The sequence below is a fragment of the Colossoma macropomum genome, unplaced genomic scaffold, assembly GCF_904425465.1.
Source record: "Colossoma macropomum unplaced genomic scaffold, Colossoma_macropomum, whole genome shotgun sequence".
Taxonomy (NCBI): domain Eukaryota; kingdom Metazoa; phylum Chordata; class Actinopteri; order Characiformes; family Serrasalmidae; genus Colossoma; species Colossoma macropomum.
In genome coordinates, this window is record NW_023494810.1 from 33,379,403 (window position 1) to 33,448,660 (window position 69,258).

At 38.4% G+C, this 69,258-nt stretch overlaps 3 protein-coding genes and 1 pseudogene across 5 annotated transcripts in view; all 4 read right to left on the minus strand.

Annotated features, from left to right (window-relative positions):
* Positions 1-6,072: 6,072 nt before the first annotated feature.
* Positions 6,073-20,530, minus strand: LOC118799788 (myosin heavy chain, fast skeletal muscle-like). Of its 2 annotated transcripts, XM_036559830.1 has the most exons (40): positions 20,482-20,530; positions 19,457-19,669; positions 18,758-18,901; positions 18,476-18,632; positions 18,303-18,330; positions 17,817-17,928; positions 17,646-17,738; positions 17,488-17,551; positions 16,963-17,061; positions 16,770-16,873; positions 16,541-16,679; positions 16,310-16,428; positions 16,069-16,218; positions 15,811-15,981; positions 15,401-15,707; positions 15,133-15,203; positions 14,934-15,021; positions 14,719-14,836; positions 14,499-14,622; positions 13,725-13,861; positions 13,348-13,603; positions 13,023-13,265; positions 12,696-12,872; positions 12,461-12,606; positions 12,280-12,370; positions 11,786-12,175; positions 11,404-11,530; positions 11,213-11,331; positions 10,898-11,094; positions 10,608-10,791; positions 10,358-10,523; positions 10,124-10,248; positions 9,733-10,041; positions 9,447-9,650; positions 9,233-9,358; positions 8,982-9,152; positions 8,772-8,876; positions 8,590-8,685; positions 8,331-8,462; positions 6,081-6,200 (listed from the first exon to the last, which is right to left on the minus strand). In XM_036559830.1, exons 2-40 carry the CDS (start codon positions 19,655-19,657, stop codon positions 6,180-6,182), a joined length of 5,811 nt encoding a protein of 1,936 aa, XP_036415723.1. In that variant the 5' UTR covers positions 19,658-19,669; positions 20,482-20,530; the 3' UTR covers positions 6,081-6,179. The 2 variants fall into 2 exon arrangements, with proteins under 2 accessions (XP_036415722.1, XP_036415723.1); XM_036559829.1 differs by having other exon boundaries at positions 6,073-6,200; positions 16,541-16,873.
* Positions 20,531-24,931: 4,401 nt separating this feature from the next.
* On the minus strand, positions 24,932-36,286 carry LOC118799794 (annotated as a pseudogene).
* A 6,008-nt stretch (positions 36,287-42,294) lies between these two features.
* Positions 42,295-53,842, minus strand: LOC118799793 (myosin heavy chain, fast skeletal muscle-like). 2 transcript variants are annotated; one of them, XM_036559836.1, is made up of 39 exons: positions 53,642-53,842; positions 52,893-53,036; positions 52,636-52,792; positions 52,463-52,490; positions 51,985-52,096; positions 51,814-51,906; positions 51,657-51,720; positions 51,147-51,245; positions 50,955-51,058; positions 50,724-50,862; positions 50,516-50,634; positions 50,274-50,423; positions 50,016-50,186; positions 49,606-49,912; positions 49,324-49,394; positions 49,125-49,212; positions 48,909-49,026; positions 48,691-48,814; positions 47,959-48,095; positions 47,583-47,838; positions 47,258-47,500; positions 46,931-47,107; positions 46,696-46,841; positions 46,515-46,605; positions 46,019-46,408; positions 45,635-45,761; positions 45,436-45,554; positions 45,119-45,315; positions 44,829-45,012; positions 44,579-44,744; positions 44,345-44,469; positions 43,954-44,262; positions 43,668-43,871; positions 43,454-43,579; positions 43,203-43,373; positions 42,995-43,099; positions 42,816-42,911; positions 42,555-42,686; positions 42,295-42,415 (listed from the first exon to the last, which is right to left on the minus strand). In XM_036559836.1, exons 1-39 carry the CDS (start codon positions 53,840-53,842, stop codon positions 42,395-42,397), a joined length of 5,811 nt encoding a protein of 1,936 aa, XP_036415729.1. In that variant the 3' UTR covers positions 42,295-42,394. The 2 variants fall into 2 exon arrangements, with proteins under 2 accessions (XP_036415729.1, XP_036415730.1); XM_036559837.1 differs by lacking the exons at positions 52,893-53,036; positions 53,642-53,842 and having other exon boundaries at positions 42,354-42,417; positions 42,556-42,686; positions 51,815-51,906; positions 52,636-52,769.
* Positions 53,843-59,316: 5,474 nt separating this feature from the next.
* LOC118799798 (myosin heavy chain, fast skeletal muscle-like) overlaps positions 59,317-69,258 on the minus strand; it is an 11,421-nt gene continuing 1,479 nt past the window's right edge. Inside the window, exons 5-41 of the mRNA XM_036559845.1 lie at positions 69,147-69,258; positions 68,983-69,010; positions 68,548-68,659; positions 68,382-68,474; positions 68,227-68,290; positions 67,814-67,912; positions 67,617-67,720; positions 67,389-67,527; positions 67,182-67,300; positions 66,952-67,101; positions 66,675-66,845; positions 66,280-66,586; positions 66,028-66,098; positions 65,831-65,918; positions 65,615-65,732; positions 65,391-65,514; positions 64,819-64,955; positions 64,437-64,692; positions 64,112-64,354; positions 63,786-63,962; positions 63,552-63,697; positions 63,359-63,449; positions 62,888-63,277; positions 62,665-62,791; positions 62,462-62,580; positions 62,145-62,341; positions 61,855-62,038; positions 61,596-61,761; positions 61,362-61,486; positions 60,971-61,279; positions 60,685-60,888; positions 60,471-60,596; positions 60,220-60,390; positions 60,011-60,115; positions 59,829-59,924; positions 59,577-59,708; positions 59,317-59,437 (exon numbers count right to left, since the gene is read on the minus strand). The exon at positions 69,147-69,258 is cut by the window's right edge and continues 45 nt beyond it. Of these exons, the coding sequence (XP_036415738.1) occupies positions 59,417-59,437; positions 59,577-59,708; positions 59,829-59,924; positions 60,011-60,115; positions 60,220-60,390; positions 60,471-60,596; positions 60,685-60,888; positions 60,971-61,279; positions 61,362-61,486; positions 61,596-61,761; positions 61,855-62,038; positions 62,145-62,341; positions 62,462-62,580; positions 62,665-62,791; positions 62,888-63,277; positions 63,359-63,449; positions 63,552-63,697; positions 63,786-63,962; positions 64,112-64,354; positions 64,437-64,692; positions 64,819-64,955; positions 65,391-65,514; positions 65,615-65,732; positions 65,831-65,918; positions 66,028-66,098; positions 66,280-66,586; positions 66,675-66,845; positions 66,952-67,101; positions 67,182-67,300; positions 67,389-67,527; positions 67,617-67,720; positions 67,814-67,912; positions 68,227-68,290; positions 68,382-68,474; positions 68,548-68,659; positions 68,983-69,010; positions 69,147-69,258 (5,421 nt within the window). The 3' untranslated portion in view covers positions 59,317-59,416. The remainder of the gene's footprint in view (positions 59,438-59,576; positions 59,709-59,828; positions 59,925-60,010; positions 60,116-60,219; positions 60,391-60,470; positions 60,597-60,684; positions 60,889-60,970; positions 61,280-61,361; positions 61,487-61,595; positions 61,762-61,854; positions 62,039-62,144; positions 62,342-62,461; positions 62,581-62,664; positions 62,792-62,887; positions 63,278-63,358; positions 63,450-63,551; positions 63,698-63,785; positions 63,963-64,111; positions 64,355-64,436; positions 64,693-64,818; positions 64,956-65,390; positions 65,515-65,614; positions 65,733-65,830; positions 65,919-66,027; positions 66,099-66,279; positions 66,587-66,674; positions 66,846-66,951; positions 67,102-67,181; positions 67,301-67,388; positions 67,528-67,616; positions 67,721-67,813; positions 67,913-68,226; positions 68,291-68,381; positions 68,475-68,547; positions 68,660-68,982; positions 69,011-69,146) is intronic.

Below are 69,258 nucleotides of genomic sequence, written 5' to 3' on the forward strand. Positions count from 1 at the left end.
CTTAATTTTACTAATTAGAAGGGTTGTCTGAATACTTTTGCACATTTTGAATGTATTGGACTAAACTGTAGCATTAGAGATGTTTCACCATTAAAAATCTGATTTAGCTCTGGCTTAGGCTTAATCTGGGTCTGGGAAACCAATTCCTAGTGTTGTTGGATGCACAGTTGAGACATCTTTAGAATGAAGAAATAATTGAACAAAATTAGCATATTGTTCACTGGCCGCTTGCCATGACTCATCCATTATGCACATTTTGATGGGTACATACAGACCCTCATAACTGTACTCTACTCTAACTACTCTAGAAGTGATTTTACATGAATTAATTTAGATATTCCAAAACATAAAGTTGGAAATACCCAGTATAGGCATTTTCTTCCATATTAGGCCATGTATTTTCACATTAGTTTTGTGAAGACACTGGGGTATAAAGTAAAAAATCTATGCAAGCCTAGTAACTGTTCTTTTCAGTTATTAGTCTTTTCAAGATTTTATCCTTGTTTGTAAATCTTGAATAAGAATAGACTGTTGACGAAGTGTTAAGATTGTGTTTAAGTGTTCATAATGGTTATGATGACTAGTGTCTAGTTGACTGAAAATCAAGCCTTGTGTTCACAGTTTGTAGTAAAAGATAATGCAAGGATAAAGCCAGGATAAGAATTCTCAATCTTTAATCTCTGTAAAATGCAGACCTGTATTTAATACAGCAAACAACATAATTACAGTATTACGTACTGCCATACTTCAATATTACAAGCAGTTATATAATAATAACCACTTAAATCTACCATGTATTTGTTTAACATGTTCTGTTTTACTCAGCTTAGCATTTGCCGCTGTGCTGATTTGGCTCTGTTTTATATTTTCCTAAATAGGGCTTTTAGCAATGGAATGTGATGTCTCACTTAAATGCCTACATATTAACACTAACATGTGTGAAAATTATGTTTTGATAACTTTTTTTGTCACTTGTGGTATTTCATTTAATTTATTACATTTTCTGTCTTGATGGATACTGATTCATTGGAAGAAGGCATTGTTTTGTGGATATGAATTAGATGTGCAGTTCATCAGATGTTTTTATAACATGATTATTTGTTGTTGTGTTATCATTTGTATATTTTACCATTAGAAGATGGAATAAAGACATTTAGAATGCCTAAACAAATGTTTAACCAATTGGCTTGTTGGCTATCCATGTCAGAAAGGTTACTGAATTGCCATGATATATAAATGTTCACAGCTGTTGCCTGTCTGCTTGTTTGCTTAGGGCCTCTGAGTGTCTTCCAGTTTGTGCCAGTCCTGAAAGGTGAGTGTTGTTCTGCTTCTCTGGTAATAGATATTGTAGGATGAGTATGCTTGTTTGAATAATGAGATGTTTTTGTCTAATCTTTGTATGATCGTTTAAACTAATATGTCTTCTGATAGGAAAACTAAAATTTGGATAAGTGATCTCTCCTTTCTAATGATCTACTGTGTTAGTTACTGAGTTAGTTTAGTTCAAAGTAAAGGGTTCACCTTAAGGGTGAAAATTTTGTTTTGATAACTTTTTTTTTACTTTTTTAATATGAGCTAAGAGTGAAAGAATATAACCTGTTTATTGCACTTATTTTTGGAATTATGGTGTGTTTGTGTCCAAACCACCATAATAGGTGAGCTTCAGTACTGTGGCAAAATAAAAGGCCTGGCCCCAGCATTTTACAGCCTTTTTTTACCCCTTTGCAATACCGTACCAACTTTAAAACCCCTTTACAACAATACCACCTTTGAAAACAATACTATTTACATTTCATAATTAAGCATAATTTCAACTGTGTTCATTTTACATAGTTTGTTTTTTAATCAAAATATTCCAGTTTTCAATTTGTAACAAGTAGTCTTGCATATTTATACATCCCATTTTACAATGGATGCCCCAAAGTGGCCAAAAGACTGTTCTCGCATGCAGTAACGTTAAGTCAGATAAGGAGACAGATGAGTCTAACTGGATTTTTCTTTAAGTAGATAGCAGCAATGATACAGAAGTAGGTTTGTGGATCTTTAAAAAAAAATGTTTGTTTAAAAAGGTAACAAGTGACAGAAGCAGCTTCTTCACCTGTCATTCAGCAGTCAAAACTATAGCCGAGCAAATGAATGTGTATTTGGCTGTTACTCTTTGTTTAAACATGGTTTGCACTTTATCTATATTTCACTCATCTTGCTCTCAGTTTTTCAAAGAAAAGGAGTAATATCTCCATTGTGATGCCCATTGCTATGTAATAATCTTGAACATCTTTTTTTCAGTCAGTTTATTCCACATGCTTATTCATTATTTCCATGAATTGTTATTTTTATGTGTTTTCAACATTACAGTTGCATTACCCTAGTGGTTTGAGACATTTTTAACCCTCAGTCATGGGTTGTTTTGATTTCTGTCGTCTGGTTTTGTGGTTTTATATTAACTCTTGTGTGTAGTTGATGTGCTCTGGTGGACCCACCACATTATTGTTTTTTTAGATCAATACAGCCATAACTATTTATGTAAAAATACCAGATGTTTAAAATATCACAAGTGTCCAGCGTAGGGTTCTCCTTTAGCAGCTGTAGCCAGTCAGCAGCCTGTCCATTTTGTCCACCCTCACACACACACACACACACACATACACACACACAGACACACACACACTAACAGCAGGCCATATAGGAGGAGAACAGAGTGAAGGACACAGCACCTCCACACTTTTATTCCCCGTGGGTTCAACCCAACGCCACATGTGTAATATAAATGTGTGGGGGGTGAACAGTGTGAAGGCACTGGGTTATTTTATATGTTCTTCACAGAAAATGGAATCTGAGGTTGAAATAATAATAAATCACATTATTTTGTTCTTCTGGTATACATTGAAAATGGGTCCCACAGACCCCAACACCACACAAGGGTTAAAGAGATCACATTTTTCAAATGAAATCAACTTTCCATTTTCCCTGATTTTGTGATAAAATGTTTTGTTTAAAACAGTAATAAATAAACATCTAACTAAGTTGCCCGGAATCCACAAAAGCAGAGGTTCCCAATCCCATTCCTGGCAACCCCATGCTCTGCTCATTTCATGTTTTTCCTACTCTACACACCTGACCTAACCAATAAGGAGCTTGTTAATTCGTTAATGAGTTGAATCAGGTGCTAGATGAGACAAAGCTCAACAATGTGTGTAGTGTGGGATCACCAGAACTGGGATTGGGAACCCCTGCACAAGAGTATTCTAGAATTCTGTTGGGGTCTAAAATGTTAACCAAAGACAAAGCTGAATACTAAGCAAAGAAATGAATACCAACATTACAAACAAATACTGTAGTATTTTAATTATTTGGGCCAGCCCTAAAAATCGATAAAAGTAAATTAAAATGAAATAAAATGTATGCACAAAATGACTCTGTGGAGCAATGTCATCACCCCTTTAGCTTCCTTAGAGATCCATACCTACAGTAATTTGCAGTTGTTTGTTTCTGTTGCGAGGTTTCTGACTTCACTCTCCTGTGAAAGTGAAATCCATGGTTGATTAGATATGAATTAGGAAGATGATTCAACCAGTACCAAATTTTCCATTTTTTTTTTGCTATAAAGCCATTTTATTCAGTACTTTATATGCTTGCATCAATTCCTTGCTGATATTTGTACAATTATAGGCAGATTAGATACCTGTGTGTTGTTTTGAAATATGTTTGGTGCTGCCATCTTTATTTGCATCATTAAGTAGTAATCAGAGGCTTCATGGTTTTTCACCACATTTCACCGTTTAGGTGATATGCTTTCAATTATAAGCAGTTTTCATTTTCCTGCTTTTTATCCCTCCATGAGTTTGGTACAGGTTTATGATGGTTTCACAAAACACTCTACTGTGTGTCCTACTTATTAAAGGAATGGTTCAGTGGTAAAAATATAATTTTCCACTTATCCTGAACATTGCCCATCAGCCATGACAAGTTTGGTGTACAAAGTTTACGTGAAAGCATGATTGAAGCTACAACCCCATTTCCAAAAAAGTTGGGACGCTGTGCAGAATGTAAATAAAAATAGAATGCAATGATATGCAAATCAAGTAAACCATATTTTTAAAGGAAAATAGTACAAAGACAACATATCAAATGTTGAAATTGAGAAATTTTATTGTTTTTTTGAAAAATATATGCCCATTTTGAATTTGATGCCAAAAACACGTTCCAAAGAAGTTGGGACGGGGGCATGCTTACCACTGTGTTTCATCACCTCTTCTTTTAACAACACTCTGTAAGTGTTTGGAAACTGAGGAGGATCAATTGCTGTGGTTTTGAAAGTGAAATATTTTCCTGTTCTTGTTTGATATAGGATTTCAGCTGCTCAACAGTTCAGGATCTCCTTTGCCATATTTTTCATTTCACAATGCGCCAAATGTTCTCAGTGGGTGACAGATCTGGACTACAGGCAGGTTAGTTTAGCACCCAGACTCTTTTAATACGGAGCCATGCTGTTGTAATACATGCAGAATGTGGTTTGACATTGTCTTGCTGAAATAATCAAGGCCTTCCCTGAAAGAGACGTCATCTGGATGGCAGCATATGTTGCCAAAATATGTATATACTGTTCAGCATTAATGGTGCCTTCACAGATGTGCATGTCACCCATGCCGTAAGCACTAATGCACCCCTATACCATCATGAATACTGGCTTTTGAACTGTGCACTGACAACAAGCTGAGTGGTCTTTAGCCCGGAGGACACAGTGTCCATGATTTCCAAAAACAACTTCAGATTTTGATTTGTCAGACCACAGGACACTTTTCCCCTTCCCCTCAGTCCATTTTAAATGGGCTCGGGCCCAGAGAAGGCGGTTTCTGGATCCTGTTTATATATGGTTTCTGCTTTGCTTTTTAGAGTTTTAACTTGGATTTGTGGATGCAGCGATGAACTGTTTTCACAGACAGTGGTTTTCAGAAGTGTTCCTGAGCCCATGTAGTGATTTCCACTAGAGAATCGTGTCTGTTTTTAAGGCAGTGCAGCCTGAGGCCCAAAGATCATGGCCAGCAAATACTGGTTTTTGGCCTTGTCCCTTACATACAGAGATTTCTCCAGATTCTCTGAATCTTGTAATGATATTATGTACTGTAGATGATGAAAAGCAAAAGTTCTTTGCTATTTTACATTAAGAAATGTTATTCTTGAATTGTTGCACTATTTGCCTGTATAGTCTTTCACGGAGTGGTGAACCCTTCCTCATCTTTACTTCTGAAAGACTCCGCCTCTCTGAGATGCTCTTTTTATACTCAGTCACGTTACTGACCTGTTGCCAATTAACCACCAGGTGTTTTTCTTTAGCATTACACAACTTTACCAGCCTTTTGTTGCCCCCGTCTGAACTTTTTTGGAATGTGTTGTTGGCATCAAATTCAAAATGGGCATATATTTTTCAAAAAAACAATAACATTTCTTGTTTCAACATTTTGATTTGTTGTCTTTCAACTGTTTTCAATGAAATATATAGGATTTAAATGATTTGCATATCATTGCATTTTGTTTTTATTTACATTTTGCACAGTGTCCCAACTTTTTTGGAAATGGGGTTTTATTTTGAAGCAGATGAACACTTTTCTTTATTTATTTCGGTCTGTATCTGAATTAGTCTGCTATATGTTTATTCTAGATCTGTCAAGTTAACGTGTGGAACCATTGACCGTTTTTTATGATAAATGATATATGATAAATATATACACTCATTAGAACATGCATTGCTTTCACTGGACGCTGGTCATGGAGATTGCGTTCAATTTGCAGAAACTGACTTTCATGTAGGTTCAGGTATGAACATAGTGTTACTGAATTGAAGTAAAAAAATCCGTTCTGATTTAGATTATTTTGTCCGCTCAATTAGCTATACCTACATGCACTGCTTTTAAATGGAAAATTAAACTTTCTTTAGGTCCAGTTTGAGCAAATAAGACAAATGCAATTAATCAAGATTAGTACTTCACAAAACTAATGGTATTAATGGTATTAATGGTTTTACTCACTTGACAGCCCTAGTTTATTCTGATTAGGTAAATAAATTGCGAGGGGTTGAGTGTCTTTGCTGCAGTTTTATTTAATTCAGTTTCTGCATGGACATTTAACAAGAAATGTATATTATATCATTGCTTGTTGGTGTCCCTTGTGGTCTTCGTCCTTTATTCAGCGATCTCCTTGCCCTAAAATACATATACACATTATTAGTAAAGCTCTATCTTACTCATCTCTCATCTGTTCTATATACTTTTCAAAGGTCTCTTGATTTAACAGTATGTGTCCACTGCACCAGGTGCAAATATCTCACTCTGATTCCTTGGCCAGTGCCTTGCTGCTGGAGGGGTTTGTCTGTCTACCATGCAGGACATGAGCTTGGTTCTAAAATCAGACTATTAAAAATTGTTTGTGAAGTAAGCTCACCAGACAAAAAAAATTAGTCACCTGTGACTGAAACATATCTAATAGCATGTAATACCTCCACAAGCACAAATAACTGCTGTGATTCGATTTGGCATGGACTGGACAAGTTTCTGGATGTAGGCGACATCATTGTTCAGCCACTCTTGCATGAATGGATTGCGCAGTTTGGGCAGATTTCGTGAATGCCTTCCCTGGCGTCTTACTCGTTCCAGATAGTCCCACAGATTTTGAAAGGGATTCAAATTTGGGGATTTTGCGGGCCAGTCTAGATGTGTGAACGCTCCTGAATGTTCATCATGCCAGTCAGTCACATTTGCAGCCCTGTGAATGTGAGAGTTGTCATCTCGGAATGCAGGGATTGGAATGTTATGTTCCTCAGTAAGATGATGAGCAAAAGGCAAAACCTGGTCGTTCAGCAGCTCAGTGTCGGCACTGTGGTTCACATTTACTGTCACCTAAACCAAAGGACCCATTTCCGCATATTTAAAACACCCCTAGAACATCACAGAGCCTCCAGCTTGAACAATACCTTGCATGCAGTCCTCATTGAAGGCTTCCTGTGGTCTACGATGAACACGACGCCGAGCATCATTCACATACAGGCAGAAACGAGATTCATCTGACCAGATAACATGTTTCCATGAACAATCCAATTTTTGTGTCTCTTTGCCCACTGTAACCAGGCAACTCTGTGAGCGAAGGGAGCAAAGGCCTCTTGCGTGCCACTCTGCTCCATATGTTCATGGTATGCAGTTCCTTGCAGAAAGTTCTTTCAGAAATTGGTTGTGAAGGACTGCATTGACTTGTAGAAGCAATTTTCGCCACTACTGGTCGACCCTTATGACCGTAAGCTTCAATACACCTGCAAATTCAGCTACTTCCTTCACACTGTGGCCTTTGGCAGGCCCAAATGCAGTCACTTTTTCCCCCCAATTCCTATACATCTGCTTTGCGACCCATTTTCCACACATTGAACGAGACATTCACTGCACTGTACTACCTCTTCCCAATCTATGAATCCCATCGCACACCCGCAAGTATTTATAGCCCGATCATCCTCTTGCAACGCAATCTGCAGGAGCCTGAAGTAACTACCACCTTAAACACGCAAGGTGACTAATTTTTTGTCTGGTGAGCTTATAATGAACTTGATAAGATATTTCTCATTTATTTTTGTGTAGTTTCGGCAGCACCTGATTATACATGAATAGGCTTTTTTTAAATTGTTTTGTAAATGCTGTAAATGAGCTGTACCATGCATCCGAGAAAAAATTGTTCTGGCAGCTGCCAGGAGCATGGGGAGTTCAAGAGCTTTTGACCAGATGGAACTATGTAGACATGTCCTCATTGCGTACAGACAAGAACAAGTTGCTTGGTCTGTTTTGGTCTGTTCAGCTTTTCTTGTTACGCCCCAAGTTTTGGCACTCAAGTTTTTGGATATCAAATTTGCGTGCACTGAACATGTACCATAAGAGTATGAAAACTCAAATTATATAATATTTATCATTTTATTATTATTTGAAAAAAATGTATCTTTTAAAAGAAAAGTCTAGGCTAGTAGAAGTTGGTGGGGTATACTGTCTGAAGAAATCCAATATGTAAACATATATTGTCATTTTTGCACAAAAACCTTGTATCTCCATTGTTGTCTTTTTGACTTTTTGAGATAGTTTGAAAATTCTGGCCGCCCTTTGCATTGTGTTAAATTTTCATGATAAATAAAAGTTACTTGGCAGGAAATCTTGTTACATTAACTTCCTTACAAGTTATGAATGTCTTTTTCTTCTCCTGTAACATTACCATTTTGGAGATAAAAGGTTTTGTTCTGACATTGACAATATATTAGTACAATATTCATTCAAATTTGTTTTTCTTTATTACATAGAATTCACCTTTCCAGCATCTCGGCTCCTGGCTCTCAGCTTATTGACCTGGGACTCAGCAATGTCAGCACGTTCCTGAGCTTCCTCCAGCTCATGCTGGACCTTCCTGAACCTGGACAGGTGAGTGTTTGCCTGCTCTTCCTGTAAGAGTGAAAACATCACATGGTTTAGTGTTGTTTTTATGAGTAAAACATGTTCATCTGCATGGTCTTGTCATTCATTGTATTCCCCTGCATGTACAATGCAAGACACATAATGGCACACTTACAACTTCCTCAGCCTGTCTCTTGTAGGCCTTCACTTTGAGCTGCAGCTTGTCCACCAGATCCTGCAGTCTGTTGACATTCTTCTTGTCTTCCTCGGTCTGCAAAGGTTCTCCTTGTTTTAGGGTTTGCTTGGTCTAGTAGATATTCTTATTATAGTCTATATGATACTCAGTTAATGCTTTACCTGGTAGGTGAGTTCTTTCACTCTTCTCTCGTATTTGCGGACTCCTTTAACAGCATCAGCGCTGCGTCTCTGCTCAGCTTCAACCTCAGCCTCCAGCTCACGCACCTAGAATACAATGTTTTTGTGTTAAATTCGAATTGTCAAACAAAAAAAAGCCCTTTAACAAAATCACTGTTTTTTTATTTCCACTGAATAAAGAGTGTAGCATACCCTAGACTCCAGTTTCTGGAGCTGCTTCTTTCCACCCTTCATGGCAAGGCTCTCAGCCTCATCCAGACGGTGCTGCAGATCTTTGACTGTAACCTCAAGGTTCTTCTTCATCCTCTCCAGGTGAGCACTGGTGTCCTGTTCTTTCTTCAGCTCCTCTGCCATCATGGCAGCCTATAAAATAAGCCATGTAATTTTTTTACCTTTTTCCCCTGTAAAAGACACATGCAAAATCTATGCAGTTAAACACTCACATCAGTAATAGCCTTCTTGGCCTTCTCTTCAGCATTTCTCGCCTCCTGAACTGTATCATCCACCTCACCTTGAATCTGCACCAGATCAGCCTCAAGCTTCTTCTTGGTGTTGATTAGACTAGTATTCTGTTAAAAGAAACAAAAGTTAAGCCCTTCAGATGATTTGGCAAGGAATTTGAAAGGAACAGCAAACTTATAAGCTGGTTGAACTTACTTGAGAGTGCAGTAGTGCCACACGCTCACTGGCATCAACCAGCTCCTGTTCAGCCACTTTGCGGCCTCTCTCTGTTTGCTCCAATGCAGTTCTCAGCTCCTCAATCTCTGCCAGCATCAGGTTATTCCTGCGCTCCACCATGGCAACCTGCTCCTTCATGTCTTCCTGTCCTCTGACAGCCTCATCAAGGTGCAGTTGGGCATCCTTATGGAAAAGGAATTGCAGTTATTCAATGTATTAAACTAGGAAGTTTATAAATTGAAGTGAGAAAATGTTGGAGGTTCACCTTGAGTTGTCCTTGAACATTCCTGAGATGTTTCTGGGCCTCAGCAGCCTGACGGTTTGCATGGCTCAGCTGAATCTCCATCTCATTGAGATCTCCCTCCATTTTCTTCTTGACTCTCAGAGCATCATTTCTGCTCCTGATCTCAGAGTCCAGAGTGCTCTGCATGGACTCGATCACCCTCTGACTGTTCCTCTTGATCTGCTCCATCTCCTCATCCTTCTCAGCAAGCTTCCTGTCAATCTCACTCTTTACTTGGTTGAGCTCGAGTTGGATACGAAGAATCTTGGACTCCTCATGTTCAAGTGTGCCCTGAAGAATGATGTTAAATATTAAGCCGTTTATTGCAAACCAGTTCTACCTTTACGCTTACTTATGTTACGTGTAGTGTTACCTCAGCTTCTTCAAGAGCCGTCTGGATTTCTGATTTCTCAGTCTCCACTGTTTTCTTTGCCTTCTCCAGCTCATGGATGGTCTTTCCAGTCTCGCCAATTTGTTCAGTCAGGTCAGAAATCTCCTCTGAAATGAGAAATGAGAGCAATAATTGCTTTTTGTTTGTCTTGATTTATTTGTTTAAAAATATTTCTATTAATATTTGCATATGCATTTTCATTTCTAAGTCACATACGCTGCAGATTCTTGTTCTCTCTCTTCAGGGTCTCCAGCTGGTCAAGAGCCTCCTCATATGAGTTCTTCATCTTAAAGAGTTCAGTGCTGAGAGAGCGAGTTTCTTTCTGAGCTCCCTCCAGCTCAGCCTGACCTTCTTCATACTTCTGCTTCCACTCTGCCAACACCTAGAAGGTAAAATTACACTTGTATTCAGACCGAACAATTTTGGTGTAATTTCATTGTTTACTTTTAGCCAACAAGCCCTTTACCTTGTCAAAGTTCCTTTGCTTCTTGTCAAGATTGGCAGCCAGTGAATTGGCTCTCTCGACATCAATCATGAGGTCCTCCACTTCACCCTGAAGTCTCTGTTTGGTCTTCTCCAAAGAGGCACACTTGGAATTCACAGCTTCAATTGATTCCTCAGCATCTTGTAGACGCTGGGCAAGCTTTTTCCTGAGAAGGTCAAATTGTGTAATGTAACATCTTTATCTAGCAAGTGTGTCTTTATCTAGAAAATGAGGAAATGTTTACTTTGTGTTACTGTTCAGCATTTACTAACTTGGCCTCTTCAAGCTCCTCAGTACGCTGGATGGCATCTGTCTCGTATTTGGTTCTCCACTGAGCCACCTCACTGTTGGCCTTGGACATTCCACGTTGCAGCTCCGCCTTGGCCTCCTGCTCTTCTTCAAACTGCTCTCTGAGCAAGTCACAGTCATGACGGGCTGACTGGACAGCATGAGCCAGGGCGTTCTTTGCCTAAAATTAAACACATTTTTTGAAACTGTGCTTGTTGTTTTAACTTGATGCTGCTTGACTGTAACACAAATGTGAAGCAAATAAAACGATGATATCAAATACTGTTTTTTAATAGTACCTTGACTTCCTCCTCGATTTGTCTTTTAAGTTCTTCAATCTGCTGTGTGTAAGCTTGTTTTCCTCTGGTCAGCTGAGAAACAAGTGCCTCCTTCTCCTCCAGCTGACGGCTAAATTCACCTTGGAAAAGGTTTGGACAAATTAAGTCACAAATGCCAAGCAAACATTATTTCACCTGTGTACTCTAGTTACCATTCTCAGTCTGAAGTCGTGCTCTTTGTGCACTGATGTCATTCAGTTGACGGACATGTTCATCATTTTTAGCTTTGAGTTCGCTCAGCTGGTCCTCAAGAGTACGGCACACCTTCTCTAGATTTGCCTGGAAATACATACATAGTGAAATTAACTGAAAAAGAAGAATGCTGGTACCTTGCGTTTATAAATCTGTAGACCAATAACAAAAATTTCATTATATACCATATCCCATATGGAATGAAGTATGTAATCTTTCAAGCACATTTCAGCCAACTTGGCTTTGCTTTAATGTGCATAAAACAACATATAAAGTAACTAAATACCCTGAATTGTTATCTAAGCAAATTGTATTTCTTTTCTCAGTGTTAAATGAACACACCTTTGATTTTGCCACAGCCTCCATGTTACTGGACAGATCATCTATTTCCATCTTATATTCGCTCTTCTCCTTCTCCAGCTTCTGTTTGACCCGCTGAAGGTTGTCGATCTGCTCTCCAAGCTCAGCAACACTGTCAGCTTGTTTCTTGCGAAGGGCAGAAGCAGTGGCTTCATGCTGCAAAGTGGACTCTTCCAGATCACGCCGCAGCTTCTGGAACTCAGCCTCACGCTTTTTATTCATCTCAATCTGAGCAGCAGTGGCTCCACCAGCCTCCTCGAGCCTCTCACTGATCTCTTCAAGTTCCCTGGAGAGATCAGCTCTCTGCTTCTCAACTTTAGCACGAGCTGCACGCTCAGCCTCAATTTCCTCTTCTAGCTCTTCAATACGAGCCTGAAGGAAAGATTTTCAGTCAATAAACGTATGTATTAAATGTATAAATAGATTAAGTTAAATGTAACTTAATTGAATAGTTTGTTTCTGCAGAGATTAATTACCTGGAGCTCCTTAATCTTCTTCTGAAGCTGAGCACCCAAGGACTGTTCATCTTCAATCTTGCTCAGAAGTTGGCTGATTTCAAAATCTTTCCTGTTATGAAAATGGAATAGAATGGATCCTTATTTCATCTAATTTCACCAACCAAATTATTTGTCATCTACACTGTATGGTGGTATGTACTTTTTGATCTTCTCTTCAGACTGCTGCTTTTCATTCTCCAGGTCCATTATGGACTCCTGTGCCAGTTTCAAGTCACCCTCAAGCTTCCTCTTGGCTCGTTCAAGGTCCATACGGAGTTTCTTCTCTTGCTCCAATGAACCTTCAAGCTATAGTTTATAGAAACCAGAAATTCTGAGGATGGCACAGAAGGACTGTAGAATATGTTTATTGCATATGTTGTTATGTTTGATCTTACATCATCCACTTGTTGTTCAAGCTTTGTCTTGGATTTGGTCAGAGTGTTGACTTTGTCTTCCTCTGCCTGGAGATCATCAAGAGTTTGCTGGTGTGCCTCTTGGAGGGCTTTCTTCTCCTTGGTGAGCTTGGCAAGGCTCTCATCCTGAGAGGCCATCTCCTCAGTCAAGTTCTTCACCTGTGTGAAAACATTTTGAAATGCTAGATTATCATTAATTTACAAAGATTGCAAGAGGGCTTTCTCACATTATATATACCTTGCACATCTATAAAAAATCTATTCAGCTTTCACAGACTTTAACTGCATTGATGTGTATAAACTATTAACCTTGTTCTCAGTGGCATGTTTCTCCTTCTCCACTTTAGCCAAGGTGAGTTCCAGATCATCAATGTCCTTCTTCAGCTCAGAGCACTCATCCTCCAGTTTCCTCTTCTTGGCTGTCAGCTCAGCATTGATTTCCTCCTCATCCTCCAGTCTCTCATTTGTCTCTTTGAGTTTGGCCTCAAGCTGGATCTTGCTCTTGATGAGCCCCTCACACCTTTCCTCAGCATCAGCCAGATTCTCAGTTTCCTATCAGTTATAAGGATTTTTTAAGCATTTTAACATCATCCAGCATCTAGTGAAATTCATCTACTTCATTGTAAATACTTACAGCTGTTACTGCCAGTTGCAGGTCATTTTTCTCCTGTAGTAGTGACACCATCTTCTCTTCAAGCTCTTTCTTCTTGGCCAGTGCTTTTGCCAGATCTTCCTTCATTTTCTCATAGTTCTCTTTCATGGCAGCCATTTCTTTCTCTGTTTCTGCGCTTTTCAGAAGAGGCTTGACCTTGAAGTACAACTTCATCCATGGCCAGTGTTTCACATTCATGAATGAGCGGATGTTGTATTGAATGCTGTAGATGGACTCCCTATAATGAAGATGGCTCAGTTCATTATACTGCATTTTCAATTTTAAGACTATATCTTTATTATTTCAGTGTATTTGAATGTCCATGTGATGTCAGCCTGCTTTGTTAATCTAAAAAATACCTCCTCTCCATCATCTTGACAAACTCTCTCCTCATAAGGAAGCCACGACACAATGCTTGAGTCATGGTCACCAGATTTGCTAGTTTCTCATCTCGCATCTCCTCAAGTGTACCAAGCAGACCAGCTTTGAAGAACACCTACACAGAGATTTTATAAAATGATTGACCCACCTTTTACTGTGCACCTACAAAGTATGTGTAACATATGCCTACACACTGGTAGAATTTAGCTCACGTTTGCTGTTATAAAGCATTCTGTACTTCTGTACAAGGGACCTTGTTCATTCATATTTGTTCTGGTCCACCAAGAAACATGTCAAAATGTCATCCAATTGACCACAGATATTTATATTCTCTGTGTATTTTTCCTTGGACTGGCGACCTGTCCAGGGTTTATCCTGCCTTCTGCCCAGTGATCGCTGGGGTAGGCTCCAGCAGCACCCCCCAACCCAGAAGGATAAGTGGTTTAAAAAATGTGTGTGTGTGTGTGTATTTTTCCTCTTGAATTATAGCATTGTGTTGATTTGAAAAGTTACCAAAACTGAAGAAAATAGTGAGTTTAATCAGAAGTAGAATTTGCACACTACCAAGTTTAGGACCAGTGTTCTTGCCAAAAACAAGCACCCTGTTTCAACATTGCAGACATTAAAAGAGATGCTTATATTTCAGATAAGTAGTCAGTCATTAATATACATGACATAAATTTTAGATTTGCAATATGCAATATTAACATGTTATGGAAATAGTTTCAGCTAACATTAACAGTAACACTGACCTTGGTGTGCCCAAACTTGTACTGGGTGTGGTCCACATCAATGGAGCCCAAGAGTTTCTCTGAGGCTTTTTTATTGTCAATGAACTGTCCCTCTGGGATGACACTGGCATTCAAGACTTTGTATCTGTATAAAAAAAATGATGAATCTGTATATAGAACAGATTTACACTCATTTTAAAGCTGGTTTGCCTGTTTGAAGTATTAACACTATGAAAATGACCTTTGCTTGAAGTCACCATAGAGGATTCTGCTGGGGAATCCTTTTCTGCAGATTCTGATACCCTCCAGCACACCATTACACCTCAGCTGGTGGATAACCAAGAAGTTCTCCATCAGGCCTAGAGGGATGAGAATTATATTACAAAGTAAATGTTTTGTTTACGGTTCAGTAAACCTTCACAGTTTGCAAGGAATCAGATTATTCAGGGTGTCTACCTGGAGTCTTGGACTCATTAGGAATCAAGCAGCGGACAAAGTGTGGGTGAGTGCTCCTCAAGTTGGTCATCAGCTTGGCCAAGTTCTCCTGTGAGGTTTTATGTTATGACAGTGTCTGTTAACTAAAGTTATGTAGATTGGCACATGCATCCTCTTCTAGTGTGTGTGTGTGTCTTATTTCGGTATAAAAGTGTTTTACCCTGAACAGAGCAGAGACAGTCTGGAAGGATCCACCCTTCTTTTTCCCCTTCTTACCACCTTTTGCAGCATCTATAAATAAAAAACAAATTAATCTTTATGATAATATAGTTACTGCTGCAGATTTAAGCTGATTAGTATACACAAATAGAATATATAATTTGCTATGTGTGTACTATTACATTTTTGTGCAGATTACTATTAGTTCTCAAAATAATGTTTAATTTCTTTTTTTTCTATGTATGTGTAAAGTTTTTTTGTCTCCTTACCATCAGTAGATGCATGACTTGCATACAGGTGGGACAGAAGTTTGTTTGCTGACTTCTGGTACAGCTGCACAACAGAGTCATTCAGGGGGTCCTTGTTCTTGTCCAGCCAGCCAGCAATGTTGTAGTCCACAGTGCCGGCATAGTGCACCAGAGAGAAGTGGGCTTCTGCTTTGCCTTTGGCAGGCTTTGGCTTCTGGAAGACGTTACTTTTGCCAAGATGCTGGTCATGCAGCTTGTTCTTGAAGGTTATGTCTGTAGCCTTGGGGAACATGCACTCCTCTTCAAGGATGGAGAAGATGCCCATTGGCTAATGGTGACAAATTTATACGAGACAGGGGAGTTACATGTCAGCACCTTTGTAAAGCTATTGTTCTTTTATTAAAAGTGCCCGTTGATTCTAAGTAGATTACCTTCTCAATAAGCTCAATACAGGCAGCCAGGTCCATACCAAAGTCAATGAACTCCCACTCAATTCCTTCTTTCTTGTACTCCTCTTGTTCCAGCACAAACATGTGGTGGTTGAAGAACTGTTGCAGTTTCTCATTTGTGAAGTTGATGCACAGCTGCTCCAAGCTGTTGAACTGTCATGATATAGTGATCAGACATATGTAAAAGTTGTAAAAATCACAATTAAAGAAATTTGAAAATAAAAATCAGGGAACACTTACATCAAAGATCTCAAATCCAGCGATGTCCAGCACACCAATGAAGAACTGCCTCTGCTGTTTTGTGTCCAACATCTCATTGATGCGAAACACCATCCACAAGAACATTTTCTCATAGATGGACTTGCAAAGAGCCATTGTTGCGTTGTTGACCTGTAGAGTTCAAAAGTATGCTTTGTTACTTTATAGGTATTTGAAAACTTAAAACCTTCGTTCTTGTTTTGGTCAAATAATAGCACATTACCTGAGGTACAGTTTGGCCTTTGGTCACAAACTCATTTCCAACCTTTACTCTGGGGTAGCACAAAGCTTTCAGCATGTCAGCTGAGTTCAGGCCCAGAAGGTAGGCGATTTTATCAGCCACTGGATGGAAAAGTGATAATGTCGTTCATTACAATTAAAATCAGCCAAATTTCAAGTCTGTACACCACTTCTAATAAAGTCACATGAACCTTTCATAAATTTTCCTATTTACCCTCAGTGCCATCAGGCTCAGCCTGCTCCTCTCTCTGCTTCTGCTTGAACTTCATGTTGCCGTGATGCAGCACAGCACCAGTCAGTTTGTAGATGTTAATTTTCTCATCAGCGGTGAAGCCCAGAATGTCAATAGCAGTCTGTGTTTGGTGAAACAGAGTGGATGGACCATTGAGAATGAGGCATTGTAAAAAAATAAACCCACTGAAGTTCAGTGAAGTTGTACTTACATCTGTGGCAATGAATTCTTCCACATCGTTGATGCTCTTAACTGTGATTTCACCCTGGCTGACCATAGGGTAGTCATAGGGGTTGGTGGTGATGAGCAGTGCCTCTGTGTGAGAGGAAAAATAAAGTCTTTAGACCAGATCAGTTCTAAAACTAAACAAAAAATGCTAGCAATAAGACTTTTAGATTCCATACCAAGCAGCTCAGGCTTGTGTCCAGTCATGAGCTGGTAGAAAATGTGGTAGCTCCTCTCAGCAGACAGCTGGAAAGTGACTCTTGACTTTTCCAGTAGATCTGTCAGTATGTTGATATTAGTAATAGTTACATTTACTAAAATGATCTGTGCATTCATTGTTTCAGTTGGATTTTTTAAAACTCTCCATGTGCATGAATTGAAGAGACTAAAGTGCTCTGTGCATTTTTGCCGAGTTAATGCTCACGTGGCTTTGGTGAACAGTACTGCAGTTGCAGAGACAACGAACAACTGCAGACATTGTATGGAGTCTTAGCGGGTTTTTTTTTAAATAGTTATGATAGTCCCCCACAGTTTTGTGGGTAATCTCATCACTCTTTTTCCACTACCGATTCTCATTTTGTTATCCACATATCTCATTTTTATTTGCACATCACAACATTGGGGATTGACACAGTGATGTAAACAGAATAATAAAATAAAATAAAATAAAATAATAAAATACACCAGTAGTGACAGAAACTTACAGGTTTCAATATCAGCTGATGCCAGCTTGCCAGTTTGTCCAAAATGAATTCTGATGAATTTGCCCTGGAAATTCATTACATTTTTTAATTAGTTCAGTATTCTTTGTATTTTATATTATGCTCTATGCAGAGTTTCAACTTATCTTGTATGTACTTACAAAACGAGAAGAGTTGTCATTTCTGATAGTCTTGGCATTACCATAAGCTTCCAGCAGGGGGTTGGCTGCAACAATTTGGTCCTCCAGTGAACCCTAGATATGATAACAGACATTTTAGTAAGGAGTTCACTCAGAAGTGTTCTGAAAATCCTGAAATAGTGATTCCCTTACCTGCATTTTGCCATGAACAGGCTCTGCCTTCTTCTGTCCAGTCATTGCAATTATGGCAAAGTACTGGATGACACGTTTGGTGTTCACAGTTTTTCCTGCACCAGATTCTCCACTGAGGATAGAAGTGAACAATATTAAGTTTTAATAATAATGATTGTTGTTTAGAACAATTTCACCAATTTTTGTAGATGTCATTTTCCTGAGATATTTGAGTTTTTGTTTTTTTTTAAACATTTTATCAAGTGGATCGTTCGTCACATCAGCAAGAAGCCCCTTATAAATGTTGTTGTTAATTCTGCTATATCTGCATAAGCACAGAATATGTACAGAGAAAAGTGCTTGCTTAAGAGTGAGCTGGCTCCTCTGTAGTTTTGGCAGTTATTGATTTTAGATCAGATTAGCCCCAATCATTTGCATTGGTGATATCTCAGAAATAAAGAATGCTAATGTAGAAGCTCCTTCGTGGTGATATAAGGTTGCACTTACGTAATCAGGATGGACTGGTTTTCACGATCTAAAGGAAAACATTTATCACATTATTCTCAAGAATGCATTTTTACCGAAACAGTTTTTGCTGCAACTTTGACTTACTTTGTCTTACTTAAATTATTTTATTTGTAAATACTATTTTCCATTTTGTTGTTTGAGGAATATCATACCAGTGAGCATGAACTGATAGGCATTATCAGAGATGGAGAAGATGTGAGGTGGGGCTTCAATTCTCTTTTTGCCTCTGTATCCAGTCACAACAACTGCATCATATACTGGGAGCCACTTGTAGGGGTTCACAGTGACACAGAACAGCCCAGAATAGGTCTGAAGATGTGAATAGAAACATTTTCAGAAGGTCAGTGTGATATCTCTCTCTCTCTCTCTCTCTCCATTATATATATATATATATATATATCTTATTCAGTAATTCCTCTTTCGCATAAACTTACGTAGATCATCCATGCTGCGTAACGCTCTTTGAGGTTATACAGCACACAAGGCTCGTTCAGGTGGGTCATCATGGCCATGTCCTCAATTTTGTCAAATTTGGGAGGATTCATTGGATAGACATCGTCCTCCTTAACTGTGAGGGTCTGTGAAAAAATTAGATTGATTTTGATTCAATTGATTTATATTTAATATAGACCTATACAGTTTCTGAGAGATATACAGTGCACTGTGTGACGCATATACATGTATGCCTGTATACAGGTCTCTTCACCATTATGATCAGGCTGTAATACATTGTATTACAATGTATTACATTCCTGAACAAATAGTAATTTTGCATTTACAGATGAACAATGTTATGGATACATCACTTATGAATCATATATAAAGTTAAATATCTCTTTGTATGTGTTAGATATACTCAGCAGTAACATTAACAAGCAACAATACTCTGAGAAGTATGGGCTTCATTCACCAATATTTTCCTAAGCTATTCTTCAAAATTTGTTCTTGGGAAAAGTCCTAAAAAGGTTCTTAAAGGGCAGAACTCTTTGCTCCTTTGTGCTTTTGAGTGTGTGTAAATTCTTTTCTTACCCAAGTACAAATCCCAAATAAGAAAATATTGGTGAATGGGTGTTAAGAATGAGCATGGTTAGTGAATGAGGCCTTACATCCTCATCATAGGTCTTTTTACTTACTTTGTGGCACAGAGTTTCGACAGTGGCTTTGCCACCCTCTTTACTCTTTAGTGTACCCTTGAGGTACATCTCAGTGGGCTCAGCCACAAACACTGCAGTTTTAGCATCAAAGGGTCTGCTCTGAGCCTCAATCCTCTCTCTTTCTGACTTGCGGAGGTAGATGGCCGCCGGCCCAAAACACTCCATTTCTCCATCCCCCATGATGGTGTTTTACTGTGAAGACAATTCGTATGTTTGTCAGTCTTCTTTAAAAGACTACTTCTGGCTAGTTTAATTAAATCTTACGTAGACTAGCAATGTCATGCACAAGATGTTTGAGTAGAGTGGGGCATATCCTAACACCTAATATTTTAGTTGTTGCCTTTTTATACAGGCAACCTATGATTTGAGCCTACTATTTGGAAAGAATTCAGCCAAGCCTACATAGAAGGAGATAAATGAAATTAATTGAGCACAGTTCCGTGTCAAAAATACAAAGTAGAGAATCAAATAGTAGCACGATAAAACTGCAAATATATTGTATTTGCATGTTATCAATTGTACTTTCTTATGCATCTATGTACTTTCTTATGAATAAAATGTTTCAAATGAAATGAATTTATATGGGGACATCTGGAATTCTCTCAAGGTTTACTTTGGATGGCTTAGTTGTAGCAACATGTTAAATTAACCTCTTCATGCAGGCTGCACTGGGTAGCTCTCACTGTAAGTTGTTTACTTTATCAGTACAGTGCTATGTAACAGGGAAATTAAAGTAATGTAGTTGTGAATTTTGTGACACATCTCAGTTGTTGTAAAATGCTTACGATGAAAAAATGTACTTTCCTAGTATAAAAAAAGATTAATCTTGATAAATATCAGTCTGACTGATTTAAAAAAAGATCACAGATGACGTTACTATGAATACAACATGACCAAAAGCACACTTTCCTTGAACTTCATTATTTCATAAAATATCTGTTACTATTTAACCCATGTTAGGTTATGCCCCATGCCTCACTACCTACACCATACATACACCTTACCTTTTTGTTCCCAAGTATGGAAAATGGTAAACAGAAAAGGCTGTGTATTCTGAAAGAAGAAAACAATTAAGAAACAAATCAGAATGAAATTGAATATTATTAAAATTATCCAAGAAGAATTTTCTCAGAATTTGAACAATTGAATAATCCTAATCAGCATGTAAGACATCAGCATTCCCTCACCTTTGCAGGGTTCCTGGGCTAGCCTCAATACTTGGAGGAGCCTCTTATATAGCACCATTAATGTTCACTCAGCAGAACTTTCAGGCTATGTTTGGTCATGGATTCTTGCTTGATGTTTTTCCTCCCTAAGTGGCAATGATGATGATGAGCTCATGTATCATATTATACTATGAAATACTGGTGTTCTATAGCAGTCACCGCAACGCTTTATTTTTATGCTTTTAGACAGAATAGTTCAGATTCAGGTGTTTTTACAAAAATTACTTTGTCTTGTTTGATCAATTTTAGTTTGATTACACTATCTAATAATTTTAGAAATAATATTGCATTAATGTAAGCTTGTAAAACAGTAGAAATAACTGATACAGTTTCACACAAATCCTAATATACTCTTTGATGGTTTTCTGTCATAATGGTCATGTGTGTGGTCTGTATTTTCATTGTGTTGTATTTTTAAATATGCATGCTTTGCAATATTCAAAGGATTCTAGGATTACAAGAAGAGTCTTCTTTTTAATGGATTTTGGCACTGAGGAAATCTTAGATCAAATTTGGAGAAGCCGTGATGTCACTGGTGTTCTATTGCAGGGTCACTGCAACCTTTTCATAATATAAATAAATAAATTGCACTCATCATTCGAGGCAGAACTTTTATTGCTTTTTAATCTGTCGGTCCACCAGTTTTGAAGTCTTTTGCATTTCTGTATGTGTAAGTGCCATTTTTCATTAAACAAAAACAAGCAGCAGTCCTCTGGGGAATCATCATGATGTCTTTTAAAACAGTCTTTAAAGCAAGTAATCGCAAACTTCTATTTAAAAAAAAAAGAAGAAAGTAAGACCCATAAGCTGTTTAATACTAAGTTTGTTTTGCCTTCTACTCCCTCATCTGTGTTTACCAAAACAGAATATTAGGAGGTTCTGAATTTTTGGTCAGTGTTTTGAACATACATTTACATAAGTGTGTCACCAAAAGCTAATTGAGCTGAATAAGAGGTCTAACCAAACAGAGTGCTCTGTCTTTTGCAAAGCAGAGAGTATTCATTATTATTATTATATTATAATAAAACCAAAGATTTATTACTAGTACCAGATTAAACCACTTATTTCCAAATGAAAGATAATATGTCTTGCAAAAGATTACTATGCAGTAAAAGTTCAGAGCCTGCTGCTTGGGACAAACTGGAATCAAACTGAAATTCTGAAACACTATATCTCAGTTTAATAAGCTCATTTGGAATTAATTCAGATATAGAAACAGTCAAAGCCATGCTCTCAGAGGTTAAGAATTTTAGTCCATATCTGAAGGCAGTATAAAGGAGTTTAGCCAGATTCCCTAAGAGTTCCCGGATGCTCGACAGCGGCAGTGTTCTTAAGTAAGTCTGTTTGTGCATGTTTTTCTGTAATATTACACTTTTCTCTTATTGTAGATTAGAAGTATCAGAGAAAGGGCTGTGAAAGTAAATGGGCAGTTGATGTAAGCTTTACATATTATTGTGCATGCATCATACCATTTTTTCCATAGTATCTGAAACTGCTGCATTATGTTGATCATTGTAATCTGATTACTGTTTAAATCTGAATAACTGGATTTCAGATGACTTTTCTAAATGTTCATATTGGCAAATTTTAGTCATGCATTTAAGTCATAAAATAGTGTTTTCCAATTACAATGTTCATTTTGTATGCAATTTTTAGTTTTTTCAAATAGGATTTTCTACGGTTACAAGTCTACAAGTTTTGTGTGCATAGGTTATATTAAAATACAATTGTTTAGATAACACTGGGGCAGTAAATAATCACACTGAAGTGTCCTACTGATGACTTTCTGGGTTTCAAATGCCAGTCTTAATGGTCAGATACATGAGAGTCTTAAACTGCACTCCATAGCTGTGATATCCTTCGGCTCTGAGCATGAACACTTGCTTTATTTTTAGAGCCACACATACATTTTTTTTAACATGGCCATGCAACTTTGCCATTAAACTTATCCTGTCTTTTGGCTGTCTGCTGTTCTCGTTGGATATTTGTTCTGTGAGGTGTGATATTGTACTGAACAGTTGAAGTGAGGTTTAACTTAAATTACTAACTTAAGTTTCAGAATTTTAGGTGGAAATTTTGACAGATAATTGTTTTGTTGTTTCATCTTTACAGCTCTTCGCTGCCGTGACTTGTCTTGCTGCACCTCTAGAGATAAGTGCTGTCCTGTTCATTGGTAGAATAAATTCTTGCTGTGAATAACATGCATAGATGATTTGTTTAAGTTACATGATTATACAGAGTTTCAGTGGGGTTTAGGTCAGGGGACTGTGATGGCTATGTCAAAAGCTTTTTCTGTGGTCACTGAACCATTTTTTGTGGATTAAGGCATATGTTTTGGATCAGTGCCTTATTAGAAGATCCAACCATGGCCATGTTTTGGCAGCCCGATTTTAATCTTATTTTAATTTTAAAATCCCATGGTATGTCTTGAAATCCTGTACCTTAACAAGGTTCTCAGGGCCTTTGGAGGTTAAACAAGTCCGAAACATCATAGATCTTCCACCATATTTAACAACGGGGATGAGGCTCTTTTGTGTATAACCATCTTTTATTTTACACCAAACCCATTTTGAATATTTCTTGCCAAAAAATATTTTTATCTGACTTTATGTGGTTACAGTCAAGAGCCATGGGCTCCTTTACGCAGCTGGCTGAGGATCTGAGAATGAAGGTAATTGATGCCATCAAAGCAGGGCAAAGCTTATATTTCAAAGCACGTCTTTTTGTTTTGCACTAATTGTTGCCCTGCAGGTGAATATAGAGATGTGCTGTTTTTTATGTCATTGTTATTTATTATGAAATTCAAATGATGAAAAAGAAGTGAAGAAATTATGAAAATCAACCCACTTTTGTCTCAGTTGTGTATTCTCTAATCCCTGTTAAATCACATGGAGTTCTTCAAACTTCTTCTGAAGCTGAGAAACCATCTTCTCAGTCACAGTTGCAATTTAGGTTGCAACCTAAATCAGACATAAACTAAATCTTCTTTCTCTTGCTTTCTCCAGTTTCAGTGACTGGTGCACTGCAATGCATGGCATACAATTACTAATTTGTGTTCCTTCTGTTTTGGCATAACCTTTAAAATAGATATACCTCATTAGTACTGTTTGTCCCTACAAATTTGGGAATTGTATGGTTTTGAATGTGACCTTAAAGATAAGTGCACACTCGCGCACAGAAACTACAGCACGCAGGTGTAACAAATAAAAGATTTTAGTACGCAGAGATTGCAGAGCCAAAGATTTCCAGTATGTGCTTTTAACAACTGTTTGGAAAAGATAATTGTCAAATCATCAAATTGGACAACCACTTTTTAACACCAAAATGGAGTTTGCAGTACTGCAGAACTTTAGAAAAAACGGGCCCCAACTGATATTAAATAAGGAAATCAGTTTATATGCTGTCAGCACTTACTGTAAAACTGTAACTGTAATCAAATTATAAGGTGGCACATCTGTTTTGGGTTAATTAACTTGAGCTCGGCTTGGATTTACTCAAACTCAAACTTAGTTTAGTCACAATTTTGTAACAACATTCTGTATGTCAGGTAAACAGTTAAATTTCAGTTTAAGTTGGGCTTACTCAGAAAAAAAAACACTAAAAACAGCAAATGTGGGTGTCTCCTTATAAATTATGCTATTTTTTTTACTACACTTTTATCCCCATCTGAGTGCTCGGACTCCCCCTATTGCTCAACGTGATGCGAGAGCTAAGAGATCCCTCTTCCCTTCCTAGACTGCTGACCAAGAAGGGCTGTGGCATTGCCAGGATTTGAACCTGGAGTGCACAATTCAAAATTTTATTTGATTTCTTTTAGTATTTTGCAATAGTATTTTTGTATGTAGACAATAAAATTAATTATTACTTGTTATTAATAAAGTAAAGGTTAGTATTTGTACACAGTAACTCCACAGTCTGCATTTCTCTGATGTCATCTTGCCACAAATTTCAGAGGCTGGTTCAGTTATGGTTTGTTTACAGATAACAATACATGCATTGAAGCCTAACAGTTGTTTTCATTTGAATCCTTTTTAAGGATTTACTTTACTTTTTACCAGCTTACAATCTGTCCTTTTTCCTTTTTGGTACTGAAGATAAGTTTGCATTGTGGGTCTAGTAATTCTGTGAACAGTTAAATGATGGATGTTACTAAAACAAATATAGCACATGAATGTTACTACAGTTTCTGTGTGAGTCCCTGTTTGACAAGGTGAAAAAATACAAACACTTGATTGTTTCCATCAGTTTTATTGAACTAAATTTTGCATGGACATTAAACAAGAAATGCATATTTTATCATTGCTTGTTAGTGTCCCGTGCGGTCTTCGTCCTTTATTCTGCCAACTCCTTGCCCTAAAACACATACACACGTTATTAGTAAAAGAGTGTACAAACAGCATTGCTAATTATTAAAAGTTAACTGTGATTTATGCCAAAAGCAGCTCATATGTTTCTAAGACTTTCCTTGTTTTTTTGACAGAGTAGAATTTACCTTTCCCGCATCTCGGCTCTTGGCTCTCAGCTTGTTGACCTGGGATTCAGCTATATCAGCACGCTCCTGAGCTTCCTCCAGCTCATGCTGGACCTTCCTGAACCTGGACAGGTGAGTGTTTGCCTGCTCCTCCTGTGAGAGTGAAGTCAAGTCACATGGTTTAATGTTGTTTTTATGAGTGAAACATGTTCATCTGCATGGTCTTGTCATTCATTGTATTGCACTGCATGTACAATGCAAGACACATAATGGCACACTTACAGCTTCCTCAGCCTGTCTCTTGTAGGCCTTCACTTTGAGCTGCAGCTTGTCCACCAGATCCTGCAGTCTGTTGACATTCTTCTTGTCTTCCTCGGTCTGCAAAGATTGTGTTGATTTAATTTGTTTGGTGTAATAGATAGTCGTATTATAGTTTGTATGTTACTCAGTTAATGTTTTACCTGGTAGGTGAGTTCTTTCACTCTCCTCTCATATTTGCGGACTCCTTTAACAGCATCAGCGCTGCGTCTCTGTTCAGCTTCAACCTCAGCCTCCAGCTCACGGACCTAGAACACAATGATTTTGGTGTTAAGTTTGTGTTGGCAACTAAAAAAGCCCTCTAACAAATCACTGGTTCTTCATTTTCACTGAATAAAGATTGTAGCATACCCTAGACTCCAGTTTCTGGAGCTGTTTCTTCCCACCCTTCATGGCAAGGCTCTCAGCCTCATCCAGACGATGCTGCAGATCTTTGACTGTAACCTCAAGGTTCTTCTTCATCCTCTCCAGGTGAGCACTGGTGTCCTGTTCTTTCTTCAGCTCCTCTGCCATCATGGCAGCCTATAAAATAAGCCATGTAATTGGTTTCCTTTTTTCCCTTGTAAAATACACATGCAAAATCTATGCAGTAAAAAACTCACATCAGTAATAGCCTTCTTGGCCTTCTCTTCAGCATTTCTCGCCTCCTGAACTGTATCATCCACCTCACCTTGAATCTGCACCAGATCAGCCTCAAGCTTCTTCTTGGTGTTGATTAGACTAGTATTCTGTTAAAAGAAACAAAAGTTAAGCCCTTCAGATGATTTGGCAAGGAATTTGAAAGGAACAGCAATTTTATGAGCTGGTTGGACTTACTTGAGAGTGCAGTAGTGCCACACGCTCACTGGCATCAACCAGCTCCTGTTCAGCCACTTTGCGGCCTCTCTCTGTTTGCTCCAGTGCAGTTCTCAGCTCCTCAATCTCTGCCAGCATCAGGTTATTCCTGCGCTCCACCATGGCAACCTGCTCCTTCATGTCTTCCTGTCCTCTGACAGCCTCATCAAGGTGCAGTTGGGCATCCTTATGGAAAATAAATTGCAGTTATTCAGTGTCTTAAACTAGGAAGTTTATAAATTGAAGTGAGAAAATGTTGGAGGTTCACCTTGAGTTGTCCTTGAACATTCCTGAGCTGTTTCTGTGCCTCAGCAGCCTGACGGTTTGCATGGCTCAGCTGAATCTCCATCTCATTGAGATCTCCCTCCATTTTCTTCTTGACTCTCAGAGCATCATTCCTGCTCCTGACCTCAGAGTCCAGAGTGCTCTGCATGGACTCGATCACCCTCTGACTGTTCCTCTTGATCTGCTCCATCTCCTCATCCTTCTCAGCAAGCTTCCTGTCAATCTCACTCTTACTTGGTTGAGCTCGAGTTGGATACGTAGAATCTTGGACTCCTCATGTTCAAGTGTGCCCTGAAGAATGATGTTAAATATTAAGCCGTTTATTGCAAACCAGTTCTACCTTTACGCTTACTTATGTTACGTATAGTGTTACCTCAGCTTCTTCAAGAGCCGTCTGGATTTCTGATTTCTCAGTCTCCACTGTCTTTTTTGCCTTCTCCAGCTCATGGATGGTCTTTCCAGTCTCACCGATCTGTTCAGTCAGGTCAGAAATCTCCTCTGAAATGAGAAATGAGAGCAATAATTGCTTTTTGTTTGTCTTGATTTATTTGTTTAAAAATATTTCTATTAACATTTGTATGTCCATGTTCATCTCTAAGTCACATACGCTGCAGATTCTTGTTCTCTCTCTTCAGGGTCTCCAGCTGGTCAAGAGCCTCCTCATATGAGTTCTTCATCTTAAAGAGTTCAGTGCTAAGAGAACGAGTTTCTTTCTGAGCTCCCTCCAGCTCAGCCTGACCTTCTTCATACTTCTGCTTCCATTCTGCCAACACCTAGAAGGTAAAATTACACCGGTATTCAGACTGAACAATTTAGGTGTAATTTCATTGTTTACTTTTAGCCAACAAACCATTCACCTTGTCAAAGTTCCTTTGCTTCTTGTCAAGATTGGCAGCCAGTGAATTGGCTCTCTCGACATCAATCATGAGGTCCTCCACTTCACCCTGAAGTCTCTGTTTGGTCTTCTCCAAAGAGGCACACTTGGAATTCACAGCTTCAATTGATTCCTCAGCATCTTGTAGACGCTGGGCAAGCTTTTTCCTGAGAAGGTCAAATTGTGTAATGTAACATCTTTATCTAGCAAGTGTGTCTTTATCTAGAAAATGAGGAAATGTTTACTTTGTGTTACTGTTCAGCATTTACTAACTTGGCCTCTTCAAGCTCCTCAGTACGCTGGATGGCATCTGTCTCGTATTTGGTTCTCCACTGAGCCACCTCACTGTTGGCCTTGGACATTCCACGTTGCAGCTCCGCCTTGGCCTCCTGCTCTTCTTCAAACTGCTCTCTGAGCAAGTCACAGTCATGACGGGCTGACTGGACAGCATGAGCCAGGGCGTTCTTTGCCTAAAATTAAACACACATTTTTTGAAACTGTGCTTGTTGTTTTAACTTGATGCTGCTTGACTGTAACACAAATGTGAAGCAAATAAAACAATGATATCAAATACTGTTTTCTAATAGTACCTTGACTTCCTCCTCAATTTGTCTCTTGAGTTCTTCAATCTGCTGTGTGTAAGCTTGTTTTCCTCTGGTCAGCTGAGAAACAAGTGCCTCCTTCTCCTCCAGCTGACGGCTAAATTCACCTTGGAAAAGGTTTGGACAAATTAAGTCACAAATGCCAAGAAAACATTATTTCACTTGTGTTTTTTTTTACTCTAGTTACCATTCTCAGTCTGAAGTCGTGCTCTTTGTGCACTGATGTCATTCAGTTGACGGACATGTTCATCATTTTTAGCTTTGAGTTCGCTCAGCTGGTCCTCAAGAGTACGGCACATCTTCTCTAGATTTGCCTGGAAATATATACATAGTGAAATTAACTGAAAAAGAAGGATGCTGGTACCTTGAGTTGATAAATATGTAGACCATTAACAAAAATTTCATTATATACCATATCCCATATGGAATGAAGTATGTAATCTTTCAAGCACATTTCAGGCAACTTGGCTTTGCTTTAATGTGCATAAAACAAAATATAAAGTAACTAAATACCCTGAATTGTTATCTAAGCAAATTGTATTTCTTCTCTCAGTGTTAAATGAACACACCTTTGATTTTGCCACAGCCTCCATGTTACTGGACAGATCATCTATCTCCATCTTGTATTCACTCTTCTCCTTCTCCAGCTTCTGTTTGACCCGCTGAAGGTTGTCGATCTGCTCTCCAAGCTCAGCAACACTGTCAGCTTGTTTCTTGCGAAGGGCAGAAGCTGTGGCTTCATGCTGCAAGGTGGACTCTTCCAGATCACGCCGCAGCTTCTGGAACTCAGCTTCACGCTTCTTGTTCATCTCAATCTGAGCAGCTGTGGCACCACCAGCCTCCTCAAGCCTCTCACTGATCTCTTCAAGTTCCCTGGAGAGATCAGCTCTCTGCTTCTCAACTTTAGCACGAGCTGCACGCTCAGCCTCAATTTCCTCTTCTAGCTCTTCAATACGAGCCTGAAGGAAAGATTTTCAGTCAATAAACATATGTATTAAATATAGATTAAGTTAAATGTAAATTAATTGAATGGTTTGTTTCTGCAGAGATTAATTACCTGGAGCTCCTTAATCTTCTTCTGAAGCTGAGCACCCAAGGACTGTTCATCCTCAATCTTGCTCAGAAGTTGGCTGATTTCAAAGTCCTTCCTGTTAGGAAAAAGGAATAGAATGGATCCTTATTTCATCTAATTTTACCAACCAAGCTGTTTGTCAACTACACTGTATGGTGGTATGTACTTTTTGATCTTCTCTTCAGACTGCTGCTTTTCATTCTCCAGGTCCATTATGGACTCCTGTGCCAGTTTCAAGTCACCCTCAAGCTTCCTCTTGGCTCTTTCAAGGTCCATACGGAGTTTCTTCTCTTGCTCCAATGAACCTTCAAGCTATAGTTTATAGAAACCAGAAATTCTGAGGATGGCACAGAAGGACTGTAGAATATGTTTATTGCATATATTGTTATGTTTGATCTTACATCATCCACTTGTTGTTCAAGCTTTGTCTTGGATTTGGTCAGAGTGTTGACTTTGTCTTCCTCTGCCTGGAGATCATCAAGAGTTTGCTGGTGTGCCTCTTGGAGGGCTTTCTTCTCCTTGGTGAGCTTGGCAAGGCTCTCATCCTGAGAGGCCATCTCCTCAGTCAGGTTCTTCACCTGTGTGAAAACATTTTGAAATGCTAGATTATCATTAATTTACAAAGATTGCAAGAGGGCTTTCTCACATTATATATACCTTGCACATCTATAAAAAATCTATTCAGCTTTCACAGACTTTAACTGCATTGATGTGTATAAACTATTAACCTTGTTCTCAGTGGCATGTTTCTCCTTCTCCACTTTAGCCAGTGTGAGTTCCAGATCATCAATGTCCTTCTTCAGCTCAGAGCACTCATCCTCCAGTTTCCTCTTCTTGGCGGTCAGCTCAGCATTGATTTCCTCCTCATCCTCCAGTCTCTCATTTGTCTCTTTGAGTTTGGCCTCAAGCTGGATCTTGCTCTTGATGAGCCCCTCACACCTTTCCTCAGCATCAGCCAGATTCTCAGTTTCCTATCAGTTATAAGGATTTTTTAAGCATTTTAACATCATCCAACATCTAGTGAAATTCATCTACTTCATTGTAAATACTTACAGCTGTTACTGCCAGTTGCAGGTCATTTTTCTCCTGAAGAAGTGACACCATCTTCTCTTCAAGCTCTTTCTTCTTGGCCAGTGCTTTTGCCAGATCTTCCTTCATTTTCTCATAGTTCTCTTTCATGGCCGCCATTTCTTTCTCTGTTTCTGCGCTTTTCAGAAGAGGCTTGACCTTGAAGTACAACTTCATCCATGGCCAGTGTTTCACATTCATGAATGAGCGGATGTTGTATTGAATGCTGTAGATGGACTCCCTATAATGAAGATGGCTCAGTTCATTATACTGCATTTTCAATTTTAGGACTATATCTTTATTATTTCAGTGTATTTGAATGTCCATGTGATGTCAGCCTGCTTTGTTAATCTAAAAAATACCTCCTCTCCATCATCTTGACAAACTCTCTCCTCATAAGGTAGCCACGACACAATGCTTGAGTCATGGTCACCAGATTTGCTAGTTTCTCATCTCGCATCTCCTCAAGTGTACCAAGCAGACCAGCTTTGAAGAACACCTACACAGAGATTTTATAAAATGATTGACCCACCTTTTACTGTGCACCTACAAAGTATGTGTAACATATGCCTACACACTGGTAGAATTTAGCTCATGTTTGCTGTTATAAAGCATTCTGTACTAGCAGGGGACCTCGTTCATTCATGTTTGTTCTGGTCCACCAAGAAACATGTCAAAATGTCATCCAATTGACCACAGATATTTATATTCTCTGTGTAGAATTTGCACACTACCAAGTTTAGGACCAGTGTTTTTGCGAAAAACAAGAACCATGTTTCACCACTGTAGACATTAAAAGAGATGCTTATATTTCAGATAAGTAGTTGGTCATTAATATACATGAAATGAATTTTAGAATTACAATATGCAATATTACCATGTTATGAAAATAGTTTCAGCTAACATTAACAGTAACACTGACCTTGGTGTGCCCAAACTTGTATTGGGTGTGGTCCACATCAATGGAGCCCAAGAGTTTCTCTGAGGCTTTTTTATTGTCAATGAACTGTCCCTCTGGGATGACACTGGCATTCAAGACTTTGTATCTGTGTAAAAAAATGATGAATCTGTATATAGAACAGATTTACACTCATTTTAAAGCTGGTTTGCCTGTTTGAAATATTAACACTATGAAAATGACCTTTGCTTGAAGTCACCATAGAGGATTCTGCTGGGGAATCCTTTTCTGCAGATTCTGATACCCTCCAGCACACCATTACACCTCAGCTGGTGGATAACCAAGAAGTTCTCCATCAGACCTAGAGGGATGAGAATTATATTACAAAGTAAATGTTTTGTTTACGGTTCAGTAAACCCTTCACAGTTTGCAAGGAATCAGATTATTCAGGGTGTCTACCTGGAGTCTTGGACTCATTAGGAATCAAGCAGCGGACAAAGTGTGGGTGAGTGCTCCTCAAGTTGGTCATCAGCTTGGCCAAGTTCTCCTGTGAGGTTTTATGTTATGACAGTGTCTGTTAACTAAAGTTATGTAGATTGGCACATGCATCCTCTTCTAGTGTGTGTGTGTCTTATTTCGGTATAAAAGTGTTTTACCCTGAACAGAGCAGAGACAGTCTGGAAGGATCCACCCTTCTTTTTCCCCTTCTTACCACCTTTTGCAGCATCTATAAATAAAAAACAAATTAATCTTTATGATAATATAGTTACTGCTGCAGATTTAAGCTGATTAGTATACACAAATAGAATATATAATTTGCTATGTGTGTACTATTACATTTTTGTGCAGATTACTATTAGTTCTCAAAATAATGTTTAATTTCTTTTTTTTGTATGTATGTGTAAAGTTTTTTTGTCTCCTTACCATCAGTAGATGCATGACTTGCATACAGGTGGGACAGAAGTTTGTTTGCTGACTTCTGGTATAGCTGCACAACAGAGTCATTCAGGGGGTCTTTGTTCTTGTCCAGCCAGCCAACAATGTTGTAGTCCACAGTGCCGGCATAGTGCACCAGAGAGAAGTGGGCTTCTGCTTTGCCTTTGGCAGGCTTTGGCTTCTGGAAGACGTTACTTTTGCCAAGATGCTGGTCATGCAGCTTGTTCTTGAAGGTTATGTCTGTTGCCTTGGGGAACATGCACTCCTCTTCAAGGATGGAGAAGATGCCCATTGGCTAATGGTGACAGATTTACATGAGACAGGGGAGTTACATGTCAGCACCTTTGTAAAGCTGTTGTACTTTTGTTAAAAGTGCCCGTTGATTCTAAGTAGATTACCTTCTCAATAAGCTCAATACAGGCAGCCAGGTCCATACCAAAGTCAATGAACTCCCAATCAATTCCTTCTTTCTTGTACTCCTCTTGTTCCAGCACAAACATGTGGTGGTTGAAGAACTGTTGCAGTTTCTCATTTGTGAAGTTGATGCACAGTTGCTCCAAGCTGTTGAACTGTCATGATATAGTGATCAGACATATGTAAAAGTTGTAAAAATCACAATTAAAGAAATTTGGAAATAAAAATCAGGGAACACCTACATCAAAGATCTCAAATCCAGCGATGTCCAGCACACCAATGAAGAACTGCCTCTGCTGTTTTGTGTCCAACATCTCATTGATGCGAAACACCATCCACAAGAACATTTTCTCATAGATGGACTTGCAAAGAGCCATTGTTGCGTTGTTGACCTGTAGAGTTCAAAAGTATGCTTTGTTACTTTATAGGTATTTGAAAACTTAAAACCTTCGTTCTTGTTTTGGTCAAATAATAGCACATTACCTGAGGTACAGTCTGGCCTTTGGTCACAAACTCATTTCCGACCTTCACTCTGGGGTAGCACAAAGCTTTCAGCATGTCAGCTGAGTTCAGGCCCAGAAGGTAGGCGATTTTATCAGCCACTGAATGGAAAAGTGATAATGTTGTTCATTACAATTAAAATCAGCCAAATTTCAAGTCTGTACACCACTTCTAATAAAGTCACATGAACCTTTCATAAATTGTCCTATTTACCCTCAGTGCCGTCAGGCTCAGCCTGCTCCTCTCTCTGCTTCTGCTTGAACTTCATGTTGCCGTGATGCAGCACAGCACCAGTCAGTTTGTAGATGTTAATTTTCTCATCAGCGGTGAAGCCCAGAATGTCAATAGCAGTCTGTATTTGGTGAAACAGAGTGGATGGACCATTGAGAATGAAGTATTTTTAAAAAAATACCCACTGAAGTTCAGTGAAGTTGTACTTACATCTGTGGCAATGAATTCTTCCACATCGTTGATGCTCTTAACTGTGATTTCACCCTGGCTGATCATAGGGTAGTCATAGGGGTTGGTGGTGATCAGCAGTGCCTCTGTGTGAAAGGAAAAATAAAGTCTTTAGACCAGATCAGTTCTAAAACTAAACAAAAAATGCTAGCAATAAGACTTTTAGATTCCATACCAAGCAGCTCAGGCTTGTGTCCAGTCATGAGCTGGTAGAAAATGTGGTAGCTCCTCTCAGCAGACAGCTGGAAAGTGACTCTTGACTTTTCCAGTAGATCTGTCAATATGTTGATATTAGTAATAGTTACATTTACTAAAATGATCTGTGCATTCATTGTTTCAGTTGGATTTTTTAAAACTCTCCATGTGCATGAATTGAAGAGACTAAAGTGCTCTGTGCATTTTTGCCGAGTTAATGCTCACATGGCTTTGGTGAACAGTACTGCAGTTGCAGAGACAACGAACAACTGCAGACATTGTATGGAGTCTTAGCGGGGTTTTTTTTAAATAGTTATGATAGTCCCCCACAGTTTTGTGGGTAATCTCATCACTCTTTTTCCACTACCGATTCTCATTTTGTTATCCACATATCTCATTTTTATTTGCACATCACAACATTGGGGATTGACACAGTGATGTAAACAGAATAATAAAATAAAATAAAATAAAATAATAAAATACACCAATAGTGACAGAAACTTACAGGTTTCAATATCAGCTGAGGCCAGCTTGCCAGTTTGTCCAAAATGAATTCTGATGAATTTGCCCTGGAAATTCATTACATTTTTTAATTAGTTCAGTATTCTTTTGTATTTTATATTATGCTCTATGCAGAGTTTCAACTTATCTTGTATGTACTTACAAAACGAGAAGAGTTGTCATTTCTGATAGTCTTGGCATTACCATAAGCTTCCAGCAGGGGGTTGGCTGCAACAATTTGGTCCTCCAGTGAACCCTAGATACGATAACAGACATTTTAGTAAGGAGTTCACTCAGAAGTGTTCTGAAAATCCTGAAATAGTGATTCCCTTACCTGCATTTTGCCAGGAATAGGCTCTGCCTTCTTCTGTCCAGTCATTGCAATTATGGCAAAGTACTGGATGACACGTTTGGTGTTCACAGTTTTTCCTGCACCAGATTCTCCACTGAGGATAGAAGTGAACAATATTAAGTTTTAATAATAATGATCGTTTTTTAGAACAATTTCACCAGTTTTTGTAGATGTCATTTTCCTGAGATATTTGAGGTTTTTTTTTAAACATTTTATCAAGTGGATCATTCGTCACATCAGCGAGAAGCCCCTTATAAATGTTGTTGTTACTTCTGCTATATCTGCATAAGCACAGAATATGTACAGAGAAAAGTGCTTGCTTAAGAGTGAGCTGGCTCCTCTGTAGTTTTTGGCAGTTATTGATTTTAGATCAGATTAGCCCCAATCATTTGCATTGGTGATGTCTCAGAAACAAAGAATGCTAATGTAGAAGCTCCTTCGTGGTGATATAAGTTTGCACTTACGTAATCAGGATGGACTGGTTTTCACGATCTAAAGGAAAACATTTATCACATTATTCTCAAGAATGCATTTTTACCGAAACAGTTTTTGCTGCAACTTTGACTTACTTTGTCTTACTTAAATTGTTTTATTTGTAAATACTATTTTCCATTTTGTTGTTTGAGGAATATCATACCAGTCAGCATGAACTGATAGGCATTATCAGAGATGGAGAAGATGTGAGGTGGGGCTTCAATTCTCTTTTTGCCTCTGTATCCAGTCACAACAACTGCATCATATACTGGGAGCCACTTGTAGGGGTTCACAGTGACGCAGAACAGCCCTGAATAGGTCTGAAGATGTGAATAAAAACATGTTCAGAAGGTCAGTGTGATATCTCTCTCTCTCTCTCTCTCTCTCCATATATATATTCCTTATTCAGTAATTCCTCTTTCGCATAAACTTACGTAGATCATCCATGCTGCGTAACGCTCTTTGAGGTTATACAGCACACAAGGCTCGTTGAGGTGGGTCATCATGGCCATGTCCTCAATTTTGTCAAATTTGGGAGGATTCATTGGATAGACATCGTCCTCCTTAACTGTGAGGGTCTGTGAAAAAATTAGATTGATTTTGATTCAGTTGATTTATATTTAATATAGACCTATACAGTTTCTGAGAGATATACAGTGCACTGTGTGACGCATATACATGTATGCCTATATACAGGTCTCTTCACCATTATGATCAGGCTGAAATACATTGTATTACAATACATTCCTGAACAAATATTAATTTTACATTTACAGATGAACAATGTTATGGATACATCACTTATGAATCATATATAACATTAAATATCTCTTTGTATGTGTTAGATATACTCAGCAGTAACATTAACAAGCAACAATACTCTGAGAAGTATGGGCTTCATTCACCAATATTTTCCTAAGCTATTCTTCAAAATTTGTTCTTGGGAAAAGTCCTAAAAAGGTTCTTAAAGGGCAGAACTCTTTGCTCCTTTGTGCTTTTGAGTGTGTGTAAATTCTTTTCTTACCCAAGTACAAATCCCAAATAAGAAAATATTGGTGAATGGGTGTTAAGAATGAGCATGGTTAGTGAATGAGGCCTTACATCCTCATCATAGGTCTTTTTACTTACTTTGTGGCACAGAGTTTCGACAGTGGCTTTGCCACCCTCTTTACTCTTTAGTGTACCCTTGAGGTACATCTCAGTGGGCTCAGCCACAAACACTGCAGTTTTAGCATCAAAGGGTCTGCTCTGAGCCTCAATCCTCTCTCTTTCTGACTTGCGGAGGTAGATGGCCGCCGGCCCAAAACACTCCATTTCTCCATCCCCCATGATGGTGTTTTACTGTGAAGACAATTCGTATGTTTGTCAGTCTTCTTTAAAAGACTACTTCTGGCTAGTTTAATTAAATCTTACGTAGACTAGCAATGTCATGCACAAGATGTTTGAGTAGAGTGGGGCATATCCTAACACCTAATATTTTAGTTGTTGCCTTTTTATACAGGCAACCTATGATTTGAGCCTACTATTTGGAAAGAATTCAGCCAAGCCTACATAGAAGGAGATACTTTGGATGGCTTAGTTGTAGCAACATGTTAAATTAACCTCTTCATGCAGACTGCACTGGGTAGCTCTCACTGTAAGTTGTTTACTTTATCAGTACAGCGCTATGTTACAGGGAAATTAAAGTAATGTAGTTGTGAATTTTGTGACACATCTCAGTTGTTGTAAAATGCTTACGATGAAAAAACGTACTTTCCTAGTATAAAAAAAGATTAATCTTGATAAATATCAGTCTGACTGATTTAAAAAAAGATCACAGATGACGTTACTATGAATACAACATGACCAAAAGCACACTTTCCTTGAACTTCATTATTTCATAAAATATCTGTTACTATTTACCCCATGTTAGGTTATGCCCCATGCCTCACTACCTACACCATACATACACCTTACCTTTTTGTTCCCAAGTATGGAAAATGGTAAACAGAAAAGGCTGTGTATTCTGAAAGAAGAAAACAATTAAGAAACAAATCAGAATGAAATTGAATATTATTAAAATTATCCAAGAAGAATTTTCTCAGAATTTGAACAATTGAATAATCCTAATCAGCATGTAAGACATCAGCATTCCCTCACCTTTGCAGGGTTCCTGGGCTAGCCTCAATACTTGGAGGAGCCTCTTATATAGCACCATTAATGTTCACTCAGCAGAACTTTCAGGCTATGTTTGGTCATGGATTCTTGCTTGATGTTTTTCCTCCCTAAGTGGCAATGATGATGATGAGCTCATGTATCATATTATACTATGAAATACTGGTGTTCTATAGCAGTCACCGCAACGCTTTATTTTTATGCTTTTAGACAGAATAGTTCAGATTCAGGTATTTTTACAAAAAGAGGTGAAACATGGTCTTCTTTTCTTTGTCTTGTTTGATCAATTTTAGTTTGATTACACTATCTAATAATTTTAGAAATAATATTGCATTAATGTAAGCTTGTAAAACGGTAGAAATAACTGATACAGTTTCACACAAATTCTAATATACTCTTTGATGGTTTTCTGTCATAATGGTCATGTGTGTGGTCTGTATTTTCTTTGAGTTTTATTTTTAAATATGCATGCTGGGCAATATTAAAAGGATTCTAGGATTACAAGAAGAGTCTTCTTTTTAATGGATTTTGGCACTGAGGAAATCTTAGATCAAATTTGGAGAAGCTGTGATGTCACTGGTGTTCTGTTGCAGGGTCACTGCAACCTTTTCATGATATAAATAAATAAATTGCACTCATCATTCGAGGCAGAACTTTTATTGCTTTTTAATCTGTCGGTCCACCAGTTTTTAAGTCTTTTGCATTTCTGTATGTGTAAGTGCCATTTTTCATTAAACAAAAACAAGCAGCAGTCCTCTGGGGAATCATCATGATGTCTTTTAAAACAGTCTTTAAAGCAAGTAATCGCAAACTTCTATTTAAAAAAAAAGAAGAAATTAAAACACATAAGCTGTTTAATACTAAGTTTGTTTTGCCTCCTACTCCCTCATCTGTGTTTACCAAAACAGAATAGTAGGTTCTGAATTTTTGGTCAGTGTTTTGAACATACATTTACATAAGTGTGTCACCAAAAGCTAACTGAGCTGAATAAGAGGTCTAACCAAACAGAGTGCTCTGTCTTTTGCAAAGCAGAGAGTATTCATTATTATTATTATTATATTATAATAAAACCAAAGATTTATTACTAGTACCAGATTAAACCACTTATTTCCAAATGAAAGATAATATGTCCTTGGCAAAAGATTACTATGCAGTAAAAGTTCAGAGCCTGCTGCTTGGGACAAACTGGAATCAAACTGAAATTCTGAAACACTATATCTCAGTTTAATAAGCTCATTTGGAATTAATTCAGACATAGAAGCAGTCAAAGCCATGCTCTCAGAGGTTAAGAATTTTAGTCCATATCTGAAGGCAGTATAAAGGAGTTTAGCCAGATTCCCTAAGAGTTTCCCGGATGCTCGACAGCGGCAGTTTCTTAAGTAAGTCTGTTTGTGCATGTTTTTCTGTAATATTACACTTTTTCTCTTCATTGTAGATTAGAAGTATTCAGAGAAAGGGCTGTGAAAGTAAATGGACAGTTGATGTAAGCTTTACATATTATTGTGCATGCATCATACCATTTTTTCCACAGTATCTGAAACTGCTGCATTATGTTGATCATTGTAATCTGATTACTGTTTAAATCTGAATAACTGGATTTCAGATGACTTTTCTAAATGTTCATATTTGGCAAATTTTTAGTCATGCATTTAAGTCATAAAAATAGTGTTTTCCAATTACAATATTCATTTTGTATGCAATTTTTAGTTTTTTCAAATAGGATTTTCTACGGTTACAAGTCTACAAGTTTTGTGTGCATAGGTTATATTAAAATACAATTGTTTAGATAACACTGGGGCAGTAAATAATCACACTGAAGTGTCCTACTGATGACTTTCTGGGTTTCAAATGCCAGTCTTAATGGTCAGATACATGAGAGTCTTAAACTGCACTCCATAGCTGTGAGATCCTTCGGCTCTGAGCATGAACACTTGCTTTATTTTTAGAGCCACACTTAACATGGCCATGCAACTTTGCCATTAAACTTATCCTGTCTGTCGGCTGTCTGCTGTTCTCGTTGGATATTTGTTCTGTGAGGTGTGATATTGTACTGAACAGTTGAAGTAAGGTTTAACTTAAATGACTAACTTAAGTATCAGAATTTTAGGTGGAAATTTAGACAGATAATTATGCTTTGTTGTTTCATCTTTACAGCTCTTTGTTGCCGTGACTTGTCTTGCTGCAACTCTAGAGATAAGTGCTGTCCTGTTTATTGGTAGAATAAATTCTTGCTGTGATTAACATGCATAGATGATTTGTTTAAGTTACATGATTATACAGATTTTCAGTGGGATTTAGGTCAGGGGACTGTGATGGCTATGTCAAAAGCTTTTTCTGTGGTCACTGAACCATTTTTTTGTGGATTAAGGCATATGTTTTGGATCATGTTTTTGGATCAGGGCCAACCATGGCCAAGTTTTAGCAGCCAGATTTTAATCTTATTTTAATTTTAAAATCCCATGGTACGTCTTGAAATCCTGTAACTTAACAAGGTTCTCAGGGCCTTTGGAGGTTAAACAGGTCTGAAACATCATAGATCTTTCACCATATTTAACAACAGGGATGAGGCTCTTTTGTATATAACCATCTTTTATTTTACGCCAAACCCATTTTGAAAAAATATTTCTTGCCAAAAAAAAATTTTTATCTGACTTTACATGGTTACAGTCAAGAGCCATGGGCTCCTTTATGCAGCTGGCTGAGGATCTGAGAATGAAGGTAATTGATGCCATCAAAGCAGGGCAAAGCTATAAAAAAATTTCAAAGCACGTCTTTTTGTTTTGTAGTAAGTGTTGCCCTGCAAGTGAATATAGAGATGTGCTGTTTTTTTGTGTCATTGTTATTTATTATGAAATTCAAATGATGAAAAAGAAGTGAAGAAATTATGAAAATCAACCCACTTTTGTCTCAGTTGTGTATTCTCTAATCCCTGTTGAATCACATGGAGTTCTTCAATCTTCTTCTGAAGCTGAGAAACCATCTTCTCAGTCACAGTTGCAATTTAGGTTGCAGTCTAAATCAGACATAAAATTAATCTTTCTCTTGCTTTCTCCAGTTTCAGTGACTGGTGCACTGTGATGGCATTTAAGCAGTACATGGGTATTTAAGAAGGAATGCATGGCATACAGTTACTAATTTGTGTTCCTTCTGTTTGGCGTAACCTTTAAAATAGATATACCTTATTAGTACTGTTTGTCCCTACAAATTTGGGAATTGCATGATTTTGAGTGTGACTTTAAAGACTTTTAAATGATTTTAAAATGTGCAGTGCATTAAAGAATGGATGTGACATTTCTGTCTAAACCATCTTTCATTTTACACCAAACCCATTTTGAATGTTTCTTGCCAAAAAAATATTTTTATCTGACTTTACGTGGTTACAGTCAAGAGCCATGGGCTCCTTTATGTAGCTGGCTGAAGATCTGAGAATGAAGGTAATTGATGCCATCAAAGCAGGGCAAAGCAATGAAAATATTTCAAAGTGCTTCTAGCTCACAATTTTCTCTGCTACTATCTTCTGAAAATTTGATCTTTGGAGAAATGTTTGTCTCTCTAACTTTTGCTACTGTGCGCTACACTTACGTCTTTTTGTTTTGTACTAATTGATGAGCGTATTTTTAATGTCATTGTTATTATTATGAAATTCAAAAGATAAAAAAGAAGTGAAGAAATTATGAAAATCGAACAATTTTTGTCTCATTTGTGTATTCTCTAATCATTCAAATTTAAATCAAAATAATTCTGTTGTTTCTCACTGTTGAATCACATGGAATTCTTCAAACTTCTTCTGAAGCTGAGAAACCATCTTCTCAGTCACAGTTGCAATTTAGGTTGAATTGATCTAAATTAGACATAAACTAAATCTTCTTTCTCTTGCTTTCTTCAGTTTCTGTGACTGGTGCACTGCAATGCATGGCATACAATTACTAATTTGTGTTCCTTCTGTTTTGGCGTAACCTTTCAAATTGATATACCTTATTAGTACTGTTTGTCCCTACAAATGTGGGAATTGATTGTGAATGTGACCTTAAAGATAAGTGCAGTGCATTTCTGTCAAACTCACCCACATAAACTACAGCACGCAGGTGTAACAAATAAAAGATTTTAGTAAAGCAGAGATTGCAGAGCCAAAGATTTCCAGTATGTGCTTTTAACAACTGTTTGGAAAAGATAATTGTCAAATCATCAAATTGGACAACCACTTTTTAACACCAAAATGGAGTTTGCAGTACTGCAAAACTTTAGAAAAAACGGGCCCCAACTGATATTAAATAAGGAAATTAAAAAATCAGTTAATATGTTGTCAGCACTTACTGTAACTGTAATCAAATTATAAGGCAGCCGGTGGCACATCTGTTTTGGGTTAATTAATTGGGTTAATTGAGCTTGACTTGGATTTCTCTAACTCAAACTTAGTTTAGTCACAATTTTCTCTGAACATTCTGCATATCAGGTGAACAGTTACATTTCAGTTTAAGTTGGGCTTACTCAGAAAAAAAAACACTAAAAACAGCAAATGTGGGTGTCTCCTTATAAATTATGCTATTTTTTTTACTACACTTTTATCCCCACCTGAGTGCTCGGACTCCTCCTATTGCTCAATGTGATGTGAGAGCTAAGAGATCCCTCTTCCCTTCCTAGCCTGCTGACCAAGAAGGGCTGTGGCATTGCCAGGATTTGAACCTGGAGTGCACAATTCAAAATTTTATTTGATTTCTTTTAGTATTTTGGAATAGTATTTTTGTATGTAGATAATAAAAGTTAATTATTACTTGTTATTATAAAGTAAAGGTTAGTATTTGTACACAGTAACTCCACAGTCTGCATTTCTCTGATGTCATCTTGCCACAAATTTCAGAGGCTGGTTCAGTTATTTGTTTGTTTTACAGATACATGCATTGAAGCCTAACAGTTGTTTTCATTTGAATCCTTTTTAATACTTCATTGCAACAGTGTTCCAGCTGTTTAAGAAATGTGAAATAACACTATACTGACTTTACTTTTTACCAGTTTACAATCTGTCCTTTTTCCTTTTGGTACTGAAGATAGGTTTGCATTGTGGGTCTAGTAATTCTGTGAACAGTTAAATGATGGATGTTACTAGAACAAATGTATCACATGAATGTTACTACAGTTTCTGTGTGAGTCCCTGTTTGACAAGGTGAAAAAATATAAACACTTGATTGTTTCCGTCAGTTTTATTGAACTAAATTTTGCATGGACATTAAACAAGAAATGCATATTTTATCATTGCTTGTTAGTGTCCCGTGTGGTCTTCACCCTTTATTCTGCCAACTCCTTGCCCTAAAACACATACACACGTTATTAGTAAAAGAGTGTACAAACAGCATTGCTAATTATTAAAAGTTAACTGTGATTTATGCCAAAAGCAGCTCATATGTTTCTAAGAATTTCCTTGTTTTTTTGACAGAGTAGAATTTACCTTTCCCGCATCTCGGCTCTTGGCTCTCAGCTTGTTGACCTGGGATTCAGCTATATCAGCACGCTCCTGAGATTCCTCCAGCTCATGCTGCACCTTCCTGAACCTGGACAGGTGAGTGTTTGCCTGCTCCTCCTGTGAGAGTGAAGTCAAGTCACATGGTTTAATGTTGTTTTTATGAGTGAAACATGTTCATCTGCATGGTCTTGTCATTCATTGTATTGCACTGCATGTACAATGCAAGACACATAATGGCACACTTACAGCTTCCTCAGCCTGTCTCTTGTAGGCCTTTACTTTGAGCTGCAGCTTGTCCACCAGATCCTGTAGTCTAGTAACATTCTTCTTGTCTTCCTCGGTCTGCAAAGATTGTGTTGATTTAATTTGTTTGGTGTAATAGATAGTCGTATTATAGTTTGTATGTTACTCAGTTAATGTTTTACCTGGTAGGTGAGTTCTTTCACTCTCCTCTCGTATTTGCGGACTCCTTTAACAGCATCAGCGCTGCGTCTCTGTTCAGCTTCAACCTCAGCCTCCAGCTCACGGACCTAGAACACAATGATTTTGGTGTTAAGTTTGTGTTGGCAACTAAAAAAGCCCTCTAACAAATCACTGGTTCTTCATTTTCACTGAATAAAGATTGTAGCATACCCTAGACTCCAGTTTCTGGAGCTGCTTCTTTCCACCCTTCATAGCAAGGCTCTCAGCCTCATCCAGACGATGCTGCAGATCTTTGACTGTAACCTCAAGGTTCTTCTTCATCCTCTCCAGGTGAGCACTGGTGTCCTGTTCCTTCTTCAGCTCCTCTGCCATCATGGCAGCCTATAAAATAAGCCATGTAATTGGTTTCTTTTTTTCCATTACAAAAGACACATGCAAAATCTATGCAGTTAAACACTCACATCAGTAATAGCCTTCTTGGCCTTCTCTTCAGCATTTCTCGCCTCCTGAACTGTATCATCCACCTCACCTTGAATCTGCACCAGATCAGCCTCAAGCTTCTTCTTGGTGTTGATTAGACTAGTATTCTGTTAAAAGAAACAAAAGTTAAGCCCTTCAGATGATTTGGCAAGGAATTTGAAAGGAACAGCAATTTTATGAGCTGGTTGAACTTACTTGAGAGTGCAGTAGTGCCACACGCTCACTGGCATCAACCAGCTCCTGTTCAGCCACTTTGCGGCCTCTCTCTGTTTGCTCCAATGCAGTTCTCAGCTCCTCAATCTCTGCCAGCATCAGGTTATTCCTGCGCTCCACCATGGCAACCTGCTCCTTCATGTCTTCCTGTCCTCTGACAGCCTCATCAAGGTGCAGTTGGGCATCCTTATGGAAAATAAATTGCAGTTATTCAGTTTCTTAAACTAGGAAGTTTATAAATTGAAGTGAGAAAATGTTGGAGGTTCACCTTGAGTTGTCCTTGAACATTCCTGAGCTGTTTCTGGGCCTCAGCAGCCTGACGGTTTGCATGGCTCAGCTGAATCTCCATCTCATTGAGATCTCCCTCCATTTTCTTCTTGACTCTCAGAGCATCATTTCTGCTCCTGACCTCAGAGTCCAGAGTGCTCTGCATGGACTCGATCACCCTCTGACTGTTCCTCTTGATCTGCTCCATCTCCTCATCCTTCTCAGCAAGCTTCCTGTCAATCTCACTCTTTACTTGGTTGAGCTCGAGTTGGATACGTAGAATCTTGGACTCCTCATGTTCAAGTGTGCCCTGAAGAATGATGTTAAATATTAAGCCGTTTATTGCAAACCAGTTCTACCTTTACGCTTACTTATGTTACGTATAGTGTTACCTCAGCTTCTTCAAGAGCCGTCTGGATTTCTGATTTCTCAGTCTCCACTGTCTTCTTTGCCTTCTCCAGCTCATGGATGGTCTTTCCAGTCTCACCGATCTGTTCAGTCAGGTCAGAAATCTCCTCTGAAATGAGAATTGAAAGTAATAATTGCTTTTTGTTTGTCTTGATTTATTTGTTTAAAAATATTTCTATTAACATTTGTATGTCCATGTTCATCTCTAAGTCACATACGCTGCAGATTCTTGTTCTCTCTCTTCAGGGTCTCCAGCTGGTCAAGAGCCTCCTCATATGAGTTCTTCATCTTAAAGAGCTCAGTGCTGAGAGAGCGAGTTTCTTTCTGAGCTCCCTCCAGCTCAGCCTGACCTTCTTCATACTTTTGCTTCCATTCTGCCAACACCTAGAAGGTAAAATTACACTTGTATTCAGACCGAACAATTTAGGTGTATTTTCATTGTTTACTTTTAGCCAACGAGCCCTTCACCTTGTCAAAGTTCCTTTGCTTCTTGTCAAGATTGGCAGCCAGTGCATTGGCTCTCTCGACATCAATCATGAGGTCCTCCACTTCACCCTGAAGTCTCTGTTTGGTCTTCTCCAAAGAGGCACACTTGGAATTCACAGCTTCAATTGATTCCTCAGCATCTTGTAGACGCTGGGCAAGCTTTTTCCTGAGAAGGTCAAATTGTGTAATGTAACATCTTTATCTAGCAAGTGTGTCTTTATCTAGAAAATGAGGAAATGTTTACTTTGTGTTACTGTTCAGCATTTACTAACTTGGCCTCTTCAAGCTCCTCAGTACGCTGGATGGCATCTGTCTCGTATTTGGTTCTCCACTGAGCCACCTCACTGTTGGCCTTGGACATTCCACGTTGCAGCTCCGCCTTGGCCTCCTGCTCTTCTTCAAACTGCTCTCTGAGCAAGTCACAGTCATGACGGGCTGACTGGACAGCATGAGCCAGGGCGTTCTTTGCCTAAAATTAAACACACATTTTTTGAAACTGTGCTTGTTGTTTTAACTTGATGATGCTTGACTGTAACACAAATGTGAAGCAAATAAAACGATGATATCAAATACTGTTTTTTAATAGTACCTTGACTTCCTCCTCAATTTGTCTCTTGAGTTCTTCAATCTGCTGTGTGTAAGCTTGTTTTCCTCTGGTCAGCTGAGAAACAAGTGCCTCCTTCTCCTCCAGCTGACGGCTAAATTCACCTTGGAAAAGGTTTGGACAAGTTAAGTCACAAATGCCAAGCAAACATTATTTCACCTGTGTTTTTTTTTACTCTAGTTACCATTCTCAGTCTGAAGTCGTGCTCTTTGTGCACTGATGTCATTCAGTTGACGGACATGTTCATCATTTTTAGCTTTGAGTTCGCTCAACTGGTCCTCAAGAGTACGGCACATCTTCTCTAGATTTGCCTGGAACATATACATAGTGAAATTAACTTAAAAAGATGGATGCTGGTACCTTGAGGATAAATATGTAGACCATTAACAAAAATTTCATTATATACCATATCCCATATGGAATGAAGTATGTAATCTTTCAAGCACATTTCAGGCAACTTGGCTTTGCTTTAATGTGCATAAAACAAAATATAAAGTAACTAAATACCTTAAATTGTTATCTAATACTTGTTATCTGTATTTCTTCTCTCAGTGTTAAATGAACACACCTTTGATTTTGCCACAGCCTCCATGTTACTGGACAGATCATCTATCTCCATCTTGTATTCACTCTTCTCCTTCTCCAGCTTCTGTTTGACCCGCTGAAGGTTGTCGATCTGCTCTCCAAGCTCAGCAACACTGTCAGCTTGTTTCTTGCGAAGGGCAGAAGCTGTGGCTTCATGCTGCAAGGTGGACTCTTCCAGATCACGCCGCAGCTTCTGGAACTCAGCCTCACGCTTTTTATTCATCTCAATCTGAGCAGCAGTGGCTCCACCAGCCTCCTCGAGCCTCTCACTGATTTCTTCAAGTTCCCTGGAGAGATCAGCTCTCTGCTTCTCAACTTTAGCACGAGCTGCACGCTCAGCCTCAATTTCCTCTTCTAGCTCTTCAATACGAGCCTGAAGGAAAGATTTTCAGTCATTAAACATATGTATTAAATATAGAAATAGATTAAGTTAAATGTAACTTAATTGAATGGTCTGTTTCTGCAGAGAGAATAATTACCTGGAGCTCCTTAATCTTCTTCTGAAGCTGAGCACCCAAGGACTGTTCATCTTCAATCTTGCTCAGAAGTTGGCTGATTTCAAAGTCCTTCCTGTTAGGAAAAAGGAATAGAATGGATCCTTATTTCATCTAATTTTACCAACCAAGCTGTTTGTCAACTACACTGTATGGTGGTATGTACTTTTTGATCTTCTCTTCAGACTGCTGCTTTTCATTCTCCAGGTCCATTATGGACTCCTGTGCCAGTTTCAAGTCACCCTCAAGCTTCCTCTTGGCTCTTTCAAGGTCCATACGGAGTTTCTTCTCTTGCTCCAATGAACCTTCAAGCTATAGTTTATAGAAACCAGAAATTCTGAGGATGGCACTGAAGAACTGTAGAATATGTTTATTGCATATATTGTTATGTTTGATCTTACATCGTCCACTTGTTGTTCAAGCTTTGTCTTGGATTTGGTCAGAGTGTTGACTTTGTCTTCCTCTGCCTGGAGATCATCAAGAGTTTGCTGGTGTGCCTCTTGGAGGGCTTTCTTCTCCTTGGTGAGCTTGGCAAGGCTCTCATCCTGAGAGGCCATCTCCTCAGTCAGGTTCTTCACCTGTGTGAAAACATTTTGAAATGCTAGATTATCATTAATTTACAAAGATTGCAAGAGGGCTTTCTCACATTATATATACCTTGCACATCTATAAAAAATCTATTCAGCTTTCACAGACTTTAACTGCATTGATGTGTATAAACTATTAACCTTGTTCTCAGTGGCATGTTTCTCCTTCTCCACTTTAGCCAAGGTGAGTTCCAGATCATCAATGTCCTTCTTCAGCTCAGAGCACTCATCCTCCAGTTTCCTCTTCTTGGCGGTCAGCTCAGCATTGATTTCCTCCTCATCCTCCAGTCTCTCATTTGTCTCTTTGAGTTTGGCCTCAAGCTGGATCTTGCTCTTGATGAGCCCCTCACACCTTTCCTCAGCATCAGCCAGATTCTCAGTTTCCTATCAGTTATAAGGATTTTTTAAGCATTTTAACATCATCCAACATCTAGTGAAATTCATCTACTTCATTGTAAATACTTACAGCTGTTACTGCCAGTTGCAGGTCATTTTTCTCCTGAAGTAGTGACACCATCTTCTCTTCAAGTTCTTTTTTCTTGGCCAGTGCCTTTGCCAGATCTTCCTTCATTTTCTCGTAGTTCTCTTTCATGGCAGCCATTTCTTTCTCTGTTTCTGCGCTTTTCAGAAGAGGCTTGACCTTGAAGTACAACTTCATCCATGGCCAGTGTTTCACATTCATGAATGAGCGGATGTTGTATTGAATGCTGTAGATGGACTCCCTATAATGAAGATGGCTCAGTTCATTATACTGCATTTTCAATTTTAAAACTATATCTTTATTATTTCAGTGTATTTGAATGTCCATGTGATGTCAGCCTGCTTTGTTAATCTAAAAATACCTCCTCTCCATCATCTTGACAAACTCTCTCCTCATAAGGTAGCCACGACACAATGCTTGAGTCATGGTCACCAGATTTGCTAGTTTCTCATCTCGCATCTCCTCAAGTGTACCAAGCAGACCAGCTTTGAAGAACACCTACACAGAGATTTTATAAAATGATTGACCCACCTTTTACTGTGCACCTACAAAGTATGTGTAACATATGCCTACACACTGGTAGAATTTAGCTCATGTTTGCTGTTATAAAGCATTCTGTACTAGCAGGGGGACCTCTTTCATTCGTGTTTGTTCTGGTCCACCAAGAAACATGTCAAAATGTCATCCAATTGACCACAGATATTTATATTCTCTGTGTATTTTTCCATGGACTGGCGACCTGTCTAGGGTGTATCCTGCTTTCCGCCCAGTGACTGCTCGGATTAACTTCAGCAACCCCCCTCAACAGACCTGAATTATTATTGAATTATAGCCTTGTATTGACTGGAAAGTTACCAAAGCTGAAGAAAATAGTGAGTTTAATCACTAGTAGAATTTGCACACTACCAAGTTTAGGACCAGTGTTTTTGCGAAAACCAAGTACCATGTTCCACCATTGCAGACATTGAAACAGATGTTATATTTCAGATAAGTAGTCAGTCATTAATATACATGAAATGAATTTTAGAATTACAATATGCAATATTACCATGTTATGAAAATAGTTTCAGCTAACATTAACAGTAACACTGACCTTGGTGTGCCCAAACTTGTACTGGGTGTGGTCCACATCAATGGAGCCCAAGAGTTTCTCTGAGGCTTTTTTATTGTCAATGAACTGTCCCTCTGGGATGACACTGGCATTCAAGACTTTGTATCTGTATAAAAAATGATGAATCTGTATATAGAACAGATTTACACTCATTTTAAAGCTGGTTTGCCTGTTTGAAATATTAACACTGTGAAAATAACCTTTGCTTGAAGTCACCATAGAGGATTCTGCTGGGGAATCCTTTTCTGCAGATTCTGATACCCTCCAGCACACCATTACACCTCAGCTGGTGGATAACCAAGAAGTTCTCCATCAGGCCTAGAGGGATGAGAATTATATTACAAAGTAAATGTTTTGTTTACGGTTCAGTAAACCCTTCACAGTTTGCAAGGAATCAGATTATTCAGGGTGTCTACCTGGAGTCTTGGACTCATTAGGAATCAAGCAGCGGACAAAGTGTGGGTGAGTGCTCCTCAAGTTGGTCATCAGCTTGGCCAAGTTCTCCTGTGAGGTTTTATGTTATGACAGTGTCTGTTAACTAAAGTTATGTAGATTGGCACATGCATCCTCTTCTAGTGTGTGTGTGTGTCTTATTTCGGTATAAAAGTGTTTTACCCTGAACAGAGCAGAGACAGTCTGGAAGGAACCACCCTTCTTTTTCCCCTTCTTGCCACCTTTTGCAGCATCTATAAATAAAAAAATTACACAATTAAACAAATTAATCTTTATGATAATATAGTTACTGCTGCAGATTTAAGCTGATTAGTATACACAAATAGAATATATAATTTGAAATGTATGTACTATTATATTTTTGTGCAGATTACTATTAGTTCTCAAAATAATGTTTAATTTCTTTTTTTTGTATGTATGTGTAAAGTTTTTTTGTCTCCTTACCATCAGCAGATGCATGACTTGCATACAGGTGGGACAGAAGTTTGTTTGCTGACTTCTGGTACAGCTGCACAACAGAGTCATTCAGGGGGTCTTTGTTCTTGTCCAGCCAGCCAACAATGTTGTAGTCCACAGTGCCGGCATAGTGCACCAGAGAGAAGTGGGCTTCTGCTTTGCCTTTGGCAGGCTTTGGCTTCTGGAAGGCGTTACTCTTGCCAAGATGCTGGTCATGCAGCTTGTTCTTGAAGGATGTGTCTGTTGCCTTGGGGAACATGCACTCCTCTTCAAGGATGGAGAAGATGCCCATTGGCTAATGGTGACAAATTTACACGAGACAGGGGAGTTACATGTCAGCACCTTTGTAAAGCTATTGTTCTTTTATTAAAAGTGCCCGTTGATTCTAAGCAGATTACCTTCTCAATAAGCTCAATACAGGCAGCCAGGTCCATACCAAAGTCAATGAACTCCCAATCAATTCCTTCTTTCTTGTACTCCTCTTGTTCCAGCACAAACATGTGGTGGTTGAAGAACTGTTGCAGTTTCTCATTTGTGAAGTTGATGCACAGCTGCTCCAAGCTGTTGAACTGTCATGATATAGTGATCAGACATATGTACAAGTTGTAAAAATCACAATTAAAGAAATTTGGAAATAAAAATCAGGGAAGGCTTACATCAAAGATCTCAAATCCAGCGATGTCCAGCACACCAATGAAGAACTGCCTCTGCTGTTTTGTGTCCAACATCTCATTGATGCGAAACACCATCCACAAGAACATTTTCTCATAGATGGACTTGCAAAGAGCCATTGTTGCGTTGTTGACCTGTAGAGTTCAAAAGTATGCTTTGTTACTTTGTAGGTATTTTTAAAACTTAAAACCTTCGTTCTTGTTTTGGTCAAAAAATAGCACATTACCTGAGGTACAGTCTGGCCTTTGGTCACAAACTCGTTTCCGACCTTCACTCTGGGGTAGCACAAAGCTTTCAGCATGTCAGCTGAGTTCAGGCCCAGAAGGTAGGCGATTTTATCAGCCACTGAAGATGTTATAATGTTTCTCATTAGGAACTGATGCAAATGCTTCTAATAAAGCCAAATAGATCTTGTGATTGTTTTTTGGATTTACCCTCAGTGCCATCAGGCTCAGCCTGCTCCTCTCTCTGCTTCTGCTTGAACTTCATGTTGCCGTGATGCAGCACAGCACCAGTCAGTTTGTAGATGCTAATTTTCTCATCAGCGGTGAAGCCAAGGATGTCAATAGCAGTCTGTGTTTGGTGAAACAGAGTGGACGGACTACTGAGAATGAGGCATATTTTTTTGAAAAATACCCACTGAAGTTCAGTGAAGTTGTACTTACATCTGTGGCAATGAATTCTTCCACATCGTTAATGCTCTTAACTGTGATTTCACCCTGGCTGATCATAGGGTAGTCATAGGGGTTGGTGGTGATGAGCAGTGCCTCTGTGTGAAAGGAAAAAAATGTTGATTTGTAAAATACCACAAGTAATCTGATGAAAAATGCTAGCAATAAGACTTTTAGATTCCGTACCAAGCAGCTCAGGCTTGTGTCCAGTCATGAGCTGGTAGAAAATGTGGTAGCTCCTCTCAGCAGACAGCTGGAAAGTGACTCTTGACTTTTCCAGTAGATCTGTCAATATGTTGATATTAGTAATAGTTACATTTACTGAAATGAACTGTGCATTCATTGTTTCAGTTGCATTTTTTCAAGACTCTCCATGTGCATGAATTGAAGAGACTAAAGTCCCTGGTGCATTTTTGCCGAGTTAATGAACAACAAACAACTGCAGACAGCATGTGGAGTCTTTGCTTGCCGCGTTGCACACATAGCAGCCCTTCTTTAGTTATAATTATAATAGTCCCCCACAGTTTTGTGGGTAATCTGGTCACTCTATTTCCACTACAGATTCCTATTCTGTTATACACATATCTCATGTTTATTTGCATTTTCACATCACAACATTGTGGGATGACACAATGATTCATAGAACAATAAAATAAAATAAAATAATAAAATTCACCAATAGTGACAGAAACGTACAGGTTTCAATATCAGCTGAGGCCAGCTTGCCAGTTTGTCCAAAATGAATTCTGATGAATTTGCCCTGGAAATTCAATACATTTTTAATTAGTTCAGTATTCTTTTGTATTTTATATTATGCTCTATGCAAAGTTTCAACTTTTTTGTATGTACTTACAAAACGAGAAGAGTTGTCATTTCTGATAGTCTTGGCATTACCATAAGCTTCCAGCAGGGGGTTGGCTGCAACAATTTGGTCCTCCAGTGAACCCTAGATATGATAACAGACATTTTAGTAAGGAGTTCACTCAGAAGTGTTCTGAAAATCCTGAAATAGTGATTCCCTTACCTGCATTTTGCCAGGAATAGGCTCTGCCTTCTTCTGTCCAGTCATTGCAATTATGGCAAAGTACTGGATGACACGTTTGGTGTTCACAGTCTTTCCTGCACCAGATTCTCCACTGAGGATAGAAGTAAACGATAATAAGTTTTAATAATAATGATCTTTGTTTTTAAAGGCTTTTACCAATTTTTGTAGATCTGTCATTTTCCTGAGATCTTTGAGAGTTTATTTTAACATTTTATCAAGTGGATCAATCGTCACATCAGCAAGAAGTACCTCAAAATGTTAAATCTGCTATATCTGCATATGCACTGAATATGTACAGAGAAAAGTGCTTGCTTAAGAGTGAGCTGGCTCCTCTGTAGTTTTTGGCAGTTATTGGTTTTAGATCAGATTAGCCCCCAGTCATTTGCATTGGTGATATCTTAGAAATAAAGAATGCTAATATAAAAGCTCCTTCATGGTGATATCAGGTTGCACTTACGTAATCAGGACGGACTGGTTTTCACGATCTAAAGGAAAACATTTATCACATTATTCTCAAGAACCCATTTTTACAGAAACAGTTTTTGCCATGACTTTGACTTACTTTCTCTTACTTAAACTGTTTTATTTGTAAATACTCTTTTCCATTTTGTTGTTCGAGGAATATCATACCAGTGAGCATGAACTGATAGGCATTATCAGAGATGGAGAAGATGTGGGGTGGGGCTTCAATTCTCTTTTTGCCTCTGTATCCAGTCACAACAACTGCATCATATACTGGGAGCCACTTGTAGGGGTTCACAGTGACACAGAACAACCCTGAGTAGGTCTGAAGTCAGAACAGAAACATTTCCAGAAGTGTAATTTAACACTCACTCTCTCTCCATATATATATATAAATGTATAATTCTTTTTTCGCATAAACCTACATAGATCATCCATGCTGCATAACGCTCTTTGAGGTTATACAGCACACAAGGCTCGTTCAGGTGGGTCATCATGGCCATGTCCTCAATTTTGTCAAATTTGGGAGGATTCATTGGATAGACATCATCCTCCTTAACTGTGAGGGTCTGTGAAAAAAAATTATTTTGATTAATTTGATTTATAATTAATATAGACCTATACAGTTTCTGAGAGATATACAGTGCATTGTATGAAGCATATACATGTATGCCTATATACAGGTCTCTTCACCATTATGATCAGGCTGAAATACATTGCATTACAATACATTCCTGAACAAATATTAATTTTACATTTTCAGATGAACAATATTATGAATACATCACTTATGAAACATATATAACATTAAATATCTCTTTGTATGTGTTGGATATACTCAGCAGTAACATTAACAAGCAACAATACTTTAAAAACTATGGGCTTCATTCACCAATATTTTCCAAAGCTATTCCTTAAATTTGTTCTTGAGAAAGATCCTAAGAACAAGTCTACATCAGATTCATAACGTGTTCTTAAATTGTAGAACTCTTCGCTCCTTTGTGGTTTTGAGCATGTGTAGATTCTGTTCTTACCTAAGTACAAATCTATATAAGAAAACATTGGTGAATGTTAGAATCTTCATGATACTGCATAACTGGGTTTTAGGAAGTACTATCTTCTTGTGCATGGTTAGTGAATAAGACCCTACAACCTCATAGGTGTTTTCACTTACTTTGTGGCACAGAGTTTCGACAGTGGCTTTGCCACCCTCTTTACTCTTTAGTGTACCCTTGAGGTACATCTCAGTGGGCTCAGCCACAAACACTGCAGTTTTAGCATCAAAGGGTCTGCTCTGGGCCTCAATCCTCTCCTTTTCTGACTTGCGGAGGTAGATGGCCGCCGGCCCAAAACACTCCATTTCTCCATCCCCCATGATGGTGTTTTACTGTGAAGACAATTCGTATGTTTGTCAGTCTTCTTTAAAAGACTACTTCTGGCTAGTTTAATTTATTCTTACGTAGACTAGCAATGTCATGCACAAGATGTTTGAGTAGAGTGGGGCATATCCTAACACCTAATATTTTAGTTGTTCCAACTTTTTTGGTAAGCTCAAATCATAAGTTACTTGTTTAAAAGAGGTTGCTTTTATAAAAAAGGATTCAGCTTTTTTATACAAGCAACCTATGATTTGAGCCTACGATTTGGGAACAATTCAGCCAAACCTACATAAAAGGGGATAAATATAATTACTTCAGCACAGTTCTGTGGCAAAGCTTTCCATGCATCAAAGCAAATGTGATAAGTGAACCACTAGCATTTTTTACATTTAGTATAACATCATATATCAGCACAATGAAACTGCACATATATTGTATTTACATGTTATCGGTTGTACTTTCTTGTGAATGTATGTACTTTGTTATGAATGAAATGTTTTAAATGAAATGAATTTATATGGGGACATCTGGAATTCTCACATTGTTTACTTTGGATGGCTTAGTTGTAGCAACATGTTAAATTAACCTCTTCATGTAGAGACTGCACTGGGTAGCTCTCACTGTAAGTTGTTTACTTTATCAGTACAGCGCTGTGTTACAGGGAGATTAAAGTAATGTAGTTGTGAATTCTGTGACTTACACACATCTCAGTTGTCGTAAAATGCTCATGATAAAAAACTTACTTTCCTAGTATAAAAAAAATATGATTAATCTTGATAAATATCTGACTGATTAAAAAAAAAAGATCACCGATGATGTTAGTATGAATATGAGATGACTGAAAGCACGTTTTCCTTGAACTTAATTAAATTCAGAAAAATATCTGTTACTGTTTAGCCCATACTAGGTTACGCCCCATGCCTCACTACTCACACCTTACCTTTTTGTTCCCAAGTATAGAAAATGGTGAACAGAAAAGGCTGTATATTCTGAAAGAAGAAAACAGTTGAGAAACAGATCAAAATGAAATTGGAGTCATATTATTAAAATTATCCAAGAAGATTTTTCTCAGAATTTGAACAATTGAATAATCCTAATCAGCATGTAAGACATCAGCATTCCCTCACCTTTGCAGGGTTCCTGGGCTAGCCTCAGTGCTTGGAGGAGCCTCTTATATAGCACCATTAATGTTCACTCAGCAGAACTTTCAGGCTATGTTTGGTCATGGATTCTTGCTTGTATATTTCCTCCCTAAGTGGCAATGATGATGATGTGCTCATGTATCATACTATGAAATACTGGTGTTCTATAGCAGTCACCGCAACGCTTTATTTTTATGCTTTTAGACAGAATAGTTCAGATTCAGGTATTTTACAAAAAGAGGTGAAACATGGTCTTCTTTTCTTTGTCTTGTTTGATCAATTTTAGTTTGATTACACTATCTAATAATTTTAGAAATAATATTGCATTAATGTAAGCTTGTAAAATGGTAGAAATAACTGATACAGTTTCACACAAATCCTAATATACTAGTATACTAGATAGTTTTCCGATGTAATGGACTTGCGCATGGTCCATATTTTCATTATGTTTTATTTTTAAATATGCATGCTGGGCAATATTAAAAGGATTCTAGGATTACAAGAAGAGTCTTCTTTTTAATGGATTTTGGCACTGAGGAAATCTTAGATCAAATTTGGAGAAGCTGTGATGTCACTGGTGTTCTGTTGCAGGGTCACTGCAACCTTTTCATGATATAAATAAATAAATTGCACTCATCATTCGAGGCAGAACTTTTATTGCTTTTTAATCTGTCGGTCCACCAGTTTTGAAGTCTTTTGCATTTCTGTATGTGTAAGTGCCATTTTTCATTAAACAAAAACAAGCAGCAGTCCTCTGGGGAATCATCATGATGTCTTTTAAAACAGTCTTTAAAGCAAGTAATCGCAAACTTCTATTTAAAAAAAAAGAAGAAATTAAAACACATAAGCTGTTTAATACTAAGTTTGTTTTGCCTCCTACTCCCTCATCTGTGTTTACCAAAACAGAATAGTAGGTTCTGAATTTTTGGTCAGTGTTTTGAACATACATTTACATAAGTGTGTCACCAAAAGCTAACTGAGCTGAATAAGAGGTCTAACCAAACAGAGTGCTCTGTCTTTTGCAAAGCAGAGTATTCATTATTATTATTATTATTATTATTATTATTATTATTATTTTAATAAAACCGAAGATTTATTACTAGTACCAGATTAAACCACTTATTTCCAAATGAAAGATAATATGTCCTTGGCAAAAGATTACTATGCAGTAAAAGTTCAGAGCCTGCTGCTTGTGACAAACTGGAATCAAACTGAAATTCTGAAACACTATATCTCAGTTTAATAAGCTCATTTGGAATTAATTCAGATATAGAAGCAGTCAAAGCCATGCTCTCAGAGGTTAAGAATTTTAGTCCATATCTGAAGGCAGTATAAAAGAGTTTAGCCAGACTCCCTAAGAGTTTCCCGGATGCTCGACAGCGGCAGTTTCTTAAGTAAGTCTGTTTGTGCATGTTTTTCTGTAATATTACACTTTTTCTCTTCATTGTAGATTAGAAGTATTCAGAGAAAGGGCTGTGAAAGTAAATGGGCAGTTGATGTAAGCTTTACATATTATTGTGCATGCATCATACCATTTTTTCCACAGTATCTGAAACTGCTGCATTATGTTGATCATTGTAATCTGATTACTGTTTAAATCTGAATAACTGGATTTCAGATGACTTTTCTAAATGTTTATTTTTGGCAAATTTTTAGTCATGCATTTAAGTTATAAAAATAGTGTTTTCCAATTACAATATTCATTTTGTATGCAATTTTTAGTTTTTTCAAATAGGATTTTCTACGGTTACAAGTCTACAAGTTTTGTGTGCATAGGTTATATTAAAATACAATTGTTTAGATAACACTGGGGCAGTAAATAATCACACTGAAGTGTCCTACTGATGACTTTCTGGGTTTCAAATGCCAGTCTTAATGGTCAGATACATGAGAGTCTTAAACTGCACTCCATAGCTGTGAGATCCTTCGGCTCTGAGCATGAACACTTGCTTTATTTTTAGACACTTTTTTTTTTTTTAACATGGCCATGCAACTTTGCCATTAAACTTATCCTGTCTTTTGGCTGTCTGCTGTTCTCGTTGGATATTTGTTCTGTGAGGTGTGATATTGTACTGAACAGTTGAAGTGAGGTTTAACTTAAATGACTAAGAATTTTAGGTGGAAATTTTGACAGATAATTATGTTTTGTTGTTTCATCTTTACAGCTCTTCGCTGCCGTGACTTGTCTTGCTGCACCTCTAGAGATAAGTGCTGTCCTGTTCATTAGTAGAATAAATTCTTGCTGTGAATAACATGCATAGATGATTTAATTAAGTTACATGATTATACAGAGTTTCAGTGGGGTTTAGGTCAGGGGACTGTGATGGCTATGTCAAAAGCTCTTGCTGTGGTCACTGAACCATTTTTTGTGGATTAAGGCATATGTTTTGGATCAGTGCCTTATTAGAAGATCCAACCATGGCCAAGTTTTAGCAGCCCGATTTTAATCTTATTTCAATTTTAAAATCCCATGGTACGTCTTGAAATCCTGTAACTTCAACAAGGTTCTCAGGGCCTTTGGAGGTTAAACAAGTCCAAAACATCATAGATCTTCCACCATATTTAACAACAGGGATGAGGCTCTTTTGTATATAATCATCTTTTATTTTACGCCAAACCCATTTTGAATATTTCTTGCCAAAAAAATGTTTTTGTCTGACTTTACATGGTTACAGTCAAGAGCCATGGGCTCCTTTACGCAGCTGGCTGAGGATCTGAGAATGAAGGTAATTGATGCCATCAAAGCAGGGCAAAGCTATAAAAAAAAAATTTCAAAGCACGTCTTTTTGTTTTGCACTAATTGTTGCCCTGCAGGTGAATATAGAGATCTGCTGTTTTTTATGTCACTGTTATTTATTATGAAATTCAAATGATGAAAAAGAAGTGAAGAAATTATGAAAATCAACCCACTTTTGTCTCAGTTGTGTATTCTCTAATCCCTGTTGAATCACATGGAGTTCTTCAAACTTCTTCTGAAGCTGAGAAACCATCTTCTCAGTCACAGTTGCAATTTAGGTTGCAACCTAAATCAGACATAAACTAAATCTTCTTTCTCTTGCTTTCTCCAGTTTCAGTGACTGGTGCACTGTGTTGGCATTTAAGCAGTACATGGGTATTTAAGAAGGAATGCATGGCATACAGTGACTAATTTGTGTTCTTTCTGTTTGGCGTAACCTTTAAAATAGATATACCTTATTAGTACTGTTTGTCCCTACAAATTTGGGAATTGTATGATTTTGAACATGACTAAAAATTTTTAGTAAAGCAGGGATTTCCAAAGATTTCCAGTATGTGCTTTTAACAGCTGTTTGGAAAAGATAATTGTCAAATCATCAACCACTTTTTAACACCAAAATGTAGTTTGCAGTGCTGCATAACTTGAGAAAATGTGCCCCAACTGATATTAAATAAGGAATTTTAAAAAGGAGTTATGATGTTGTCAGCACTTACTGTAAAACTGTAACTGTAATCAAATTATAAGGCAGCCGGTTGCACATCTGTTTTGGGTTAATTAATTGGGTTAATTGAGCTTGGCTTGGATTTCTCTAACTCAAACTTAGTTTAGTCACAATTTTCTCTGAACATTCTGCATATCAGGTAAACAGTTACACTACAGTTTAAATTGGGCTTACTAAGAAAACCCCCCACTAAAACAGCAAATGTGGGTGTCTCCTTATAAATTAATGTTTTTTTTACTACACTTTTATCCCCACCTGAGTGCTAGGACCCCTATTGCTCAATGTGATGTGAAAGCGAAAGATGAGAGCTCCCTCTTCTCTTCCTAGACTGCTGACCAAGAAGGGCTGTGGCATTGCCAGGATTTAAACCTGGAGTGCACAATTCAACATTTTATTTGATTTATTTTATTGTTTTAGAATAGTATTTTTGTATGTAGATAATAAAAGTTAATTATTACTTGTTATTAATGAAGTAAAGTTTAGTATTTTTACACAGTAACTCCACAGTCTGCATTTCTCTGATGTCATCTTTCCACAAATTTCAGAGGTTGGTTCAGTTGTGGTATGTTTTGCAGATAACAATACATGCATTGAAGCCATTGGTTGGTTTCAATACTTTTTAATGCTTCATTGCAACAGTGTTCCAGCTGTTTAAGAAATGTGAAATAACACTATACTGACTTTACTTTTTACCAGCTTACAATCTGTCCTTTTTCCTTTTTGGTACTGAAGATAAGTTTACATTGTGGGTCTAATAGTTCTGTGAACAGTTAAATGATGGATGTTACTAAAACAAATGTAGCACATGAATGTTACTACAGTTTCTGTGTGAGTCCCTGTTTGACAAGGTGAAAAAATACAAACACTTGATTGTTTCCGTCAGTTTTATTGAACTAAATTTTGCATGGACATTAAACAAGAAATGCATATTTTATCATTGCTTGTTAGTGTCCCGTGCGGTCTTCGTCCTTTATTCTGCCAACTCCTTGCCCTAAAACACATACACACGTTATTAGTAAAAGAGTGTACAAACAGCATTGCTAATTATTAAAAGTTAACTGTGATTTGTGCCAAAAGCAGCTCATATGTTTCTAAGACTTTCCTTGTTTTTTTGACAGAGTAGAATTTACCTTTCCCGCATCTCGGCTCTTGGCTCTCAGCTTGTTGACCTGGGATTCAGCAATGTCAGCACGCTCCTGAGATTCCTCCAGCTCATGCTGCACCTTCCTGAACCTGGACAGGTGAGTGTTTGCCTGCTCCTCCTTTGAGAGTGAAGTGAAACCAGGTCACATGGTTTAGTGTTGTTGACACATGCTCATCTGCATGGTCTTGTCATTCATTGCACTGCATGTACAATGCAAGACACATAATGGAACACTTACAGCTTCCTCAGCCTGTCTCTTGTAGGCCTTTACTTTGAGCTGCAGCTTGTCCACCAGATCCTGCAGTCTGTTCACATTCTTCTTGTCTTCCTCAGTCTGCAAAGGTTCTCCTTGTTTTAGGGTTTGCTTGATCTAATAGATATTCTTATTATAGTCTGTGTGATACTCAGTTAATGCTTTACCTGGTAGGTGAGTTCTTTCACTCTCCTCTCATATTTACGGACTCCTTTAACAGCATCAGCGCTGCGTCTCTGCTCAGCTTCAACCTCAGCCTCCAGCTCACGGACCTAGAACACAATAATTTTTGTGTTATTTTTTTGTTGTCAATTAAAAAAGCCCTCTAACAAAATCACTGGTTCTTTGTTTCCACTGAATAAAGAGTGTAGCATACCCTAGACTCCAGTTTCTGGAGCTGTTTCTTTCCACCCTTCATGGCAAGACTCTCAGCCTCATCCAGACGATGCTGCAGATCTTTCACTGTTACCTCAAGGTTCTTCTTCATCCTCTCCAGGTGAGCACTGGTGTCCTGTTCCTTCTTCAGCTCCTCTGCCATCATGGCAGCCTATAAAATAAGCCATATAATTGGTTCCTTTTTTTCCATTATAAAAGACACATGCAAAATCTATGCAGTTAAACACTCACATCAGTGACAGCCTTCTTGGCCTTCTCTTCAGCATTTCTCGCCTCCTGAACTGTATCATCCACCTCACCTTGAATCTGCACCAGATCAGCCTCAAGCTTCTTCTTGGTGTTGATTAGACTAGTATTCTGTTAAAAGAAACAAAAGTTAAGCCCTTAAGGTGATTTGGCAAGGAATTTAAAAGGAACAGCAATTTTATGAGCTGGTAGAACATACCTGAGAGTGCAGTAGTGCCACACGCTCACTGGCATCAACCAGCTCCTGTTCAGCCACTTTGCGGCCTCTCTCTGTCTGCTCCAGTGCGGTTCTCAGCTCCTCAATCTCTGACAGCATCAGGTTATTCCTGCGCTCCACCATGGCAACCTGCTCCTTCATGTCTTCCTGTCCTCTGACAGCCTCATCAAGGTGCAGTTGGGCATCCTTATGGAAAAGGTATTGCAGTTATTCAGTGTCTTAAACTAGGAAGTTTATAAATTGAAGTGAGAAAATGTTGGAGGTTCACCTTGAGTTGTCCTTGAACATTCCTGAGCTGTTTCTGGGCCTCAGCAGCCTGACGGTTTGCATGGCTCAGCTGAATCTCCATCTCATTGAGATCTCCCTCCATTTTCTTCTTGACTCTCAGAGCATCATTTCTGCTCCTGACCTCAGAGTCCAGAGTGCTCTGCATGGACTCGATCACCCTCTGACTGTTCCTCTTGATCTGCTCCATCTCTTCATCCTTCTCAGCAAGCTTCCTGTCAATCTCACTCTTTACTTGGTTGAGCTCGAGTTGGATACGAAGAATCTTGGACTCTTCATGTTCAAGTGTGCCCTGAAAAATAATGTTAAATATTAAGCCATTTACTGCAGACCAGTTCTACCTTTACACTTACTTACGTTACGTATAGCGTTACCTCGGCTTCTTCAAGAGCCGTCTGGATTTCTGATTTCTCAGTCTCCACTGTCTTCTTTGCCTTCTCCAGCTCATGAATGGTCTTTCCAGTCTCACCAATCTGTTCAGTCAGGTCAGAGATCTCCTCTGAAACGAGAAATGAGAGTAATAATTGTTTTTTGTTTGTCTTGATTTATTTGTTTAAACATCTTTCAATTAATGTATATATGTGCATGTTAATTTCTAAGTCACGTACGCTGCAGATTCTTGTTCTCTCTCTTCAGGGTCTCCAGCTGGTCAAGAGCCTCCTCATATGAGTTCTTCATCTTAAAGAGTTCAGTGCTGAGAGAGCGAGTTTCTTTCTGAGCTCCCTCCAGCTCAGCCTGACCTTCTTCATACTTCTGCTTCCACTCTGCCAACACCTAGAAGGTAAAATTACACTTGTATTCAGACCGAACAATTTAGGTAACAATTGAGTATTTTCATTGTTTACTTTTAGCCAACGAGCCCTTTACCTTGTCAAAGTTCCTTTGCTTTTTGTCAAGATTGGCAGCCAGTGAATTGGCTCTCTCGACATCAATCATGAGGTCCTCCACTTCACCCTGAAGTCTCTGTTTGGTCTTCTCCAAAGAGGCACACTTGGAATTCACAGCTTCAATTGATTCCTCAGCATCTTGTAGACGCTGGGCAAGCTTTTTCCTGAGAAGGTCAAATTGTGTAATGTAACATCTTTATCTAGCAAGTGTGTCTTTATCTAGAAAATGAGGAAATGTTTACTTTGTGTTACTGTTCAGCATTTACTAACTTGGCCTCTTCAAGCTCCTCAGTACGCTGGATGGCATCTGTCTCATATTTGGTTCTCCACTGAGCCACCTCACTGTTGGCCTTGGACATTCCACGTTGCAGCTCCGCCTTGGCCTCCTGCTCTTCCTCAAACTGCTCTCTGAGCAGGTCACAGTCATGACGGGCTGACTGGACAGCGTGAGCCAGAGCGTTCTTTGCCTAAAATTAAACACACATTTTTTTAAACTGTGCTTGTTGTTTAACTTGATGCTGCTTTTTGACTAACACAAATGTAAAACAAATAAAACGATGATATCAAATACTACATTTTAATAGTACCTTGACTTCCTCCTCAGTTTGTCTTTTGAGTTCTTCAATCTGCTGTGTGTAAGCTTGTTTTCCTCTGGTCAGCTGAGAAACAAGTGCCTCCTTCTCCTCCAGCTGACGGCTAAATTCACCTTGGAAAAGGTTTGGACAAGTTAAGTCACAAATGCCAAGCAAACATTATTTCACCTGTGTTTTTTTTTTTTTACTCTAGTTACCATTCTCAGTCTGAAGTCGTGCTCTTTGTGCACTGATGTCATTCAGTTGACGGACATGTTCATCATTTTTAGCTTTGAGTTCGCTCAGCTGGTCCTCAAGAGTACGGCACATCTTCTCTAGGTTTGCCTGGAACATATACATAATATAAAGTAACTAAATACCTTAAATTGTTATCTAATACTTGTTATCTGTATTTCTTCTCTCAGTGTTAAATGAACACACCTTTGCTTTTGCCACAGCCTCCATGTTACTGGACAGGTCATCTATCTCCATCTTGTATTCACTCTTCTCCTTCTCCAGCTTCTGTTTGACCCTCTGAAGGTTGTCTATCTGCTCTCCAAGCTCAGCAACGCTGTCAGCTTGTTTCTTGCGGAGGGCAGCAGCTGTGGCTTCATGCTGCAGAGTGGACTCTTCCAGATCACGCCGCAGCTTCTGGAACTCAGCTTCACGTTTCTTGTTCATCTCAATCTGAGCAGCTGTGGCTCCACCAGCCTCCTCGAGCCTCTCACTGATCTCTTCAAGTTCCCTGGAGAGATCTGCTCTTTGCTTCTCAACTTTAGCACGAGCTGCACGCTCAGCCTCAATTTCCTCTTCCAGCTCCTCAATACGAGCCTGAAGAAACGTTTTCAATTATTAGTCAAAGCAATATTCAAATGTGATTAAATGTAATATTTTTCTGCAGAGATGAATTACTTGTAGCTCCTTAATCTTTTTCTGAAGCTGAGCACCCAAAGATTGTTCATCCTCAATCTTGCTTAGAAGTTGGCTGATTTCAAAGTCCTTCCTGTTGTTATGAAAATGCATCAAGAATTAAAAAATTAAGCAAATTTTTTTCAGTGTGATCTTACTAATTAATTTGGCATCTGTACTTTGTGGTGATATATACTTCTTAATTTTCTCCTCAGACTGCTGCTTTTCATTCTCCAGGTCCATTATGGACTCCTGTGCCAGTTTCAAGTCACCCTCAAGCTTCCTCTTGGCTCTTTCAAGGTCCATACGGAGTTTCTTCTCTTGTTCCAGGGAACCCTCAAGCTATAATTTGTTAAAATGAGTGCATTTGAGACATAAGGGACTCAGCTGTTCAACACTGTTTTTCAAAATGTGTTTTTAAAAATCTTACATCATCCACTTGTTGTTCAAGCTTTGTCTTGGATTTGGTCAGAGTGTTGACTTTGTCTTCCTCTGCCTGGAGATCATCAAGAGTTTGCTGGTGTGCCTCTTGGAGGGCTTTCTTCTCCTTGGTGAGCTTGGCAAGGCTCTCATCCTGAGAGGCCATCTCCTCAGTCAGGTTCTTGACCTGTATGAAACCATTTTGAAATTCTACTTTATCTATAAGTTTGCAGGAGGTCTGTCTTAGTTTTTGTAAAGCTTACACATCTACAAAAGTCCTACTCAGGTCATGTGATTCAACTGGATTACACTACATTTTTATATAATCGGTGTTACCTTATTCTCAGTGGCATGTTTCTCCTTCTCCACTTTAGCCAAGGTGAGTTCCAGATCGTCAATGTCCTTCTTTAGCTCAGAGCACTCATCCTCCAGTTTCCTCTTCTTGGCGGTCAGCTCAGCATTGATTTCCTCCTCATCCTCCAGTCTCTCGTTTGTCTCTTTGAGTTTGGCTTCAAGCTGGATCTTGCTCTTGATGAGCCCCTCACACCTTTCCTCAGCATCAGCCAGATTCTCAGTTTCCTATCAGTTATAAGGATGTTTTAAGCATTTTAACATCATCCAACATCTAGTGCAATTCATCAGCTTCATTGTAAATACTTACAGCTGTTACTGCCAGTTGCAGGTCATTCTTCTCCTGAAGAAGTGACACCATCTTCTCTTCAAGTTCTTTCTTCTTGGCCAGTGCCTTTGCCAGATCTTCCTTCATTTTCTCATAGTTCTCTTTCATGGCAGCCATTTCTTTCTCTGTTTCTGCGCTCTTCAGAAGAGGCTTGATCTTGAAGTACAGCTTCATCCATGGCCAGTGTTTCACATTCATGAATGAGCGGATGTTGTATTGAATGGAGTAGATGGACTCTCTGGAATAGAAGATGACTCAGTTAATAAAGCACCTGAATCAGCCTTAAGACCTATGTTAATTATTGTAGTGTATTTGCAACTCAGTGTGATGTAAGGCCAGTTTGTTCATCTAAACACAAATATACCTCCTCTCCATCATCTTGACAAACTCCCTTCTCATAAGGTAGCCACGACACAAAGCTTGAGTCATGGTCACCAGATTTGCTAGTTTCTCATCTCGCATCTCCTCAAGTGTACCAAGCAGACCAGCTTTGAAGAACACCTACATAAAGATGATGAAACTTTTGAAATTCTGTTTACTGATTATTGATCCCAGCTCTCTTAAAAATGTTCCTATGCATTCATGTGATTTGGCCAACATTTGACATTGTAAAGCTTTCTGTACTAACAAGGAACATTATTCATCCTAGGTTGGTTGTCTGCAAAAATATTAAAGTCTTTCGTCTTTGTATACTTTGTGGTAAATTTACGTATTTATTTATTTTTTTATGGAACATGTAGTCCAGATCAGTTTTAGAAAGCTGGACACTACAGAGTTTACCAGAGTGGACCCCCACCCCTCACCCCACCAAAAACATTGTTCTACCCTCTTTCATAGTAAGACATTAAAGTAGGCACTCAAATTTTCAAATGATAATACACACACATAAATGAAATATATATTTAAATCATAGTTTTAGCTAACAGTATCACTCACTTTGGTGTGCCCAAACTTGTACTGGGTGTGGTCCACATCAATGGAGCCCAACAGCTTCTCTGAGGCTTTTTTATTGTCAATGAATTGTCCCTCTGGGATGACACTGGCATTCAGGACTTTGTATCTGTTTTCAAAGTGATTCATTAAAAGTGGCAAATTAGTAACCGTTTGTAACTATTTTGTAACTGTGTTATATTTTTAAATGTGAAGTCTATGAAATCGACCTTTGCTTGAAGTCACCATAGAGGATTCTGCTGGGAAATCCCTTTCTGCAGATTCTGATACCCTCCAGCACACCATTACACCTCAGCTGATGGATAACCAAGAAGTTCTCCATCAGACCTAGAAGGATAAGAATTATATTACAATGTACATGTTTTGTTTACGGTTCAGTAAACCCTTCACAGTTTGCAAGGAATCAAATTATCAAGGTTGTCTACCTGGAGTCTTGGACTCATTGGGAATCAAGCAGCGGACAAAGTGTGGGTGAGTGCTCCTCAGGTTGGTCATCAGCTTGGCCAAGTTCTCCTGTGAGGTTTTATGTTATGACAATTACTGTTTAATAAAGTTTTGTATATTGGCACATGCATCCTCTTCTAGTGTGTGTGTGTCTTATTTCAGTACAAAAGTGTTTTACCCTGAACAGAGCAGAGACAGTCTGGAAGGAACCACCCTTCTTTTTCCCCTTCTTACCACCTTTTGCAGCATCTATAAATAAAAAAAAAATCATTAAATCATTAAATTTAAGCTAATTACTATTAATACATAAATGTAATATATAATTGAACGTTTATGTATGAATACATTTTTGTGCAGATTACTGTTAGTTCTCAAATATAATTTATAATTAGATTTTTTTTATGTATGTACAAGTTTTTTGTCTCCTTACCATCAGCAGATGCATGACTTGCATACAGGTGGGTCAGAAGTTTGTTTGCTGACTTCTGGTACAGCTGAACAACAGAGTCATTCAGGGGGTCTTTGTTCTTGTCCAGCCAGCCAACAATGTTGTAGTCCACAGTGCCGGCATAGTGCACCAGAGAGAAGTGGGCTTCTGCTTTGCCTTTGGCAGGCTTTGGCTTCTGGAAAGCGTTACATTTGCCAAGGTGCTGGTCATGCAGCTTGTTCTTGAAGGATGTGTCTGTTGCCTTGGGGAACATGCACTCCTCTTCAAGGATGGAGAAGATGCCCATTGGCTAATGGTGACAGATTTATTTTTATGAGTGAGAGCATCATTGCAGTTGTGAAAGTATTTTTAAACGTTGTTGACTTTATGAAGTTTACCTTCTCAATAAGCTCAATACAGGCAGCCAGATCCATACCAAAGTCAATGAACTCCCAATCAATTCCTTCTTTCTTGTACTCCTCTTGTTCCAGCACAAACATGTGGTGGTTGAAGAACTGTTGCAGTTTCTCATTTGTGAAGTTGATGCACAGCTGCTCCAAGCTGTTGAACTGTTACAGTACATTGATGTTATAGATATTTGCAAAAACTTGTGACTCTTTCATTTATCACTACTAATGGAATAGACTTTGAACATGAATATTGGCAAATATTTACATCAAAGATCTCAAATCCAGCGATGTCCAGCACACCAATGAAGAACTGCCTCTGCTGTTTTGTGTCCAACATCTCATTGATACGAACGACCATCCACAAGAACATTTTCTCATAGACGGACTTGCAAAGAGCCATTGTTGCGTTGTTGACCTGTAGAGTTCAATAGTATGCTTTGTTACTTGAAAACTTAAAACCTTCGTTCTTGTTTTGGTCAAATAATAGCACATTACCTGAGGTACAGTCTGGCCTTTGGTCACAAACTCATTTCCGACCTTCACTCTGGGGTAGCACAAAGCTTTCAGCATGTCAGCTGAGTTCAGGCCCAGAAGGTAGGCGATTTTATCAGCCACTAAATGGAAAAGTGATAATGTTGTTCATAAAAATGGCAACTTTGTGCTTCTAATGAAATTAATATTGTGATAAATTGTCGTATTTACCCTCAGTGCCGTCAGGCTCAGCCTGCTCCTCTCTCTGCTTCTGCTTGAACTTCATGTTGCCGTGATGCATCACAGCGCCAGTCAGTTTGTAGATGTTGATTTTCTCATCAGCGGTGAAGCCCAGAATGTCAATAGCAGTCTGTATTTGGTGAAACAGAGTGGATGGACCATTGAGAATGAGGCATTTTTAAAAAAATACCCACTGAAGTTCAGTGAAGTTGTACTTACATCTGTGGCAATGAATTCTTCCACATCGTTGATGCTCTTAACTGTGATTTCACCCTGGCTGATCATAGGGTAGTCATAGGGGTTGGTGGTGATGAGCAGTGCCTCTGTGTGAAAGGAAAAATAAAGTCTTTATACCAGATCAGTTCTACAGCTAAACTAAAAAGAAATGGCAGCAATAAGACTTTCAGATTCCGTACCAAGCAGCTCAGGCTTGTGTCCAGTCATGAGCTGGTAGAAAATGTGGTAGCTCCTCTCAGCAGACAGCTGGAAAGTGACTCTTGACTTTTCCAGTAGATCTGTTGATACATTTGTTCTCTTTTTTATTTACCAAAATGTATTTTTTATCCTTTTTTCAATTTGATGTTTTTTTTTTCAAGCAGAGAACATACAAAGGCTGACAGTTTTTAATTAATGCAGTATACCTTCTATGTTGTCGTAATTCTCACACTATATTTTGCATCATCAGTACATCCTATTTCCAAATTTCCACATTCCCTTTTAGATATGTAAGCATGTTGTGTTTGTCAGCATCTACATATTAAATAATTGGAAGGGGAGGCTGATTCACAAGCTTTCATAACAGAATTTAGTAATAGTGAATGAAACTTACAGGTTTCAATATCAGCTGAGGCCAGCTTGCCAGTTTGTCCAAAATGAATTCTGATGAATTTGCCCTGGAAATTTAAATAGATATTTATAGTACTCAGTCATATTCTGTGTATGTTATTGTGATATATGAAAATTTTCAACATTGTATGTACTTACAAAACGAGAGGAGTTGTCATTCCTGATTGTCTTAGCATTTCCATAAGCTTCCAGCAGGGGGTTGGCTGCAACAATTTGGTCCTCCAGTGAACCCTAGAGTGATATCAGATATTCTAATGAAGAGTTCACAGACAAATGCTCTCAGAATCCTGGAACAGTAATTTACCTGCATTTTGCCTGGAACAGGCTCTGCCTTCTTCTGTCCAGTCATTGCAACTGTTGCAAAGTACTGGATGACACGTTTGGTGTTCACAGTCTTTCCTGCACCAGATTCTCCACTGGGGATGGAATAGATTAACAATATTCCGTCTCACTGGTGATTTTTGTTTTGGAAAGTGATTTTTTTAAAAACATTGTACCTTGTGCATGTTATGTTTCTTATATATTTGAGAATTTATTTACATTTTTATATTCAGTGGATAAATCACCATTTCAGCAAGACGCATTTTGTGCTTCTTGTGGTTATCAGCTAAAACCAATATATGCACTGAATATGTACAAAGAAGGTGATGGCTATAATGTAAACCAGAAAGAATTTATAGAAGTGATAAATAAAGCATGATAATGTAAGAAGAAAACTTATATACAAGTCTGCACTTACGTAATCAGGACAGACTGGTTTTCACGATCTGAAGAGAAAAATAAGGCACGTTATTCAAGTACCCAATTCACACAGGAACAAATTTGTGCACTCTCTGTGAAACTCAGACTGGGAATCAATAAGTAAATCCTGTTTTCTAATAATGTGTCAAACCAATATCATACCAGTCAGCATGAACTGATAGGCGTTATCAGAGATGGAGAAGATGTGAGGTGGGGCTTCAATTCTCTTTTTGCCTCTGTATCCAGCGACAACGACTGGATCATATACTGGGAG

Bases quoted from the DNA above. Each gene is read 5' to 3' on its own strand.
- LOC118799788 (XM_036559829.1), bottom strand. From the start codon at position 19,657: ATGGGGGATGGAGAAATGGAGTGTTTTGGGCCGGCGGCCATCTACCTC. The intron at 11,531-11,785 runs GTGTGTTCATTT...ATGTATTTCCAG, and splicing joins AGGCTGTGGCAAAATCAAAG to GCAAATCTAGAGAAGGTGTG. The intron at 9,651-9,732 runs GTGAACCTCCAA...CTTTTCCATAAG, and splicing joins ATGTTCAAGGACAACTCAAG to GATGCCCAACTGCACCTTGA.
- LOC118799793 (XM_036559836.1), bottom strand. From the start codon at position 53,842: ATGGGGGATGGAGAAATGGAGTGTTTTGGGCCGGCGGCCATCTACCTC. The intron at 48,815-48,908 runs GTTATTTTCACA...TTTTTTATACAG, and splicing joins TATGGTGACTTCAAGCAAAG to ATACAAAGTCTTGAATGCCA. The intron at 43,872-43,953 runs GTGAACCTCCAA...ATTTTCCATAAG, and splicing joins ATGTTCAAGGACAACTCAAG to GATGCCCAACTGCACCTTGA.